Consider the following 72,089-nt stretch of genomic DNA (forward strand, 5'->3'; position numbering starts at 1 on the left):
AAAAACTTCAGACTCAACCACGCCTCAGCTAAATCTGTAAAACAGGTTTTATTTGCTTTCTGTGTTTGTGCTTCATATTGAAGTGAAATAACTTAGAATGACTCCATGTCATGCTTTGCTTCTCCATCTTCAGTCAGAGAGAACAACTTCCAGATGATGATCTCATAGGATGCAGATTTACAGAATAGATCTTTTTCTACAGAAACATTCTTATAAAAGGTTACATCTTTAGGTAGGGAGAGATGTGAAAATAAACTCATTTTATTTCAAAACAATCATTTATTTCAAGACTAACATTTGTTAACATTTATTAATTGATAACCACCTTTGTCATAATTATTACTCCAAGCAGTAATTTTAAGATAAATGTCATAGAAGCATTTTTTATTTTGTCTTTTTATCTTTAATCTTTGATAGACTTTTAGAAGATTTTATTCTGTAAAATGTTTGGTGAGAAGGAAGACCCATATTTATATTTAGTTCTCAACCAGAGTTATGAAGATACGATGGCAGGAAAAAATAAATCCCCAAAAGTCTCTGATGGAGAACAGCAGCAAAGAGCGCCATCTTGTGGTGAGAAAATCTCCACTTTCCAAACCACACAACTGAATGGGAGACACTGCTGAGCTTAGCAAGAAGTTATAATGGATGGAGTAGACACTTTACTAGACATGTTAGTAGATACCAGAATGCAGTAACATTAGACCTACTATCTAATGTTACTACATCCTGGTATCTAGTAACATCACTAGACATGTTAGTAGATACATGTATGTTACATGTATATGTAACATACATGTATTTAATACTTTTTAACATTAAAAAATGTATCTTAATTTTGGTGAATTGTTCAATTTATTTGACTCAACATAATATTTATTGATCCCAACTTAAATGTTGTTGTAACTCATAACTACCTGTAACTTTTACTTTTAATATAACTCATTAATGGCTTCATGTTTTGGTTTGTTTTTCCTTTGACTGGCTGCTAATAACAGGACAAACTGGTTGGCTTTAACAAAATGGCCGCTCTGCTTCCTCCTCCATATTAAACTAATTTGCTTTTTGTACAGTCAAAACATCTCAGGCCACATATTGAACTTGGCTTGAATAAAACAAAATACAACAATGTTTTAAAAGGTTTTTATTTACAAGAGTCAAAGCTTAACATCAGTTCACATTAAACATTAAAAAACATTTATTGATGCAAAAAACATAAAGAATGGAAAACAGTAAAAACTAATGTTTCTAATTTCTTTGGTTTAGAGGATCATGTTTCCTAGTAATGTAAAAATGGCTGCCAGTCAGTTTGCTCAATCAACTCACAGTCTGTTTCGTTCCTCCATACAAACTCATTAGTACTTAAAGTAATTCTTCATATTTTCAGTAAAATGAAGAAGTTGCAAATCTCCCTTTGAGATTCTACATAAAAATCTCACTAATCATCTTGATCAGCATCCACTAGATGCTGTGAACCATTTCATGAATTTTCTTTTAAGAATCAGTTAAATGTCAGAAAGTCCAAGGTAGCAGAAAATTTTACAGTTTAGGATGTGTTTGCTTTTATTCCCTATTTTCTGATAATAAAAATCTGCTCTCATTTACATACGTTTCCTTTTCTGTCACAAGGAGTTCAAAACAACAAAATCATCTAAAATTAACATTAATTTTCTGCTCATAAACACAATTTAATTTGCTGATTTCATGATTCAAAGACAGTTTAACTGTTTGCTGGTAAAACCTACACAGAAATAAACAACATAAAAATGTATAAACACATGATATATGCCCTGCATTAAGAGTTCAAACTATTAAAATAAGAGATGGAAGTGATTAGAGTTTAATAATCATAATAACTTTATGCATAAAGTTTGACTTTTTACATATTTAATGTGACAACAGCCGTTTATCTTCCAACTAGAAGATGAACAGATCTGATTCTGAGGACAGTCATGTTTCACATTATCCATCAAGGAGGGATCAATATTATCCCCAATAAAGATTATGATTGATCAGAATAATATTCTGACTCCTGCAACAGACTGCTGACCTTTCCAGGTGACCTTTCCAGGTGACCCCGTCTCTCACCTGAAATGTCTGGTGGAGATGGACACCAGACCTCCTGACCCACGAGGGACAAGGTGTTAGAAAATGGATGGATATTCTGACACCACTAGATGGAGCTCTAGAGTTTTACTTTGAGTCACACAGTAAAAGTTCACCAGACAAAATGTAAATAATATCAGATTCTGTTAGATATAATATATATTATTTACAAAAGTCAACAAATGAACAAAACATGTTTCTTAAAATAAGATATTTAGTGTTTAGTATAAAGAATAAAGAGCTCAGTTTTATTCACGGTCTATAACTTTGCAGCAGCCATTTATTCCTACATTAATCAGCCATATTAAGACTCAGTTCGATGAATTATAAAAAGTATCATTGGTTTGATAATATAAATGTCAGTGCAAATGGACTTTTCTCAATATGAACAGTTTATATTATCATTGTCTTTATTCTTACCAGACCATAATTCATATTCATCAGCAAAACTTCTCTACCTTCCTCAAGCTTAGTGTCTGTAATGAAAAGTCACTAAACTGACTTAAAGTTAGAATAATATCTGTTGTGTTTATGATCCTATTTTCATATAATTGATCAATTTCTAATGTTCTTTTCCTATTTTATGTTAATAAATGACTCTGAGAAGATATTTTAATAACAATCTTACATAATATGCTTATAAAGAAATATAGCATCAAAATGTTATTTTTACATTCACTGTATGATGATGAACATAGAAATATTCAGGTTATTTGTTCCTATGTGAATGTTTCAGTTTTAAGGAGGAAATAATAAATATACAGAACTACTGGAGATGGAAGAAAAGATGAACTAATGAATTCATTGCTGATTCATAAATTAAAAACTGGACAGCAAGAAACTAAAATTATAATAAAATACAGAAAATAATCAAATAAAATAATAAGATTCACTGACAGAAATTAAATTAAAACCTTTTGAAGGAACAAGCTGGAGATCAAGTCTGTCAACTTTTGCATGAATTAAAAAACTTTTCAAGACAAATAATTTATAAAAACCTGAGTAAGAAACTAAACTACAGAAACATCTTTGGACTTGAGATGTTCTTTAACTTACAGGATTCTTGTTTCATTTATTAAATCTCAAATAAAGATTATTAATATGAATAACTTCCTTCTGGGTTTAATGCATTCAGTTTTTATATTATTATCCACATTTCTATTCATGTAACAGTTTTCATACCAAATGGTTGAAGAGACTTTAGATCAGGTGGAAGATTCAGACTCTTTGGTTCTGTTCTGGTTCTGTTAAAGCATTTCTTCTTGTTCTTCTTCAGCTTCATTTCCTGGGTCGACATTTTCTGTTGGATCTATGAAACACAAAACATTTTATTAATAACATCATCTAATTGTTTGATATCCCAAAGTTACATCATTATTAAGATGACTTGAAGAAAAACAGAATTGTGTTTTTCTCAAACTGTCATTTTAGTTTTTCTAAATAAAATTATCATCAATCAGCAAAAAATAAAATAAAATAAAGCATTAAAGGATTTTTCTGAAATTATTTGTCTCTTATTTGTTTCCAGATGTTTGTTGACAAAAATAAAACAATCTATAAACCAAAGTATATTACAATAAAAACGTAAACATGTTCATATTAAACTGAATATTTAATGTATATTCAGATGTCAGATTAAGAGAATATAACTTTAATGAAGGCAGAAGAAATGTCTCTCATTAAGCTCTAATTATAATCTTAAACATGATTTATTAGCTATCAGCTTCTCTGTTGAAGGAAACACAACAAAGAAGAGAAAATCTGAGTTATGTGCAGTAAATAATAGTTTAATTTGTAGCATTTTATGAATGAATGTTGTTGTTTTCTGGCTGTTTCTCTTTAGTGCGTCTGGATCCACAGGTTGGACCCTCTGGTCTAAACCTTCATATCCTGTTCAGGTCAGTGGGAGTACTGGTGAGCCATGATGAACCCAGTCAGGTCACCAGTTCATTGCTGCTACATCAATGATCTAATATCTAGTCAGTCACATTCAGTCACTAACAAGGAAGTTCAGCTTCCTGGTTTGATGCTCAGCTGTGATGTTCAGTGACTGCAGCAACACAAACACATTCATACATCTATATGAAGTAACTGCTGAGTTTATCACTGAGCAGGAAAATAAAACAGAAAATAATTAACATAAGTTATTAATCTGGAATGGTTCCATTTCCATACCTTCATCATTTCTCACTGGTTCATGTTGAGAGTTGTTGCTCCAGCATGGAAAAATTGTAAACAGTGAATATTTATCTTAACACACAATATAAATGAGGCGACAATATTTAATTCTCCTTATCAGTTTTTAACTGGTAAAAATGTTTCATCAACCTGATCAGACAGAAAAGCTACAATAAATAACAAAGACCTAAAGAGAAAAGGAAAATCATAATGGTTTAGTTTCTTGTTTTCTTTTCTTTTCCATCAAATATCAATAGATATTGATAAATATATGAAAGCTTCATTACTTTACATATTCATGTTTATCAAGAGTTTTACTTTTCTTCAGCTTCAGATCAGTTTTTGGAAACTATTAAAAACTATATTTTCTATCAATTGGAAATATGCATCTATGGAGATAATCATTAATTTAACAAAATCCTGCATGACTTAAAAAGACAATGACTGACTTACTTGGTTCACGTCTCCGGCGACAGAAAACATAATATATGACGAAGCCGATTCCTCCAAAAAAAAGAACAACAACAACACCAGCAATAACTCCAGGATCAGTTCCTGTGACAAGAAAGAAAAACTGGTTTTTATCATATTCTGTTTTTGAATATTTTGGATTCAATTTTGCACACACACACACACACACACACACACACACACACACGCACACACACACACGCACGCACGCACGCACGCACGCACGCACGCACGCACACAAACACACACACACACACACACACACACACACACACACACACACACACACACACACACACACACACACACACACACACACACACACACACACACACACACAGGTCTTCAGGTTTTATCTGCCCAGCTGAACATCAACATGTTTTAACAGGAAAGCCTGAAGATGAATATTCAACCCAATGAGCCTCAATGGCTGCAGGTAACAAAGAAAATCTGAAACTGAGTCAGAGGGCCAGAAACCACTGGTTACCTAGTTAAACATATTTACCTCTAGTATCAGTCAAGCTGCCTTGAGGTCCATTTTCATCTGTTGAGGAATCACATCAAGAGTTATAGACATTAATATATTTATCTAGTTTGTCTTAAATGATTTAATTTTATAAAACTCACCAAGTATTAGAGTAACGTTTCCCTGATTGACTTGACTTTGCAGGTCGGGAACAAAGCAAATATAATTCCCTCCATCCTCCTGGGTTACTTTGGTCAATTTGAGGGAAATGTTGCCTTTTTCAAACTCCTCAGGGAACATGAAGGTTCGGTTAATGTGTGTTTTATTTGAAGCTGCATTATCTTTAACTCCGCTGCGATGCACATGTATTATTTGACCCTCGAATTTCCATTCGATTGCAAGATTTTTCACATCAAATGGAGGCTTCAGATGACATGGCAGAATAACGTCGTCTCCAACCTTTGCATGTATCGGATCATGACCAACAACCTTCACTGGAACTGGAAGAATAAACAAAGATAAAAATAAATAATAATAATATTCCTGTTTGTTGTTCAGCTAACATTTATACTTATTCTCCTGTAGGATCTTTACAATTGTGAAACAATGAATCTATCCCAGACATTCAGGAGCCTCCAGACATTCAGGGCCTCCAGACATTTAGGAGCCTCCAGACATTCAGGGCCTCCAGACATTCAGGGGCCTCCAGACATTTAGGAGCCCATAGAAATGGTTGAACACAGACCATACATCTAAACCTGTAGCATCATTTATAGAGAATAACAATGTTATTAAATTTATTTAATACATTCAGCTGAGGAAGAAAAGTACATTCAGGATTTAATTAGGAAGTTTACTTTGTAAAAATTTAAAGAATCATCTTGATAGGTTGATTGTTGTGTTACTACAGTATGGCATAATCTTTGTGTTTGAATTGGGTTTGTTCATAAATACATCACAACAAACAACCAATAATCAGTGATTGATTTTAAACTGTAAACCTGGTCTCCTCTCACAGATTCACCTTATTGATATTTAAACATGTTAGTGATGCTGAGGTTCTTAGTACCGCAGGGTTCTGTCTAAGGCCCCATATTACCTTGGCCGGCCCTGCATGAACAGGATGCGTAACTCTGGAATCCACCTGAATCCCCCGGCGGCCCCTATGTCAGTCCTCTGATGCTTTGGAGACATTTTGATTCATTTATATGTGGGATGTTTGGTTTTATGCTGCGGTTCTGATTATTGCTCCAGCATAAAGAAGGCCTACAGAGCAGCCCCCGCCACACCTGGGCTCCTCAGACCATCTCTCTGTCATGCTAATTCCTGCATACCATCAGAGAGAGACCTGCAGTGAAGAAGGTGAGAGTATGGCCTGAGGGTGCCATGTCTGCACTGCAGGACTGTTTGAGTGCACTGAATGGGGCATCTTCAAGGAAGCAGCAACAGACAACCAGCGCACCAACGTGGAGGAGTACGCTGCATCTGTAATCGACTATATCAGTTGGTGCAAAGAGACAGCAACAAAAACAATAGTCACTCGGGCAAACAAGAAACCTTGGATGACCAAGGAGGAGGGAACGAACCTGAGAGAATGCAATGCTGCTTTCAGATCTGGTGATGCTGCGGCTCTCAGGTCTGCAATGGTCAACCTGAACCGGGCCATCAGAGACGCGAAGCGAGCCCACAGCCGGAAAATCCAGGGTCTCTTCCAGGACTCCAACAACACCAGGAAACTGTGGCAGGGCATCCAGTCTATCACAGACTACAAACCCACACCCCCATCCTGCCAGACCGACACTGGCTTCCTCAACGAGCTCAACAACTTCTTCAGAAGATTTGAGGAGCTGTACAACAACCCTGCGAGGAAAGCGACACCACACCGATGAACAGGCGCTCAGACTAGAATTATCAGCAGTGCGGAAGGTTCTGAGGAAGGTCAACGCGCGGAAAGCTGCAGGTCCGGACAACATTCCAGGTCTGCTAATCAAGGAATGCTCGGACCAGCTGGCCCACGTGCTCACGGACATCTTCAACTCGTTCCTGGACCAGGCTGTCGTCCACGGTGCTTCAAGTCTGCCACTGTCGTTCCGGTCCCGAAGTCAACCACCATCACATGCCTTAACGACTTCCGCTCCGTCGCACTGACATCCACCATCATGAAGTGCTTCGAAAGACTTGTTAAGGACCACATCATCTCCACGCTCCCCCCATCACACGACCCTTTCCAGTTTGCATACCAGTCCAAGCGCAGTGCTGAGGATGCAGTCTCCACTGCTCTCCACCTGAGCCTGGAGCATCTGGAGGAGAAGAACACCCACATGCGGATGCTGTTCCTGGACCTCAGCTCAGCGTTCAACACGATCATCCCCAAGCCCTGGTGGGCAAACTGGGCCCCTTAGGAATTAACACCCCCCTCTGCAACTGGCCGCTGGACTTCCTCACTGACAGAACCCAGGCTGTCAGAATGGAGAACAACACCTCCGATGTCATCACCCTGAACACCGGCACCCCTCAGGGCTGTGTCCTGAGCCCCTGCTGTTCACCCTGATGACCCACGACTGCCGTCCACACTTCAGATCCAACCACATCCTGAAGTACGCGGACGACACCACAGTGGGGGGCTCATCCGGGACAACAACGAGACAGCCTATAGGGATGAGGTGCAGCATCTGGGTGGACTGGTGCAGAGGAAACAACCTGATCCTGAATGTCAACAAGACCAAGGAGATCATCGTAGACTTCAGGAAATCTAGACCACACCACACACCACTCCTCATCAACGACTCAGCTGTGGAGGTCTTCAGCAGAACCAAGTTCCTGGGGGTGCACATCAACGACAATCTCAGCTGGTCTCCCCACATCTCCTCACTGGTGAAGAAGGGCCAGCAGCGCATGCACTTCCTGCGTCGGATGAAGAGAGCATCCCTCCCGCCCCCCATCCTTCAGACCTTCTACAAAGGGACCATCGAGAGCCAACTGACCAGCTACATCTCCATCTGGTCTGGGAGCTGCAGGGCCTCTGACTGGAAGTCTCTACAGAGGGTGGTGAGGACAGGGGAGAAGATCACGGGGGCTCTGCTCCCCTGCATCAAGGACATCGCAGAGAGGCGCTGCCTATCTCGCGCTCACCAGATCCTCTCCGACCCCACCCACCCCAACCATGGACTGTTTCCCCCCTGGCGTCTGGAAGAAGGTTCTGCAGCATCTTGTGCAGAACAACCAGACTACTGAACAGTTTCTTCCCCCGGGCCATCAGACTGCTTAACGCCACATAACACCCCTCCACACACACACACACAGACACACACACACACACACACACACACACACACACACACACACACACACACACACACACACACACACACACACACACACACACACACACACACACACACACACACCAAATGACCCCCACATGGACATGGTCAATACATGCACTTTAGTTTAGTTTTTTTCACAACACTGAACCTGTGTATTCTATGGCACTTGTATTGTATTTATTTATTTATTGTGTAGTATAAGGTTTTAGCTCTGCTACACTGGTAGCCAAGTAACGACATTTCGTTGTCAAGATTCACCTTGTGTTTTTTTGTACAATGACAATAAAGGAAGTCTAAGTCTAAGTCTATTTCTCTGATGTTTGCTGTGTGACTCTAATTGGGCCGAATCTTCCTTTAAGACTTGAGATTCTGCAGTAACGTCTATTTACAGCCGCAAACCTCCAACCCAGATCCCGTCAGGCCCAGTTCTGAATAAGCTTCACTCTTCTCATCTCTATTAAAGGAAATCAAGACCTGAAACGTTTTTATCATTCTTGACCGAATGCTCGTGGTGGCTGTCCTATTTAAAGAACAACAAGTAAAGGGAGCACAACGCATCTCACACAGACTATCAAAAAGTCCAACACGTGACAACACAGAAATACCTGCAACGAGTTGAAAGGAAAGAAAACAGAAAATGCATTTTCCGGGAATTGCACACTAGGGCAAAAAGCAATTCGACTCTTCCGCTGTAAAAAAAAGCTTTTCATAAGAATGTGTATTTCCTTGATTTAAATATATGCATTAGAAGGTGTGTCGTGGCTTGCAGGGCTGTGTCAATGTTAATTTTATTACCTCTGTGGCCTGCTAAAACACTCAGATCTTCTTGTGCCAGCCTCCTGCTTTTACATCCAGACCGTGATTTATGACCTGCAGCTGGAGCGTTCTTTGCCTCAAATGATTCAACAAGAAACTGATTTGTAATTTAAACAAACTGGCACAAAATCTAATGCTAAATAATAACTATAAGTTTGGATCTAAGAACTAAAGTGAGCTTTTTTTAGAGAATCTCTTTTTGAGAATACCTGAAATATTTTTAAAAGTGAAGTAGTTTCCTAATTTTATTGTATTTAATAATATAAAATGCATGCAAATAGTGTGGTTAAAACTAATTAATTCAAAACATGTTGTTTGATGTTTAATAAAATCTCTTAATACATTTTATTATACTTTGGAGAAGGCTTCTAAAGTTTAATGTTCTACCAAACTTTTGAACCCACAGGAAGGAATTTGTTGATTCTAATAAACAGACAGACTCCCTGCCTGCAAATCACAAAGAGGAGTTCCACACTGTTTATCTAAAAATTCCTCCCTATAGATTTATGCAAGTTCAGAGTCACCGGCTGCCCCAGTCTGGATCTTTATCTATCTAAATGGTCATGCTATATTTCATATGCATAAAGGTTGACCTGTCTCTACAGTTATGCTCACTAAACTTATATTTTCAACAGGGCACCACAGCCAGATTAACATTAATGTTCGTATTCCTCAAGGGTGTCCCATCTACGCATATCTCTTTAATTTAGTTGCAGAAATGTTAGCAATCTATCTTAAAAACTGTGCAGACATTGAGAAATTAGATGTTTTTGGTACAGAATTAATCATTAGCCAGTTAGCAGATGACACCGCCGTTTTCTTAAAAAAATCACAAGCAGGTTCCAATTGTAATTCATAAAATAAAAAAATATTTCCGAGGCTTTGGGACTAACACTAAATCTAAAAGCCATTCATAACACTCCCCTAAAAGAAATATCTAGCATTAAATCTGAAATTAAATACTTGGGAACTGTAATAACCAAAACCCAAGAATCAACCTTAACTATTGAAAACAAGATTAAAGAATGTAAATCCAAACTTAACTCATGGCTCCAACGAGACCTCTCTATCTTAGGACGTATTTATTTAACAAAAATGGAAAGTTTATCAAGATTCATTTATTCAAGCTATAGCACTGCTATCCCAAATAGTTTAACTAAAACTATTAACCAAATGAACATAAACTTTATTTGGAGGAACAGGCCAGACTATCTACGGAAAAGTCATATGGTGAAAGAAATCAAAGATGGCGGTCTGAAAGTAATTGACTTTGAATGTCTTAATGGAACCCTTAAGATTAATTGGTTGAAATCCTGGGTTAAAAATTCTCAATTATTTTGGTATTGCGTCCCTAATTATGTATTTAACAAACTAGGTGGTTTAAAACTTGTACTTCTAGCTGATTTCAATATTCATAAATTGCCAATTAAAACTATCAGAGTTCCATAAACATGTATACTGGAAAATGCTCTATGTACATAACTACTCGCCACACTCCTCTATCATATGGAATAACAGATTCATATTACATCACAATAAATCCTTATTTTACAAAGATTGGATGGAGAAGAATATTTGGTCTATTATACACTTAATGGATGCTAATAGTTGCCTGTTAAACTATGAACAATTATGTGCACAATATCAATTCTTTCCCCCAAGAGCTGAATTTACCAAATTATTTAATGCCTTTCCAAAACAATTTATTAATCAGGTAAAACATTTGATAACAAATAATCCGATGACCCACAATTACCCAATTTATTTATTAATGAAATTTCGTTCACTGACCAAAAATTCAATAACCACACAATTAGAAACTGTCTAAACGAAACTTTGTTCCCTGGGAAAATAAATAGAAATAACATTCTTTGCAAGTTTGATAATAAATCAATTGAAAGGTTAAGAACTATTTATCTTAAACTCCCTATTCAACCAAAAGCTAAAGAAACACACTTTAAAATTTAAATGCAATTTACCATTCAAAAGAATTATTAAAAAAATTATTTAATATCGATGACAATAAGTGCTCCTTTTGTGAACGAGATATTGAAACGATTGACCATATCTTCTATGAATGCAACCAAACCAAAACATTTTGGAATTGCTTAGAAAGGTGGATCAGTTCAAAAATCACACTTCCTGAATATATTTCTAGAGATATGGTAACTTTTGGAGTATTATTAGTAAACAAAACTATAGAACTCTGTTGTAACTTAATATTTTATTTGGCAAATTTTTTATTTATAAACAAAGAGCGCTGAGATCATCCCCAGTCTTTAACATCTTCTTATCTGAATTCCAGTTATATTTGAAATCTTTGAAATGTGTTGATTCATATGAATCCCTGACTGAAATATTAATGGAATTGCCTACTGATGTATATTAATCCTAATTTATGAATCCCTTGCTGCCTTTTTTAGTTATTGTTTCACTATTACTAATTGTAATACATATTTTTTACTGTCAATGTTACTTTATATTTCCACTTTAAATATGCCTTATACAGAATTGCACTACTGTAATTGCCTTACTTGTTTATGATTACTTTGTTTAAAAAAAAACGTGTTCATGTGACGTCATGGTGATGTACTGTCTATGTCTGTGACCCCTGGCAGTCATTACTGTATTTGTATTGTTATGTATTCTGTTTCTCAATAAAGATCTATTTAAAAAAAAAGAGGACGGGAGTTTGTGGCTCTTTAGATCAGAGATCCTGGTTGACTCGTGCAGATCTGGATGAAACTGTTGACGGGCGGAGAGGCAGCCGGTAAAACACGAGCTGGATTCCTGATGAGATCGGACTGCAAAGTTACCCCCGATCCTCCTGACGGAGGAGTTTGATTCCAACTTTACCAGCTAATAACACCATGAACTGCAACATGGCGGAACTGAATCGGTGTTGATTGATTGATTTTTATGATTGAACTGATTGTTGTGTTGATAATTAGTGGATTTACGTGTTAAGTTAAACTGTTAATTAATTTAGCATTAGGCTATATTAAGAAGAATAACAAGTTGAAACTTTTTATATTTATTAAATAAATATTTATGACTAATATGGAAAAGTAGATATTTAAATAAATGTAAATATTATGTCATTGTAAATATAAATTTGAAATGTATTTTAAAGTTGAGGAGCTTAAGTTTAGTTACTTTGTGGGTTTGATTCACTGTGGTTTGCTTAGTATTGTTTATATAATTTGAGTGAAATTAATTTATGTAAACTTACATACAGATAAGTAATGATTTATTTTTTTCTTCTGGTTTGTTTAAAGGTTTTTACCTGCTTCTGGACCAAATGTGAACATGTCCTGACACACATTAAATAAATGAAGAATAAATGAAGAAAACTGCTTGGGCCTTTGAGAACCCTTTAATGAACGTCTGCATCGATTATCCATCGATTTATCCATCAATTTTTCCATTGATTTATCCATCGATTTATCCGTCCCTTTTTCAAGTGGGGAAGCTGCACAAGTTAGAAAAGAACTTGACACGGCCTGCAGAACCGGGCCTTTAGCAGAACCGGGCTTTTAGCAGAACAATGAAGTTAAAGTCAGAAGTTTCTCTGCAGTCGAATCTTTTCTGTGTTTAGTTGCGAGGCGGGTTTTGTTCCGCTACTGCAGGACAATTTAGAAAATATAAATAGAAACATCAACATCAGCTCTACGTTTTTATTCACAAACCAGTTTATGAAAAATATTCTTGCCTGTAATAGATTGCTTTGTTGCCCCCTACTGGTAAGAAATACCAACATACCAGTTCCAGGTATAGTTCTGAGTAGGCCAGTTTATTGCATTGTGTTAGCTGAGAAGCAGTATTGATGTGGCTGTATGTTTCCTACGTTCCACGATAAAAGACATCGTACCCACATTTTCTCTGCGTGATTTTTCTAACCAGAATATCACAACTGGCAACGAGGATGATAAAGATTTCCACAGCGTAAAAGACGAGCCTGGCAGTAAGGGAAACAACCGAATGTTGTTGTTTTTTTTTTCAAGGCTGCAAGATTTAGCATCGAGAAGCTAATATGGCTATGCACGTGGGTCGTGTAGTTGAATATGATGAATCTAAGGAAGATTTTGAGTCATATTTGGAACGTTTGGAGCAGTGGATGTTGGCTAATGATATTCCGGATGAGAAGGTGGTTTGCACTTTTCTCTCTGTGATCGGAGCAGATACATACGGGCTGCTAAAGAATCTTGTGTCTCCGAAAGTACCGAGCACAATGGAGTATGCAGCGCTCACTGCAGTGTTACAAGCACACTATAAGCCGACACCAGTGGTGATAGCTGAGCGTTTTCGCTTCCAAAAACGTAACCAAAAGGAAGGAGAGCCAGTATCAGACTACGTTGTCGCCTTGAGGCAGTTGTCAGCCACATGTAATTTTGGACAATATTTGGATGAGGCGCTGAGAGATCGTTTTGTTAGTGGGTTGCGCTCAGAGGCTGTGCAGCGCAAGCTCCTGGCAGAAAAAGATCTTACTTTTTCACGTGCGTGTGAGATTGCCGTGAGCATGGAACTTGCTTCCAAGAATACTATGGAGTTTTCTGGACACCATGATCCTCACCAAGTAAATGCCCTGACAAATGTCCCAATTTTTTCTACAAGAGGGTGGAAGGGACAGAACACAAAAGAGAAAAAAAATAAAATTAAGAGCTGGATGGGGTCTACAAAAGAGACAGAAACAAAGCAACCATGCTATCGATGTGGTGGAAAACATTCGGCACACGACTGCAGATTTAGAAATGAACAATGTCATTTTTGTGCAAAAATAGGACACATTGCTCGTGCTTGCAGGAATAAAAAAAGCAGACAGCAAACTCAGTATGTGGAAACTGACGACAATGCATCAAAAAGAAATGATGAAGCCGAACTTTTTGGAGTTTATTCAGTGTACTCTGTCGCTTCCAGTGACAAAGGTTACACAGTTGACGTGTTACTGGGAGGCAAAAACACCACCATGTTGCTGGACACAGGATCAGCCGTGTCAGTGATAAGTGACAAGTATTACCAGTCACATCTGACCCAGTTCCCTATAAAACCAGTTGGTTTAAAGTTGAAGTCCTACTCAGGCCAAAGCATCGCTGTTCGTGGTTATGTAGTTGTACCAGTACAGTATGGAACACAAAAGACTATTTTACCACTGATCATTGTTCAGGGAAACAGACCATCCTTGATTGGACGAAACTGGTTAAAGAAACTACAGCTAAGCTGGAAACAGATTTTCACAGTACACAAGGTATTAGTGCCAACAGATGCAAAACCAGGATTACAGGAAGTGATCCTACGCCATCAAGCAGTGTTTTCGGATGACCAAGGCTGCATCAAGGGATTTAAGGCCCGAATTCGCATTAAGCCAAACACTCAACCAGTTTTCTGTAAAGCTCGCCCAGTTCCTTATGCACTAAAGGAAGCTGTGGAAAAAGAGTTGGACAGATTAGAAAAAGTGAAGGTGATTTCAAAGGTTGAGAGAAGTGAATGGGCATCTCCCATTGTTACTGTGCCCAAAACTGACAAAACTATTAGGATCTGTGGTGCCTACAAGGTCAGCATCAATCAGTGCATTGAAGAGAAAAATTACCACTCCCCAATGCTGAAGACCTTTTTGCTACTTTGGCGGGAGGGACGTCATTCAGTAAACTGGACCTTTCACATGCCTACCAGCAGTTGGAGTTAGATGAAGAGTCAGAGAAGTATCTGGTTATCAACACTCACAAAGGCCTCTACAAGTACACTCGCCTCAGCTATGGCGTTTCCAGCGCTCCTGCTCTTTTTCAGTCTGTGATGGACCAGATTTTTCAAGGGATGGATCATGTGACCTGTTTCCTGGATGATATTCTCATCACTGCTTCATCTGAGACGGAACATCTCAGAGGTTGGACGAAGTTCTCACACGCCTGGAGAAGCATGGTGTGAGAGTTAAGCTTGTAAAGTGTCGTTTCCTTCAGAGCAGTGTGGAATATTTGGGGCACAGGATTGACAAAGATGGACTGCACCCCATGGAGGAAAAAGTTGCAGCCATAACAAAAGCACCAGAACCAACAAATGTCACTGAACTGAAGTCCTTTTTGGGTCTTCTGAATTATTACAGTAGATTTCTGAACAATCCATCCACTATCCTTCAGCCTCTCCACAACTTGTTGAAAAAAGATAAAACATGGGTTTGGACAACAGAATGCTCACAAGCATTTGAGGGTGCAAAAAGACTACTGTTGCAGAACAAAATGTTGGTGCATTATAGCACACAGCTGCCATTGAAATTAGCTTGTGATGCCTCACCTTATGGGGTAGGTGCAGTCATTTCTCATATCTTGGAAAACGGAGAGGAAAGGCCTGTGGCATTTGCATCAAGAACACTAACCGATGCTGAGCGGAAGTATGCCCAGATAGAGAAAGAGGCTCTGGCCATCATTTTTGGAGTAAAGAAATTCCACAAATATCTGTATGGAAGGAAATTCACACTCGTAACAGAACACAAGCCCTTGTTGGCTATACTGGGACCAAGGTCAGCGGTGCCAACACTCGCTGCTTTGAGGATGCAACGTTGGTCTCTTATTCTAATGGCATATAACTATGACATAGAATACAGACGATCAGCTGACCATGCTAATGCGGATGCATTGTCACGTTTGCCGCGAAATTCACCAGATAACACTGCAGAGGAAGGAAGTATCTTCTATTTCTCTCATGTGGACGAACTACCAGTAGTAGCTAAAGACATTGAGAAGGCGACCATGAAAGATCCGCTGCTCAGCAAAGTGTGGAGCTACACCATGAATGGGTGGCCAAGTTATGTACAGGATGAAACACTTAAACCTTATTTCATTCGCAGATATGAACTGTCAGCGGAACAAGGATGTGTTCTTTGGGGACAACATGTGGTCATCCACCAAGTTTCCGACAGAAAGTGCTGAAAGACCTACATCATGAACATCCAGGCATATGTCGTATGAAAGCTCTCGCCCGCAGTTACCTCTGGTGGCCAGGGTGTGATGGTGACATACAAGAACTGGTCCAAAGCTGTCAAATCTGTCAGGCTGTGCAGAAATTGCCGGCAGTCGCACCACTCCACCCGTGGAAATGGCCTGAAAGACCATGGCAACGTATTCACATTGACTTTGCTGAAAAGGACAAACACTATTTCTTAGTGGTCATTGACAGTCATTCAAAATGGTTGGAAGTTTTCCCGATGACATCCATCACATCACACAATACCATTGAAATCTTAAGAAGGTTATTCTCCTCATATGGACTTCCAGAAGAACTTGTTTCAGACAATGGACCTCAGTTGGTGTCACAAGAATTCAGCAAGTTTTTGGAGTTAAACGGAATCCGTCACACAGCTGTTCCTGCATATCACCCTGCATCAAATGGAGCAGCAGAGAGGTCAGTACAAATCCTGAAACGATCTTTGATGAAAAATTTACTGGAAGTAGATGGGAAAGCTACATTGCCACTCAGTCATCAATTGGCAAATTTTCTTATCATGTATCGCAGTACACCACACACCGTGACAGGTTGCACACCAGCAGAGTTATTCCTGAAACGTCAGGTCCAAACCCATTTCAGTATTCTCAAACCTGAACTTGCCCAACACAATAAACAGAGACAATTCAAGCAAAAGAAACATCATGATCGCAGAGCTCCACCTTTACATGTTTTTTCGGAAGGAGAGACTCTTTGTGTCTGAAATTTCAGAGGAGGATTTGGAAAGTGGACCCGTGGAACAGTTCTGAAGAAACTGGGAAGCATCACTTATCAGATACAAGACGGACAGAGAAAAACGCATACATGTTGATCACATGTTACCATGGAAACAAGCTGTGGGGAAATCTCCAGTTATGTCTCCCCCAGTGCTCATGGAGGAACCCGAAGAGATCAGCGACTGTGTTGTTCCGGAAGGTCCAAGAGGAACCCTAACCGCACCACCGTTACCTGCTGAACCACCTGGGCAGACATCAGAAGAACCATCAGTATCTACCCCTAAAACAAACCAAACCCCATCAGCAGAGCGCAGATACCCTGTGAGGCACAGAGTTCCTCCAAAGAGACTGAATCTTTGAAATGTATAAAGTATAATTTAGTTACTGTTAGTGGTTTTTGAAGTGACAGGCATTTAGTAAAGCCTAAATTGGTAAATTCTTAGTGAAGGCAGTAGGATATTTTATTTGCTGTTTAGTATGCATTCTTTCCTACTTATTAGTTGCAGTAAAAATCTAAAAGGGGAGGAATGTAATAGATTGTTTTGTTGCCCCCTACTGGTAAGAAATAACAACAGTACCCAGGTATACAGGTATAGTTCTGAGTAGGCCAGTTTATTGCATTGTGTTAGCTGAGAAGCAGTATTGATGTGGCTGTATGTTTCCTACGTTCCACGATAAAAGACATCGTACCCACATTTTCTCTGCGTGATTTTTCTAACCAGAATATCACATTGCCCATAATTTGATAGAGGATACAGATCCACCCTCCTCGTCATGTTGATATTGAGTCACCATGAACCCAGTTTTCCTTCACCGGGTTCATGGTGACATGGAGGCAGAAACTGAGAGCCATTATTAGACTGTGGGCAGCCAGACTAATTTAGTTTGTTAAATTATTATATTTAGCTAAATATTATTGCTGAGGGGAACAAGAAGGCCTCCTGACATACAGACAAAAATAAAAAAACTTAAAAACAACTAAAAATGGACTTCCGGTTATGGCGGCCATGTGAGAAGACGTGTCTTCACCGCTCTGCTGTTCCCGTTAAAGTATTTATCTAAAATTCCTTCCTTTCAAAAGGAACTAAACGTCCAGTGAGCGCGAGTATTTGAAACAATGCCTAAAGCAACGAAAGCACCCCAAGAAGTAAGTGAAAAGGCAAAACAACACAAGCTAACGGATTACCATCTTCGAGGTGAAATGCAGAAAGCTAATGCTAGCTCATGCTCGGCTCCAATGGCTGATGCAGACAGAGAAGAAAACCCGAAGTCTCAAAGCAGTAAGGTGGACGAAATACTGTCAGTCGTTAACTCGATGCATAAGGATTTCTCCTCTAGATTTGACGAAGTGCTGGGCTCCATTGACAGCGTAAGAAAAGAGATAAATGACTGTGTCCAGCGAGTCACGGAAGCCGAAACACGCATTTCTGTTGCGGAGGATGAGATAGAAACGCTACGAGCTAAAGTGGTCACGCTAGAATCCAAGAAGAAGGATTTGGAAGATAAAGTTACAGATCTGGAGGACAGATCGAGACAAAACAACTTGAGGCTCGTCGGCCTGCCGGAGGGGGCTGAAGGGCAGAATCCATGTGAGTTCCTGGAGAAGTGGTTGCCGGAGGCCCTCGGTGTTGGAGCGGTGACCGTGGAAAGAGCGCATCGGATTGGACCTCGGAGGGCCAGCGCCCCAGCGCCTCGCACCTTAATAATGAGGTTTCTTAGCTACAAGGATAAACAACTTACTGCTCAAGCATCACGGGCTAAATCAGACATCTGCTACCAGAATCATCAAGTCAGGTTTTACCCAGATATCGCGGCGGGTCTACTTCAGCTTCGGAAGCAGTTCGACCCGATACGCACGGAGTTACGAAAACTGGGACTGCGCCACGGGGTGGCACACCCAGCCAAGTTGCTGGTGACCTACCAAGACCGAACTCATGTTTTCAAAACAGCGGCGGATGCACGGGAGTTTCTAAAGAAGATCCAGAAGTAGACTGATGGGGAGATAACAATAGGTCAAACGCCCATACGGCTCCTTTAAATTAGCAACCTGTGTCTTCTTTGGCCTAGCTGTTTGCCCTTATTAGCAGTCAGTTGTATTGGAGGTGGAAAAGCAGTAGACTATTATGATCACTTTCAGCTAAGTTTAGTTAAGGCAATAGAAGAATGCATATACCGGTTGGTGTGCAAATTAAAATGTTCGAACCAGCGAGTAAACATGTGGAAGGTTAAATTATAGTTTAAACATAGTGAACAGTAACGGTAGTAAAAACTTTTGTTTTGGTTATTGAGTGGTTGGACTGCTCCTCACTGCGTGTGGGTCAGTCACACGTGATAACGGGAGGTATACGGAGGGGGGAGGGAGACCCTGGGATGGTGGACAGGGTGTGGGAAATTAGGTTCAAGGGATATGTTGAATGTTTTATTTTGTTGTTTAAGCTTCTCAAAGGTTCAAGTTCATATGGGGGACAATCTTTTTTTTTCTTTTTTGTTGTTTTTTTTTCTTTCTTTTTATACTTCTCCATTTCAGGTAAATTGGCAAGTCAGGCATGTCACAAGTTTTAAATCTTAAAATGGTTACATGGAACTGCAGGGGCCTACAACGTTTAAAGAAGGTCAAACAGGTCATTAACAAACTGCAAGACTTGGATTCCAGAATAGTATTTTTACAGGAGACGCATCTAATGGGGGAGGACGAGGTACGAGTCAGGAGGAGGTGGCGGGGCAGTGTATTCACCTCGGCGTTCTCTTCACGAGCAAGAGGAGTTATGACTCTTATTCATGAATCCGTCCCATTCCTAGTAAATAATGTCATTAGGGATAAGAAGGGTAGATATTTGATAATTCAAGGCTCATTACTTTCGGAAAAAATAAACCTGGTTAACATCTATGGTCCTAATACAGATGACTCTGGGTTCTTTCAGGACTTGTTCCTCTTACTCTCATCGCTACAGGGGCGCTCTGTGATCGCAGGTGATTTTAATTGTACTCTCAATCCAGAAATGGATAGATCCACAGGGTCAGACCTGACACATAATACTTGTAGAACAACAATACAGATGTTTATGAAAGATCTAGGACTGGTAGACGTCTTTAGGGAATTGCAGCAAAAAACCAGAGCCTACTCATGTTACTCAGCAACATTTCAAACCTATTCGCGAATAGATTATTTTTAATTTCATCAGAACTAGTATCCAAAGTTCACAAATGTGAGTATGATAATATAGTGATCTCAGATCACGCTCCATGTTGTCTGAGCTATTGTGATAAGAATCTCACCAGAGACCCCCCTAGATGGCGCTTTCAGCATAAGTGGTTGCAGGATGAGGACTTTGTTAAATATATTGGGATACAAATTGATGAGTTCTTCCAGATCAACACGAATCAAACGACAGCAAGCATCAGATGGGAAGCCTTCAAAGCGTTTATAAGAGGTCACATTATTAGCTTCACAGGCAATAAGTCAAAGGAAGCTAAGATTAGAAGACAGCAACTAGAAAATAAAATAAGGAACACTCAGGAGAGGGTTTTTCAAACAAATGATTCAGAGCAGAAAAAACAATTGTTGATCCTTAGAGCAGAATATGATAAACTGTCCAGTCTTAGAACTGCATCCAGTCTCTTAAGATTGAAACAAAACTTTTATGAACAGGGAGACAAGGCTGGAAAACTTTTGGCCTGGCAGATTAAAAAGCTTGAAGCGACAACTCCGATCACAACAATCGAAACCCAAGATAAAACATTAATAGATCCAAGGGACGTTAATAATGCTCTCAGAGATTATTATCAGAAACTATACGACACTCAAGGTAATCTAGACCACGAAGAATTGGATCAGTTTTTGAGAGGACTACATATCCCTGTCATCGCAGATGATAGTAGAGCAGACTTAAATATAGAAATAAATAAGGAAGAATTAACACAGGCCATAAAAGGAATGGCATCTGGTAAACAAGCAGGGCCAGATGGTATCCCCATCGACTTCTACAAAAAATTTAAGGAAAAATTGCTCTCTCCCCTTCTAAATATGTTTAAGGAATCTTTTATAAAAGGCACCCTGCCCCCCTCTTTGAATCAGGCTCTAATTATTCAGTTGCCAAAACCGGGAAAACCTCCCAATAAGTGTGAGAATCTGAGACCCATTAGCCTACTTAATGCCGATCTCAAAATTATCTGTAAAATACTGGCAATACGGTTGCGAAGAATTCTGCCGGACATAATAAACAAGGACCAAAATGGGTTTATAATGGGGAGGCAGGGATATCACAATATTAGAAGGGTCCTGAATATTGTGTGGCTCAAAAAGAATGCTAAAGACGCGGCTCTTCTCTCGCTGGATGCGGAGAAGGCTTTTGATAGGGTTGAATGGCCCTATCTCTTTAATATATTAGAAAGATTTAATTGTGGAAGTAATTTTATTAATTGGGTTAAAATATTATATAAAAATCCAACTGCAGAAATAGTATCAAATAAAATATTCTCAAGGCCGATTCAAATTAAGAAGGGCTGTCGCCAGGGATGCCCTCTCTCCCCCTTACTCTTCACACTAGCAATTGAACCCCTGGCATCAGCTATTCGCCTCCATCCACGAATCTCTGGGATTGTGGTGGGTCCCACTGAGCACAAAATTTCTTTGTTTGCTGATGATGTTATTTTATTTCTAACAGATCTGAAATATTCAATACCGGCGGTGGAGGGGGTGATTCAGGAATTTGGGAGAATCTCAGGTTACAAAGTAAACAATAGAAAATCTTCTATTCTGATATTAAATGGCGGTGAAAGGACTAATCCCACCAGGGAGATTAAGCACTTTAAAGTAGTGGAACATTTTGAATATTTAGGTGTTCAGATCTTCCCAGAATTACAACAGATAGTGAAATACAATTACGAGCACCTAATGAAAACAATAGCCACCTCATTTGACAACTGGACAACCTTGCCTCTGTCCATATTAGGAAGAGTTAATGTTCTGAAGATGAGTATACTTCCAAAGCTCTTATACCTCTTTCAGAGCATTCCCCTACCGCCTCCTCCTGAATTATTTAACTGGTTGAAAAAAAACATATTAGGCTTCATATGGAACAATGGAAGGTCCAGGATACGTCTTTCGTTGCTTTATTTACCATTTGACAGAGAGGGGTTAAAGTGCCCCAACTTTAAATGTTATTATTGGGCAACACAATTAAGGATGTTATGTTCTATTTTGCAGATAAAGGAAAACCTCATTGGGTAGAAATGGAATCCCATAATTTCAGTTTAGCTCTTCCATTGTTCATATATTCCGATACATCAAATAAACTACAGAAACACACTACAAATCCCATTCTGAAAAACATGATTAAAATTTGGCAGGAGGTTAAAAAATACCTTGAGGAGCCAGACGGGATATCCCAATTTAGCCCAATATGGGGTAATCAGCTATTTGCCCCAGGTAGGGCAGATGGAACCTTTCAGCTTTGGGCATTGCAAGGCTTAAAGAGTATTGGTGACCTTTACCCATCAAATTCGGATATATTTTCGTCATTCGGGGAGCTACAAACCAAACTGAGCCTAAACAAAAAGCATTATTTTAAGTTTCTTCAGATAAGAAGCTTTGTGAAAGCAAATAACAGTAATCTAAACAGGCCTCCCCTTACAACACTCGAAAAATTAATGACCCGGGATAATTTAAGAAAGGGTATAATTTCAGACCTTTATAAAGTGTTGCTCTCTTACTCAACAGAGAACTCAAATAAAAGGCTCATAAACTGGAATTTGGACCTATTATCAAATGTCAGTTTAGTTAGATGATTCAATTAATCAGATACTTTTAATTTTATCCATCTGTTAATTTTCTCAGTTTTATTTTATTTTTACAGCATTTAGACTTTAAGGTCCAGAAATGAAGCAGAAACTCACCAAAGACGTTGAGTCGACAATCTGCATTGTTGAATCCATCTTCAGTTTTCACGTCACACTGATACAGACCAGAGTCTTCAGTCCTCAGTCTGGACACATGGAGTCTGATTCGTCCTTCTTTGAGGACGTCTTTGTTGCTCTGGACTCGTCCTGAAAACTGTTTATCCTGAGACTCTGGAATCTCAACTCCTTCACGGACCCGATAGAGAACTAGTTCTTCATCAGGTCTCACCAAGCTGCAGATAATGAACAGATTCTTCCAGGTTCCCTGAGTCTTGGTGGTGAAGGTCCACTCCAGAGTGATGTTCTGCTTCTCCTCTGCCTGATAGCTGCTCTGTGTCACATTCACTACAAATGTTGCTGCTGAGGAGACAGAGAGGGAAAGAGAGGAGCAGACACACTGAGAACTGGAACATGGGAGTCTTTCAGCTCCATCTAGAGAGCTTTCTGTCACAAAGACAAGATGGAGACTGACCACAGAGACATGAGCTGAGGATGAGGAGCAGCAGGATGCTGGACATCATCTTCATCCTGAGAGAGGAAGAGGAGGAGATCATCTTCATCTGGTCAGAAAACTCCTCAATATTTAGCTGTAAAGAAAAAACAACAAATCTTCTCTTAAGCACCAATAAACAGCCCTGCACTGTTAAAATGTTAAAATAAGCAGAACTTTTCACTTGATGTTAGGAGAGATTTTTATCTGCAGATTGAACTTTTACTACAGATGATTAACATTCACTAAATAAATGCTATTATTGACTTTATGCAATAAAATGCTTTTTGGATTAAAGAGTATTGAATTGTTCATTGGCATGTAGTAATGTATTTATAATATTATATTAAATAAGTCAAAGAGGTGAAATAAAACATCTGCAGAATATGTCAATTTTTTTGTCTGTTGTCAGAATAATTAAAACCATCAATTATAGAAAAACATAATTCTTTTACAACTATACTGAACTGAACTACAGAACTGAACTGCTAAACTGAACTACTGAACTAAACTACTGAACTAATCTACAGAACTAAACTACTGAACCGAACTACCTGGATATCAGACTAAGTCTGGGTCTTGATGCGTATTTTAATTACACACAAGTTCATTAAATGTTAGTGTTGTTTTAAGATATAACCGCTATGCTGTGTAAACCCCCAGGAGAAAAGGAAGATAATTTTCTTTTCCTGGACAATAGCGTCACGTACCTTGATCTGCGACGGGCAGCAAACTGATCATCCAGAAGATGAGAACAAATCCCATGACGTTTGTCTGTCTGATAAAGAGCAGATTTCTGATTTTCTTTAAGTATTTTAATAAATGTTTGATCAGCACTGAAGCCTCTAAATGACCGAGATGAGATCGAGTCAAAGTGAGATTATAGTTTCTCTTTCACTTATGTGCACAGGGCGAGGACAGGTATTCAGCTCAGAGTCCAGGAAGCTTCAAAGCTTTAATATTGTTAAGGAAGTGAGATAACAGTCATATAGTCTATTAATTTATTATTTAATCCTCAGTTTATCCACTGAGACACAGATCATCAAGCTGCACGACAAAACATCCATACAACAAATTACAGAAACAGAACAAGTTCAGTTCAGATTCAAAAATAATTCATTGATCCTGAAGGGAAATTAAATGTTGTAACTGAAATGAATTCAGATTCTTCAAAAGTCATTATAGATCCTGATGGCAGAAAAACCTCCTGATTGTCTGTAACACAGTAAATGTGAAGATCTCTGTCTTCAGACTCATGAAGAGGATGATCAGGATTGTTCATCATTTTATTGATTTGATCAATAATCCTTCTTTACTTTGCCATCTGCAGAGGTCACACAGTTGTCCCCAGAACAGAACCAGAACTTTTTATCAGACTGTTGAGCCTTTTTAGTTCCTGCTCTGATGCTGCTGTTCCAACAGATGGCGCTCTCACCAACAGACTGAAAGGTCTGCAGTGTCCTAGTGCAAACCTTGAAGGGTTTTATTCAGTAAACTTTAACTATTTTATCATCTGGAGTAAAACTAGGACAGATAGAGGTGAGGAGGAAGAATCATATTTATATTTAGTTCTCAACCAGAGTGAGGAGAAGGAGGTAAAAACAAATCCCCAAAGGTCTGATGGAGAACAGCAGCAAAGAGCGCCATCTTGTGGTGAGAAAATCTCCATAGCAGGCATGAAACAAACCACAAAACTGAATGGGAGAAACTTCTTAGCAAGAAGTAATAATGGATGGAGTAACATCAGATCTAGTATCCAGATCTGATACATCTAATGTATCTATTGTTTTACACTTGTGCAAGTGTATTAATGAGTTTTATTATGTAACCAGGTTGCTGTGTATTGCAGACTTCTGCCCAGGAACCTCTTGAAAATGAGATCCAGATCTCAACTGGGTTTACCTGGTTAAATAAAGGAAATATATGATGATGATAATAATAATAATGTTACTAGATAGTAGTAACATTACTAGACATGTTACTAGATATATATGTTACATGTATCTAGTAACATACATGTATATGTGCCACATAGATGTAATACTTGTTAGAATAATTATGTTTTGTTATCATTGTTACATTGGTAGTTATAATAGATTTAGTATTCACATCCCTGAGAAAAGCTTTCATACTTGTTAGACTTTAGAGCTGCAGCCGCTTTTATCTTCGGGATACTCCTATCTGCCTCCCTCCACATTATTTTCTACTTTCTACTTTGTAATAAAAGAGAAAGCCTAACAAAGGGTCTTCAGAGCGCTCAGTGGACGGCTTGAAGCAGCATTTTGCTGGGTTCTCTCCTTTTGCAAAAGCTTTCATAAAATTCACTTACGTTGTCTGTTTGTTCTTTTATTTAGATTCGTAAATACCTGTCATCTGGTGCCGTGACCCGGATCTCTACGAGCCGTCGCTGACAGGCAGAGAGGACACGCTGAAAACCGTGCACGGCCAGAGTCAATAGGACCTGGAGAAAAAGACCCGGGAAGTGAATTCTTCGCCAGGCCAGCGACCTAGGTCCGAGTTTGTCTGCCGCGGGCGGGTTGACGAGATCCGACCGGACAAGACGAACCGACAGAAGCGTGAGTGGATAAGCGTTTTTTTTTCTTTTTCGGGTTCAAGTCCCAGTTGATGTTTATCAGCTAAACAGGTTGGGAGGCCTTGTCAGAACAACTTGACTAAAGTCCCAGAGGGACAGAATCCCTGTTGTCTCAACTAAAATCTACAAGAGAGGTGTTTTTAGAGCCCCTCTTTTAATGAGGACTTCCCATAAGGAAGAATCCTCGCACTGATAGGAAATTGTTTGTTGCTGCGATTTTTATTGCTGTTTTATTGTTGCTGCGATTTTCATTGCTGTGTCATTGCTGTTGTGTTTGTGTGTGTGTGTGTGTGTGTGTGTGTGTGTGTGTGTGTGTGTGTGTGTGCATACAAGAGTGAGTGGTGCTCATCTCTCTCTGTGAGTAAAACTTTCTGTCCTCGGAATTAGAATCCTAAGTGAAGAACCGGACTTAGGATTCTTCACTTCTAGACTGAGGCTAGTCTCAGTCTAGAAGCCTGTTCTTCAGGGAACACTAAGCTCTGACCTCCAGCACTTACTTGAGAGAGAGCACAAAATATCAAGTCACTTCTAAAGCTAAATTGCAGAGTACTTAAATAATGGGAAATAAAAAATTCTTGTAATTCCTCACTTGTTGAGGATCCCGCAGGGGATGAAAAGTACATGCTGTCCAGATTTCCTGGTAGCACAGTACACATGTCAAAATGGAAGAAGAAATATAAGATAGATGGGAAATTAAAAATTGAACAATGGCAAACAATAGTGGGAATATTAGAAAAAAGCATAGCTAGAAAAAAAAGGAAAAAAATGGAAGGAAGAGAGAAAGAAAGGAGGAAGAACTGAAATGTGCTAAACAATGGTTAGATGCAACTATAGAAAGATGAGAACAAATTAGAAAAAAAAACAAAGATAAATGGAGTAAAAGTGAGGAAGCCACTACTTTGTTTGTAAAGCCAGAAGATAACGAGCCCATATTAGGTGCAATGCAGGCCCCTCCTCCGCGCACACAGGCAGCGCTCCCCTCGGCTCCTCCAACTCTCACTCCTGCAAAATCCCCTGTCAGTTCCACAGTCAGTTCTCACTCCAAATACACTTTATCCACCTCTTCCTGTCTCCCCACCGTTGCTATATGAGAAGGAAGGAGCAGGTCCCAGTAATCAGGGACATTCATATAATCTCAGGCAGTACAAACAGCCAAAAGTTTTGAACAGCTTTGACGGTACAGAACAATATCCAATGATCCAGGTCCCAAACCCAAATCCTAGAGATGGCCAGTCACCACACATTTATGTTTTTAGACCCTGGACCTTAGAAGAAAGAATAACCTGTTGCAGAGGACCCCGATAAGCAGATAGAAGACATGGCTGGATTTATTCACTCATACAGACTAAATGGGGTAGAAGTAGGAGAAGCAGCCATGTCCTCATTAGGGAAAAATTGGGCAAAAGTAAGGGGAAATTATACAGGGAAAGCAACAGATGACAACAATTTTTTTTTCTTTTCAATGTATTGATTACTTGGTAGAACAATTATAAAATAAAGAAAATGACACCAACTTGATGTGATGATCCTTTGGCTGTATGTTTGGGGGGTCAGCGATCAGAGTTTTGGTACCGACCTGGACATTATCCAGCCTCATTTCTCACTTAGGCTTAAAATGAGAAGAGGGCTGCTCGCTGACTTCACACCTCAGCATTAGGATCAACAGACTTAAAGTAATTCATTGATCTCTGATAAGATGTTTACTCAGACTAAGTAAATTTGAACTTAAATTAACTTACATTCTACATTAAAATCTAACATGGCAAAGGATAACAGACTGTGGGTTTAACATGTTTCATTTTTATATGTGTTCGAATAAGTAAATGACTTATAACTTTTAAATAAAATGTTGGGTAATAAGAGGCTAAAACTATATAATCTAAAGAGAGAAAAGATATATAGATATGAAATATATATATATATATATATATATATATATTTAGAAATAAATAATAAAAAAAACACACAGAAAGAAAGACAAACTTTAATTGACTCCTATTTGCTTCTTTCTTTTTCCTCTGTCTGAGCCTCGCTGCGGTGCGTCTGACCTCTGACCTCAACTCAAACCTGTCTTGCCATGGCCGAGATGACATCCCTCCCCTGTCACCAGCTAATGACAGTGATCAAGAAGACAAAGAAGATCAGAAAGACAAAGAAGAGATCCTCTGATCCTAATTTCCTGACACCTGGGAACTGTCATTGAGCAACTACTGCATGGAGTCCTGCTGGACATTTGGACTGAAACTACATTCCTGTGTTTGGGTGCAACTGAACTCTCACAACCTCCGCTGGTCTTCTCCCTGACATCAGCCTGGAGAAGGAAGGATAATGTGCTTCAGAGACAACAAATTGAACCGTTTGACCCTTGTTTCATTTGTGGACAGCATGGACATTGAGTGAGGGACAGTCTGGGCAACTCAAAGATCCAATACAGAACCAGTTGGACTGACAGGAAACTGCAGAGAGAGAGGAGGAGAGGACCACGCTGCAGCGACGCCAGCAGCAGGAGGAGGAGGGAGAAGTGAGCTCATCCAAGATAAGTGTTATACACATACGCAGCTGTTATAAACTGCTACTGCAATGAAGACTTGCTTGCTTTATAACCCTGTTCACATATTATCTAGCCAGAAAATAAAGTCTTAACGGCTTTTATGTTCAATGATAGACAAATTCTCTCAGTTTGTCCCTTTTAACTCTGAGTCCTGAGCAGCAGGACCACTGCTAAGGACCCTGTTAGGGTCCATGAGTCACAGGTTGGGAAACCGTGAAGGGAAAACTGCAATCGCTAAAACTTCAGCAAAGAACTAACGGAAATTATGCCACTAAATTACACCAGCTAAAAATGATCAAAGATTCTAAGCTAATAATTATTTACAAAAGTTTTCTTTTTCTTTTTTTTTAGGACTATCTTGATAATACATGCTAGAGTGGATTTAAAATCAAATATCTCTGAATGTTAAAAATAAAATAAATAAATAAATAAATAAAAATAAGAAATAAATGAAATAATATTAATTTGAACAGTTATGAATCTACATTTTATTGAAATTGGTGAAGTGTTTCAGCAGGAGGAAATTCAGTTGTGGCTGGTTTCCAAACACATCAGAGATAGCTCTTAAAATGTATACATTACTTAAAAGGAGATTCTGACAACTAAAGATAAATATTAACACATTAAAAATGTTGTTAACAATAAAAGAAAATTCTTGAAGCTTCAGAAATCTTATAACCATTTGAGCAAAGGAAAACAATAAAAGCAGACTATAATTTTGTGGCTGAAAATCTGATTAATTTTCCTGTTTCTGTTTGTGTCACATTACGTTGATGGAAATGAGTGTGATTATGAGAACAAACAGACTGTACTCAAGAACTGAGTAACTGATCAAATTATTATTTAAATCATAAAAATTACATTGTCAACTGGTCTGAAATGCAAAGTTAAATTAAATTGTGATATTTTATCTAACTAGTTACTCCAAATTGATGTTTGTGAATGAACATAATGTTTTCTAGATAACGCTTAAAACCTTTAATCCAAGTTTGATTGATTGATGATCATTAAATTCACAAAGAAATATTGAATTAGAGGATTAAAAGAAGAAGAACAGGACAACATGGAACTGAAAACGTCCTAGAACAAGATGAAGAAGAACTAATAATAGATAAAACTAGTTTAGCAGACATGCCAGATGACGTTTTCCGCAGGCAGAAAAACGAATGCGGATAACTAAAGGTGCAAAATGAATGATGAGGAAATTTTTCAAGTCAATAACAAACCAGTTCTCCCAAAGTCTTTATCTAAAGCAGCCGCAATTGTGGCACATGGGCGATGCCATGTGTCAACAGGGGGAATGGTGGGGATAATACTACAGTATTTCACAACATATGGACTAAATTCTTATCTATAAAGTTTTGTTCTGCATGTCCAGTCTGTTAGACACAATCCACAAGGGAACATAAGGCCAAAAAGGGTTTTCCAAAACCTTCTTATCCATTTTAAACAATGCATATGGATTTTATTGAACTCACACAAAGTGGAACATGCAAATATTGTTTGGTAATTATTGATGCTTTTTCTAAATGGGTTGAAATAGTTCTAGCAAAGCATCCAGATGCTTTGACAGTAGCTAAAGCTATATGTAAAACTATTATTCCAACATCACAAACTATACTGAAAAGTAGATTAAAGAAAATGTATGGAACCAATTAAGACACCGTGGCCAGAATGTTTAGATTTGGTAAAGTTGTACACGAGAATTACACACACACAAGAAGGATTAACACCATTTGAAATAATTCATGAAAGACCATACAGATTACCAATATTTTCTCCAGATTTGCAACATGCAGATGAGGAGCAAACTGGCAGATTACATGATCAGGACTCTGAAACAGAAGGAGGTGTCAAATGCAAATTTACTGCCCTCTGACTCTCCTCTCCCGCAGGAAACCACTCCCACCAAGCCAGGAGACTGGTGTTTATCAAAGTCATAAAGAGGAAGAGCTGGGCCAGCCCGCGGTGGGAGGGACCATTCCAAGTGCTGATAACGACTCCAACTGCTGTAAAGATTGCTGAACCACCCAGCTGGATTCATCTCAGTCACTGTAAGCCTAGGTGGGAGCAGGTGGGAGTCCACCTTCACAGGGGTTTGGCTTTTTAGGATGCAAATAGAGACACGTCTGTTTGTCATCAGTGATGTTCCCCTGAGCACTCAGTGAACGGCTTGATGCAGCAGTTTGCTGGGTTCTCTCCTTTTGCAAAAGCTTTCATAAAATTCACTTACGTTGTCTGTTTGTTCTTTTATTTAGATTCATAAATACCTATCAATAATTTTTTTACATTAAAAAATGTATCTTAATTTTGGTGTATTGTTCAATTTATTTGACTCAACATAATATTTATTGATCCCAACTTAAATGTTGTTATAATTCATAACTACCTATAACTTTTACTTTTAATATAACTCATTAATGGCTTCATGTTTTGGTTTGTTTTTCCTTTGACTGGCTGCTAATAACAGGACAAACAGGTTGTCTTTGACAAAATGGCCGCTCTGCTTCCTCCTCCATATTAAACTAATTTGCATTTTGTACAGTCAAAACATCTCAGGCCACATATTGAACTTGGCTTGAATAAAACAAAATACAACAATGTTTTAAAGGGTTTTTATTTACAAGAGTCAAAGCTTAACATCAGTTTCAAATTAAACATGATAAAACATTTATTGATGCAAAAAACAAAAGCAAAGAATGGAAAACAGTAAAAAAAAAGTTTCTAATTATCTACAATTATTATTATTATTATTATTATTACTTTGCAAGAAAAACAACACACATTGTTACCTTTGACCTTTTCCCCGTGACGCATGACGCACTTGCCTCTCGCGCGGTGAGATAAGGCGGCTAACTGCGCAGCTCAAGCTAGCGAACGTTCAGATTACAAAACAGTTTTTGGTGAATTTGAAAAAAATAATTTTTGGTGAAAACATTGGAGTCGGCTTGCTACTGTCAGATAACGGAAAACGTTAAATGTTGTATCGTTTCTCCTTCAGCACGGAGTCGCGGTTTAAGCAGAAATGAAATATAACAAGACAGGCGGAGGAAAAGATAGGCGCTCTCTGAGTCCACCTTTCTCTGAATATTGTTGAAATAAGAATTTTAAAGTAGCACAATAGTACATAAGTTAACTTTTAGGTTAAGATAAACTTAGATACAAATCCAAACTGGGACAGCTGGTGACTCTTTGAACTTACATAAATTTCTAATCAGAAAGCAGTCTTATACTCCTTAAGGAACATTTCAGACAGGGAGTATATTGGCTATCAGGGCAATAAATTCTTTACTCAGGGTTGAATAGTTCAGGCAAACACTAAAAACTATAGAAGTCTGTTCCAACATATAATCAAACATATTGGTATATTTCTTTAAGCATTAAAAAGTATGTTTTTTAATTAGTTACTTATTAGATCCAAACTTATAGTCATTATTTAGCATTACATTTTGTGCAAGCTTGGTTAAAAATACAAACTACTTTCTTGTGGAAACATTTTGAGATAGAGATAGCGCTGCAGCTGCAATCATATATCAAACTGGACAGCGGCTGATACGAGAAGGGTTTGCCATATATCTGCCTTTGGGGCTCTTGAGCAGGAGGTAATAAAATTAACATTAAGACAGCCCACACAAAGGAAAAGAACACACCTCCTAATGCATATATTTAAATGAGGAGAATATGCAGTCTATAAAAATGGTTTGTTTCACAGCAGAAGTTTGAATCTCTTTGTGCTGAGTGAGAGTTTCCCGGAGGATGCATCTTCTGTTATTCTTTTGTCTTTTTTTACTCAGTTCTTTGTCTCTGTTTTGTAATGTCTTGGACTTTTGCTCTAGGTGAGATGCTTATTGTAAAGTTCTTCTTGAATTGAATTTCTCTGGATAAAACTCTGAAAATCTGAAGTCTGACGTCGTATGATTGCTCTTTTCTCTCTGCACACTTACACAGACACAGGAATTCGGGACAAAGAATTAATTAAAGAGCTAAATCAAGTTATTCCTCTTTTTAATTCTTAACAATATCTACTGAGCGGGAGGAGACAGACAGGTGAGGAAAAGCTGTTCTTATCTATCGATCCGGTATTTTTATCATCAGATATTACGCTGTTGTTGTTGTGCTATGAGCTAGCTGCTAGCTAATGAGTTTGCTAGCAAAGTAAGATAACTAAAGATTCCCTGTATTGTTAATAACAGTAGTCATTCTTCAGTATTATGCAATAAGGGCACATCGTCCGTCCAAAACCTATTATCTCCATCATGGATATATGTCTGATTTTCTAATTTTCTTTGGTGAATGATGTACATTACATTTATTCTAGCATTAGGTAAATGTATCTTGAAGGAAAATTTAAATAAAAGTCCAACAAGGATATTCATTTAGAATTAAAAATAACTCATCCTGAACTACCATGATAGATATAATGTATACAATAATCAAACTGCTTCTGTCCAATAAAAGCATGTCATTAATGAAGGGGCAAACATAAACTTTTATTTGCACACATCAGAAATCTTTGGTTTTGATTTTAGGCTCTCCCCAGACGTCATGTGAGAATCGCAAGCAAAACTTTGAATAGCAAGCAAAGATTTCTGACATGCGCAAATAAGTTTGTTTGTTTTGCAAATAAATTTTTTAAGTCATGAGATAAAAAATTGTGATTTCAGTTTTAAAAAAATTTAGTTAAACTTTTTTTTGTTGAAAAAATGTTACAATTCAAAATGTCTTGATCACAATTTTATTGAGGTTAGTATTTTAATAGAATAATTGTGAAACTAATTGAACTCCATAGGAGAGATCTCATTTTCTCTGAAATTAATATTGTTATGCTATGGACTGAAAAACATATTGGTTTAAACACCAGGGTAAAGAATTGTTAGTGTGGTTTATTATAGTGTTCTGATCATAATTCTTTGTTTTGCTTTTTTCAGTTCAAAGACGCACGTAAAGAGAGACGTCAGAAAAAAAAAAAAGGATCTGCTAGAAACAGCGAAAGGTAGTGGATTCTTGACCAACTGTACCAATCATTCACAGTGAGGTTATTAACATTCTTCAAGACATGACCAACAGAAAACTGTTGCTATGAACAAAAGAGAAGAAAAATAGCAAAACATGCTTAAAAGTTTGAAATTTGTTTTTAAACAGTCAAAAGGCAAGAGACTGAAATAAATAAGACTTCACTCAACACAGAGAAGATGAGACAATGAGGAAAAAAAGAAAAGAGAAACTGACTAGAAAAAAAGAGGAAAGATTGAAGAAAATGAACATAGGTACTTACAAAATACACTAAAACACAATTAGAGTAGTATTTTCTCATAGTGACATGCATTAATTACATTTTTGCTTTTGTTTTTTTTCTGTAGTTCCACCTTAAAGTTTGATGCAGCTCTGTTTTTCTGAATGGACCGTCTTTATCTCCACTGCAAGTACAGCAACCCAGGCAGATGTTCTTTGATTGTATGTCTCACAATTTTGTAATCTATCATTGTTAATTAAACTCTGAAAGCTGTGTGACTTTGTTAATATTCTGTCCTAAAATGCTGTTAGATGTGCCCTTTTTTTGAGCACCTGCCCCTTTAGTGGTCTCTGCACGGCCCTGCTTTAAACATTCGTTTACTCCAAGCATTCACATAAACAATGAGTTGAAAATTATCTTTCCATCAAGCACAGAACATACATTATTAAAACACCACAAAGATATAAATTTATTTAAATTATTCATCATTGAAAAAAACCGAAACTCCGCCTTAACTCTATTTTTCACCATTAGAATAAACATTTTAACAACTTTTTTCCCCCAAAACTCCATTTATTTTATTTCTTCTACTAATGTAAATGGAAAACTTTGCCTGTCCAACAAGAAAGTTTAACAAATTCCACTTACTAGAATCTTTTTTTGTATACCCTGTGCCAAATATAAAAGCTATTCCAGACCAATAAACACAGCATTTCTTAAAGACATCTTCCAAAAAAATAAACAATGGTGAAAGTTGATTACAATCAAGAAACTTGAAAAACAGTTTCAATTTTTTTACAAAAAGGGGATAATATATTTATATCACTTCTAATTTTAACTAAAAAACTGTTTACACTTACAGCACCAGGCAAAATCCTCCATTGAAGGTCGCTGACCCTCTTATTCAATGGAGGTTTATAAAAAACTCTCCATATTGGTTTCTGATTATCTCTGACTTTAAACCATTCTCTCCAAACAGTATCAGTTCTTCCACTTAGTTGTTTCTTATTCAACCCTTGAACAGTCCATTGATACAAACATTTTCCATTTAACACATAAAACATAAAATCCCAGACCAAGGTTAGCTTTGTTCTTTAATAACTGAAATCATTTGAAAACTACATATTGCATTTATTCCGGTCGTCTTTGTCCATCATAAAATTTTATGCCATTGTTATCACACTAAGGTCTCACTAATCACATGCAGAAGGCTAAAAGATGCTGGAAAGGTTGCCAGTCCATCACAGGGCGACAGATACACACGAGTCATGAAATCCTCCATGCACATACACACATATAGGCCGTTTACAGCAGAGCAGCTCATTGACCCAACATTCATATTTTGGACTGAGGAAGGAAGTCAGGGACCCATAACTTCTTTATAAAGTTAAAGAATATTTTAATAATTATTCTATATTTAGAATACTTCTATAAAATATGATTAGAAATATTTAAAAATGTAATATTTATTTAATTAATTGATATTAAACAGCATCTGTCACCCCATAGCATACAGAACAAATGTTATGGTAAAGTTTTCTTGTTGACAGGTGAAACTGCCAACATCAACTCAATGCAACCAATAAGAAACAACAACAAACATAATAAAGCTATAAATGTTGTTTGCTAAGTTTTCTTGACAAGCAGCTAAAAAAGAAGTTTGAAGTTAAAAAGCAGAGATAAAAATCGGACTGAGTTTCAGAACCGTCGGTTTGTTTCTTCACCTTCTGAGGGTTTTCTCCAAACCAAATGTTGGCTCCAAACATGCATGTTTAGACAGCTTATAAATTCAATAACTCCAAATGTCAGCAATATTTTATTCAAGCTTTAAAAAATGATGGACTACTGGAGGTAAATGTATTGATTATTTTGACTGTATTGATCCAGTATTGGTCTGTCTGGTTTCAGAACAGGAAAACACAACGATACTCTGACCCAAGATAATGGACGGTACTGGTTCTGTTAGATCCTTGTGTCTGTCCAGTACAGACTCGTGTACTGGTTTTGATCCAGTAGATCATAATAATTGTTGTTTTGAGAGCTTTGTGTCATTTTCTCACAGAGAGCTGACTTCTGGTTCTGGTTCGTTGCTGTTGCAGTTCGTTTGGGTGCTTTCCCTACTTGAGGCCACTCCTGCACAGGAGGAGTTTGAGTTTCCGACATTAACTGTCTGTCACGGGCTGTTGAAATCTATAAACAGGTGAGCAGATGGAAGTGAATTATTATCGGTGTTTTATGTTCCTGAGTGTATAAAAATAAATAGAAAGAAAGAAAGGAAGAAAGAGAGGGAGGGAGGGAGGGAGAGAAAGAAAGAAAGAAAGAAAGAAAGAAAGAAAGAAAGAAAGAAAGAAAGAAAGAAAGAAAGAAAGAAAGAAGAAAGAAAGAAAGAAAGAAAGAAAGAAAAAGAATCAGATTTTATCTTGTTTTTGTGGTTTTCAAGGTTCCTACCAGTATTTGACCACTAGATGGCAGCAGAGTGTAGAACATCTCAGACTGAATAAATTGTTTATTAATTCTGCTGAATTGAACTTCAGGTAAATTGTGAACATTTTATCTCTTAAGTTGAAGAAAACCATTGATTGTGAGAAAGTGATGATTGGTTCATGGAGTCGGCAGGTTTATTGATCCTCTGGGTTGATTAGAGACATTGTTACCTTTAACTCGGTGATGATTGGTGGTAAAAACATTGGGTGGTAAGTATCCTATCAGATTAATGCTTCAAAAAGTGTGAAGGACTGATCTGGTGTTGATGCAAAGATTACATGGGGTCATAGGTCATAAAGGTTAATGCCTTACACTGCACACACCCAAACAGAAAACAAATCAGAACTATTTAACATTTTTAGCCGGATTGTGGTTGAGTTTGTTTCAATGTCAACGTTTCAACAGGAGTTTATGCAACCGATGGAAAAATAATATGGCCTTTCAGGTTTATGTTTAAACTCTGATCACCTGCAGGCTCAAACCTGCAGGACTCCCTGAGGCGCTTTGACAAGTAAAACAAAGGCTCCTTTTATTCCACTGGAGTCAAACTGCAGTCCTGAAGGGCCTGAAATCTTTAGATGAGCCTCTGCTGCACCACCTGAATATGATCATCAGCTCATTAAGTCTCTGGAGATCTGATCCACACAAGGAGGAGGAAATGAAGCCATTTCATGCCAGTGTTTCGTATCCGTGGCTCATGTAGAAACTGCAGGACATCTGGAGGACTGGAGTTTAAGATCCTGCTGTAGACAGAACAAACTCCTCACTGATACGACACCAGCACTGACTCATCAATGTTCCAGCAAGAACTCCATTTGGAAAATATGTTTGGTTTTATTTATCTTACAACTTCTGAGTTTAATGATGTTTGTGTGAATAAACCTCACCACTCTAATAATGCTTGAAACAGCAACCCAACTTCAAAATAGTGGCCGTTTTTTAATGTGATGCTAATTTAAGCTGTATTTACCCACAGGCAGACATTAGATGTCTCTCTGTGGACGGTCCAATGTCTCTCTGTGGACAGTCTAATGTCTCTCTGTGGACAGTCTGATGTCTCTCTGTGGACGACTTAATGTCTCTCTGTGGACAGTCTAATGTCTCTCTGTGGACAGTCTAATGTCTCTCTGTGGACGACTTAATGTCTCTCTGTGGACGGTCTAATGTCTCTCTGTGGACGGTCTAATGTCTCTCTGTGGACGGTCCAATGTCTCTCTGTGGACGGTCTGATGTCTCTCTGTGGACGGTCTGATGTCTCATGCCACAGGACGCGCCACACAGGCATGTTAATGAAAGTAAGAAGTTGTTCCTGGATTGTGCATCTACAGACCTGCCTTGTTCCTGCACTTAAATCCCATTAAATCCCATTAAATCCCATTAAATCCCATTAAATCCCATTAAATCCCATTAAATCCCAGTACTTCAGGCGATTAGTGTGTAAGAAGTGTTACATGCTACGCTTTGTTTGTTAAAGATCATTTAATGTCAGTTCTCTTTCACCTGTGTCACTGCCTTTTGACCTCACTATTATCCACTTAGCCAAATCATAACACTTTAAGTACCTTGAGATTATTACAGATAAACTAAACTGTAGTTAAAAGCTTTAACTCTGTCAACATGTCTGGCATCTTATCAGCCCGACTAAAGGAAAACCAGAACGTTTCTGATAAAGTTTAGATGATCTGTGATCATGTTTGCTTCGGATCAGTGAAATCAGTCTGTTTTCCTACAAGTGTTAATCTTTCAAATGCATTTCAGTAATAAATGATCGTTTATTTAATATCAGATGAAAAGTAAATGTGAACTTTGTTGATAACTTTGTGCACATTCAGTATTATTTACTAAAACAAACTAAGCTTGCACTTACACTGGTTTCAATATCAAGTACATATTAGACAAACCAACAAATTATTTTGTTTTTATGGTGAGGAGAGAAAAAAAACTGGATAACTGAGGAATTAAACAGAGAAAAAACCAAAGCAAAGAAAAACAGAAACAAAACAAACAACCCAGGATCCAGACACCCTCATTTTATTTTATTTTTTTACATTTTAGTTGAAATAAAAACATTTAAAACAAATTACAAAACAATCTCTTAATACTGTGAACATATAAGTGCAAAAGGATGCTGAGCCGGCACAAGGCAAAAGCAAATAAAGTATCTACTTGAGGCTTCAGCTGAAGTTCAAGAAAAAATGTTTCTAACTGCATTTAATGAATTATAAGCAGCACATCTGTTAACATCTGTTAACTGACTGCAGACTCTGTCAAAGCCAGTAGTTTATGTAACAAAGAGAAAAAGGCGAAAGGGGAGCAGCTTTAAAAGTTCCTATCAGTTTGTTACATCAGTTTATGCATAAGGAGTAAAGATTATTGCTCTAAAAATACAAAATCAATCATAAGCTTTTTCTACAGCTGTGCAAATACTATAAGAAAAACAAATGATTGCTCCACACATGATTTTAACATGTAATAATGATTATATGTATTTTGTTCTTCATCAAATCAGATTGAAATATTTGTGTAGCTGAACTGGAAGCTGCAACATGATGATCTGATAACATGGAGACAGAACAAATATTTATTTATACATATTTATCTATAAAATATAGCTGAGATATTCTTCTGCAATGTTTCCATATATATGGTTGTGGAACTTAAAATATTTACATTTATATTTCAGATTAACACAATGAGTCAGAATGACATGAATAACTATTAAATGAAACTGTTTTGCTGTTTATATTAAAGTTCATGTCAAACTTATGAAAGTTGCTAAACGTCCCAAAGTTCCTACTTTTTAACTTAGACTCAGACTTGTACTTTATTGATCCCTTGGGAAGACTCCCTCAGGAAATTAAGGATTTAACAAATTGTTAACTAACAAGCTGTTTAAAGATTCCCATTATTTAAATTTTATGAAATCAGATGAAAATACTATATTGATCTGTTTTGAATGGGAGAATAAATCACATTCCTCTATAACTTTAAGATTCTTCATCGTATTTTTCTTTTTGCTTCAACATACAGATGATACATTTTCTTGCCTTCATTGTCTTCAGTTCACCAAAAGGTGATCAGAAGTTTTTCCTTTTCATATCAGTCTTGGCTACAAGAAAAAAGATCAGCAGTTAAAAACATGTAAGATATTTGGAAATTTAATAAATTACTTCAATAATTAACAGATGGTAGCATGTTGAATTACTTTCCCATGAACTCAGCCAGAGGGCGCTAAAGTTTACTAACGTTTACATTTCATTTGTCTTTTGCCTTCATTAAAACCTCCATTACCACTAAAGTCACCAGATTAGAACCAGATTCAACATCTTTACCTCGTTGATTGTCTTGTTTTATTTCAACACAAGACAAAAACACAGCCAGAAAAATTACATTCCTAAGACCTTCAACATTTTAGAGAAGATTAAAAACACAATGAACTTCATTTCAGGACAGCTTGGCTGGAGCAAAGAGAGCTGCTCCAGAGAGAGTGGGGGCGTTTAAAGGAATGTGTGTGTGTGTGTGTGTGTGTGTGTGTGTGTGTGTGTGTGTGTGTGTGTGTGTGTGTGTGTGTGTGTGTGTGTGGGGGGGGTGAGACAGAAAGAGAGAGAGAGATGGAAACCTATTTCAACAATAAACTGAACTCCCCACACTGTTTGATAAATGGGATCAATTGTAATGACTGTGACAGAATAAAAAATATTTTTGTAAAGTGAGTCAGGATGACATTAGATGTGAATTGGTGGTGTAGAAAATAAACTGAATTGAACTGAAAAGTAACTGAATGTTAAGCAATTGGGAAAGCAACAGCAAAATATTCACAGATGTAATTACAAAATGTAGTTAAATATATCAATAAAACGTATATATACCACAATGTGGTATATATTTATAAGTTATGTATTGCTCTGATGAAATGAATGTTTGACCAGAATCACATCTCACTTTATTTTGAAAATCTTGTTCTCTCCTCGCCCTTCCTTTGACTCTCTATAACTGTGTCCACATTGCCAAAACCTCCAGCTGCTCTGTTTATCAGAGTCACTGAGAGGAGAGCAGAAACTAAAGATTTGCTTTCTGAGCAGAGGCCAAATGAGTGCCAGCTGTTTCTCAAAGTTACTTTTATTTTAGAATAGCTTCAGTAAAACTCCTGGATATTCCAGGGTAACAGAATCAGAGATAAATTAGGACAGAAAACAGTTTCACAAGAATTTTAAATTTGATAAACCATCACTGGAATATTTTAAAAACTCACCTCGAGCCCATTTACGGTACGTGTAAATACACAAGATTAGTATGAAGTTGTAGAGGATGAAGAGGAGGAGGCCACAAATCACTCTTTTCCAAATAAAACCAGGACCAGTACCAGGAGGAGGAGAAGGAGAAGGACGAGGAGGAGGAGAAGTTTTCTGCTTGGACAACTCTAGCTGCAAGCAAAAAAAAATTTAATTAAATATTTTATTTAATTTGTGGCAAACAAAAGCTATAAAATGTTCAATCACAATACAAAATGGAAGAACCAGAATCAGGTTCATCCAGTGGGTTTGTGGACCAGTCCTGAAGAACTGCGGTTCTGAAAGTGCCTGGCTGTCAGTCGCTCTGAACAGAGAAGATTAAAACTCTAATGATCTGAACTAGAGTTTTAATCGAGCCAGTCATTGATTCAGTTATTGATCCAGTCATTGATTGAGTCATCGATTCAGTCATTGATTCAGTCATTGATTCAGTCAATGATTCAGTCATTGATCCAGTCATTGATTCAGTCATCGATTCAGTCATTGATTCAGTCATTGATTCAGTCAATGATTCAGTCATTGATCCAGTCATTGATTCAGTCATCGATTCAGTCATTGAATCAGTCATTGATTCAGTCATTGATTCAGTCATTGATTCAATTATTGATTCAGTTATTGATTCAGTCATTGATTCAATTATTGATTCAGTCAATGATTCAGTCATTGATTCTGTCAAGAAAATCCGAGATTATCCCTCTTCCCCATGCTGGAGATTTTAGTTTAACAGTAACAACAAATAAAGTTATCTTTAAAATTTATCACACAAGTGACATCTAGACCCAACAGTAGACCCATGACAACCAGACTGCAATAAAATAAATCTGCGTGTTGTTTTTGTCTCCTGCAAACTTTGCTTTCATTATACTTATTTTTTCTATCTAATCATAAAATATCATAGTCAGAGAGAGAGATGAGACAGGAAGAGCAGGTTTCCTGGAAAAGAGGAAGTGAGTTTACAGCTTGCAGCTGTATAAAAATAGCTGAGACCAGTCCTTGTTTAAAAGCATAAAAGTTTTAAAGGATGAAATCTAAACATTTTGAGTAATTAGATAAGATTTAAAGTAAAGTACTTATATTAATATTGGGTTACTTATAACAATACTTAAATTTACACTCTCACTTGTGGGAACACTTACAAGTAACTGTAACTTTAGAGTAATAAGTTGTGGTTATCATTAAATTATAAATTAATGTTAAATTAAAGAAACTAAAAGGGTTATGAATGTGATTTTAACATTGAACTTGAACTGATGTAAAACATGTAACTGCTATTAAAGATCACTGATGATGTGTTGGAGGTGGATAGTAGGTGAAAGGTCAGGGGTAAAATGGGGACAAACGGGAAAGCAGAGATGACCAAGACCTTATTAGGAGATAGCTTGTTGAACAACTTACACGTGTCAGAGACATGGGAGGAACATTGAGCAACCCTGAGACATTAGCCAAGACATCAGGACAAAATGTCTCTAAGACAGTGATGGATATGAGTTTATCTGTCCAAACATGTTACCCAATAAAGCACAGCAACAGTGTTAGCCAATGAAAATGCACTGAAAGCGGGTATAAACCCTATATAAGGGGAGAGCAAAAGAGGAATCTCTGGTTGGATCCTCCAGGCAGCTTCGAGTCAAGACCGAGATGGACAAAGAACTCTGCAGCTGAAGAAGAGCCGGGGCCACAGAGCCGAAGACTGTCCTGTGCACGGGGACCAACCCATGAGCCCCGCAACATGTGGCTTCAAATTGGACTTCTCTCATCGGCTGGGTTCAGACCCCAAGGACAAAGATGAAGATCAAGACAAAGACAAAGATCCAAGTCCTGTGTGACCTCACCATCGATGCAGAGATGAAAGCTCATCAGACCAACAGAGATCCCTGCCTTCATCAATCAAGCTCCTCTTCCTCCTGCTGCAACATCTTCTTCATCATCGATCCAGTTCTGGGGTTCGAGACACCGAACTACGTCCATCTCTCTAAAAGGTTCCCTTTTTAGTTATTAGTATCAGCGTTAGGGAAAGACAGGCTGGATAATTGATTTTACTTATTTGATTATTTCTGCTACTTAATTAAGATGTACTGACTTGCAAAATTGCTTTACTAATAAAATTTAGAAAATCTAAAAGATATTGTGGACATTCAATTAATGAGTCCCATCAAAGTTCTTTGATGGTAGTAAAATAGCTGTGATGTTTGATTCTGGGGAAGAAAACTAGGGAATGTTTTATAGGTTGCTTTAGCCCAAATTTAAAACAACATCCTTGGGACTCGCCTGAGTCACTAAAACCAACCTGATTCACTAACAAGTGCGAAAAAGAGAAGGAGCGACCGTTAACAGATGTGCTCTGTGAAACTAGTTGGCTGCTGAGTCTGGCTAAATCACAGGGGGAAGAAGGACGAGACATCTGGATGGGGGTCGTAGAAATCAGACGAATCCTTTCTGGAAACCAGATTGAACAGAGTTTACTTCAGTTCTGGACAGATTTAGGAAACTCAGTTGATCCGTTAGATGGAGAGCTGGCAGCACATCTCCCCTCTCAGAAGAGGAAGTAGTGACTGAGAGAATAGAGAGTGAAGGAAAGGGGGCAACAATTGTTGCCGCTCAATTGTTGTTGAGCGGCAACAACAATTCAGTCATTGAATCAGTCATTGATTCAGTCATTGATTCAGTCTTTGATTCAGTCATTGATTCAGTCAATGATTCAGTCAATGATCCAGTCATTGATTCAGTCATTGATTCAGTCATTGATTCAGTCTTTGATTCAGTCATTGATTCAGTCAATGATTCAGTCAATGATCCAGTCATTGATTCAGTCATTGATTCAGTCATTGATTCAGTCTTTGATTCAGTCATTGATTCAGTCAATGATTCAGTCAATGATCCAGTCATTGATTCAGTCATTGATTCATTCATTGATTAAGGCATTGATCCAGTCATTGATTCAGTCATTGATTCATTCATTGATTCAGTCATTGATTCAGTCAATGATTCAGTCAATGATCCAGTCATTGATTCAGTCATTGATTCATTCATTGATTCAGTCATTGATCCAGTCATTGATTCAGTCATTGATTCATTCATTGATTCATTCATTGATTCAGTCAATGATCCAGTCATTGATTCAGTCATTGATTCATTCATTGATTCAGTCATTGATCCAGTCATTGATTCAGTCATTGATTCATTCATTGATTCATTCATTGATTCAGTCATTGATTAAGTCAATGATTCAGTCTTTGATTCAGTCATTGATTCAGTCATTGAATCAGTCATTGATTAAGTCAATGATTCTGTCATTGATTCAGTCTTTGATTCAGTCATTGATTCAGTCAATGATTCAGTCATTGATTCATTCATTGATTCAGTCATTGATTCATTCATTGATTCAGTCATTGATTCAGTCAATGATTCAGTCATTGATTCATTCATTGATTCAGTCATTGATTCAGTCAATGATTCAGTCAATGATTCAGTCTTTGATTCAGTCATAGATTCAGTCAATGATTCAGTCAATGATTCAGTCATTGATTCAGTCATTGATTCAGTCATTGATTCATTCATTGATTCAGTCATTGATTCAGTCAATGATTCAGTCTTTGATTCAGTCATTGATTCAGTCAATGATTCAGTCAATGATCCAGTCATTGATTCAGTCATTGATTCATTCATTGATTCAGTCATTGATTCATTCATTGATCCAGTCATTGATTCAGTCATTGATTCAGTCAATGATTCAGTCATTGATTCAGTCATTGATTCAGTCAATGATTCAGTCAATGATTCAGTCATTGATTCAGTCATTGAATCAGTCATTGATCCAGTCATTGATTCAGTCATTGATTCAGTCATTGATTCATTCATTGATTCATTCATTGATTCAGTCATTGATTCATTCATTGATTCAGTCATTGATTCAGTCTTTGATTCAGTCATTGATTCAGTCAATGATTCAGTCAATGATTCAGTCTTTGATTCAGTCATTGATTCAGTCAATGATTCAGTCAATGATCCAGTCATTGATTCAGTCATTGATTCATTCATTGATTCAGTCAATGATTCAGTCATTGATTCATTCATTGATCCAGTCATTGATTCAGTCAATGATTCAGTCATTGATTCAGTCATTGAATCAGTCAATGATTCAGTCATTGATTCAGTCTTTGATTCAGTCATTGATTCAGTCTTTGATTCAGTCTTTGATACAGTCATTGATTCAGTCAATGATTCAGTCATTGATTCAGTCTTTGATTCAGTCAATGATTCAGTCATTGATTCAGTCAATGATTCAGTCATTGATTCAGTCATTGATTCAGTCATTGATTCAGTCATTGATTCAGTCATTGATTCAGTCATTGATTCAGTCATTGATTCATTCATTGATTCAGTCAATGATTCAGTCAATGATTCAGTCATTGATTCAGTCATTGATTCAGTCATTGATTCAGTCATTGATTCAGTCATTGATTCAGTCATTGATTCATTCATTGATTCAGTCATTGATTCAGTCAATGATTCAGTCAATGATTCAGTCTTTGATTCAGTCATTGATTCAGTCAATGATTCAGTCAATGATTCAGTCTTTGATTCAGTCATTGATTCAGTCAATGATTCAGTCAATGATTCAGTCATTGATTCATTCATTGATTCAGTCATTGATTCAGTCAATGATTCAGTCATTGATTCAGTCAATGATTCAGTCATTGATTCAGTCATTGATTCAGTCAATGATTCAGTCTTTGATTCAGTCAATGATTCAGTCATTGGTTCAGTCTTTGATTCAGTCAATGATTCAGTCATTGATTCAGTCAATGATTCAGTCATTGATTCAGTCATTGAATCAGTCAATGATTCAGTCTCTGATTCAGTCTTTGATTCAGTCAATGATTCAGTCATTGATTCAGTCAATGATTCAGTCAATGATTCAGTCTTTGATTCAGTCATTGATTCAGTCAATGATTCAGTCAATGATTCAGTCTTTGATTCAGTCATTGATTCAGTCAATGATTCAGTCAATGATTCAGTCATTGATTCATTCATTGATTCAGTCATTGATTCAGTCAATGATTCAGTCAATGATTCAGTCTTTGATTCAGTCATTGATTCAGTCAATGATTCAGTCAATGATTCAGTCATTGATTCAGTCAATGATTCAGTCATTGGTTCAGTCTTTGATTCAGTCAATGATTCAGTCATTGATTCAGTCAATGATTCAGTCATTGATTCAGTCATTGAATCAGTCAATGATTCAGTCTCTGATTCAGTCTTTGATTCAGTCAATGATTCAGTCATTGATTCAGTCATTGATTCAGTCTTTGATTCAGTCATTGATTCAGTCATTGATTCAGTCAATGATTCATTCATTGATTCAGTCATTGATCCAGTCATTGATTCAGTCATTGATTCATTCATTGATTCAGTCATTGATCCAGTCATTGATTCAGTCATTGATTCAGTCAATGATTCAGTCATTGATTCATTCATTGATTCATTCATTGATTCAGTCATTGATTCAGTCAATGATTCAGTCAATGATCCAGTCATTGATTCATTCATTGATTCAGTCATTGATCCAGTCAATGATTCAGTCAATGATTCAGTCTTTGATTCAGTCAATGATTCAGTCATTGGTTCAGTCTTTGATTCAGTCAATGATTCAGTCATTGATTCAGTCATTGATTCAGTCAATGATTCATTCATTGATTCAGTCATTGATCCAGTCATTGATTCAGTCATTGATTCATTCATTGATTCAGTCATTGATCCAGTCATTGATTCAGTCATTGATTCAGTCAATGATTCAGTCATTGATTCATTCATTGATTCATTCATTGATTCAGTCATTGATTCAGTCAATGATTCAGTCAATGATCCAGTCATTGATTCATTCATTGATTCAGTCATTGATCCAGTCAATGATTCAGTCAATGATTCAGTCATTGATTCATTCATTGATTCAGTCAATGATTCAGTCAATGATCCAGTCTTTGATTCAGTCATTGATTCAGTCAATGATTCAGTCAATGATCCAGTCATTGATTCAGTCATTGATTCATTCATTGATTCAGTCAATGATTCAGTCATTGATTCATTCATTGATCCAGTCATTGATTCAGTCATTGATTCATTCATTGATTCAGTCATTGATTCAGTCAATGATTCAGTCATTGATTCAGTCAATGATTCAGTCAATGATCCAGTCATTGATTCAGTCATTGATTCAGTCAATGATTCAGTCAATGATTCAGTCATTGATTCATTCATTGATTCAGTCATTGATTCATTCATTGATCCAGTCAATGATTCAGTCAATGATTCAGTCATTGATTCATTCATTGATTCAGTCAATGATTCAGTCAATGATCCAGTCATTGATTCAGTCATTGATCCAGTCATTCATTCAGTCATTGATTCATTCATTGATTTAGTCATTGATCCAGTCATTGATTCAGTCATTGATTCAGTCAATGATTCAGTCATTGATTCAGTCAATGATTCAGTCATTGATCCAGTCATTGATCCAGTCATTGATTCAGGTTGGAGCAACAATGCAAGCTGCAGGATGGCAGCTCGGGTGTTTGGGTCTGCAGAGTTCTTACTTTACCTGGCCTCTGAAAGTCTAAGGAAACCTGCTGAATTTCATCAGATAAAAACTTTTAAAACTTTTCTGAATAATTAATTGAGCATATCATGCAGTCTGACAGCTCAGATTAATTAGAATGTCTGCATGATTGAATTTAAATTGTTTTTTTATAAAGTGCCTTGAAATAACATTTAGATTAATATCAATAAATTGAACTGAACCGATAGGTTTAATATATTTATATGTTTATGTATTTGTAGGATTAAGGCATGAAAACATCAGTGCCAATAATCATTTATTGGTAAATTACAATATTATTAAAGGACTTTGTTGGAGTGTCTTTTAGAGTTACTTTTTTGGCATAAACTGAAAAGAAATGAACCTTTTTCCAAAATTGTCTGAAAATTATTACAGGTTAATTAACATTATTTTAATTAATGTTACAGAACATTCATGTAATTTGAACAAATGTAACTTTCAGTAAATTCCAGCAAATATTGACTTAAATAAAAGAATAAAGCCAAGAAAAACAGGCTTCTTTAGTGTGTGCGTTGGAGGCAAAGCTTTAGAGATTGAGGTGAATTATACGGACTGGTTGAGTCTGAGAGTTGCATTTTTATTTAAAGGTTCTTTTCTTAAAGGTGACTGATATCTGACAGCCTGAATGAAACAAAGATCATCACCTTTCACTGCCAGCCAGCTCTTCGGTGACTCTCCTTTAGAAGGATGGACACATTTGTAGAAACCTTCTTCTGCTTTAATCGTCATTTTCCCTCGTTTCTCTTTCCCAATGAAGACGTCATCTTTGTAGAACGCAGCTTCAAAGTTTGAGGTGGAGATGCCATTTTCTTTGTAGAAACAACCAAGTGTCACATTTTCTCCCTCAAAGACAGGACATGAAGGACTCTTGAGGATCACACTTCCCTCTGAAATAAAACCATTTAATAAGAATCATGTTTTCTAAAAAGATAAAAAAAATCCAACTTTAGAGTAAACTCAGTGAAAATGCTTGTCCATTACCAGTAACAGTGATATTGACCCTGTTGCTGCATTCTCCTTGCTCAGATTGACACCAGTAGACACCAGTGTCAGTTGGGTAAGCATCCTCAATGGTGCAGGATTTGGAGATTGCTAAACTGAACTGACGTTCCTGAAGAGGGCTGGTCTTTATTGTACTCATCACTTTCCAGCCACTGGAGTTTGTCACACAGGTAAGAGTGATTTGGTCATACTGGAAGAACTGGGATCGGTCAGGAGTGACAGTCAGTGTAGCTGCATGTAAAGAGCAAAGAGTTTGGATTCATGTGATTGACAATAATTGACATTATGATGAAGAGATGTTGTTTTTGTTAACAATGATAACATTATTTAGTAAATGCCACAAACCACAACTGAAACATTCATAGCTAATAATGGAATCATCATGATTGCAAAAACTAATGGAGTGGATGAATTCAATATTTCTGAAGATAGAATGAAATGAATGAAACCAAAGACTGAGGTAGTTAGAGGTAGTTTCTATGTGGGTTTGTAGCCATCCAGAAAGACTCCAGTATTGACTCACTGCTCAGGTCATTGGTGGCAACTCAGCATTTCCTGCAGCTAAATACATTGACTGTGATAAATATGGCATAACAACCTCGACTGAGCGACTCAATGACTTTGAGTCATTGAGTCTCCAAACCAAAGACTCAGTAGTTCAGGTCCCGGATGGGATGAGCTGGGACTGTGTGGAGCCAAGTGAGTGGCAGAAATTGACTGCTCTAATTTATTTGTGTCTTCAATGAGCATACCCTAATGCTCCAGACTAACATGCATTCTTTGTCCAGGATGTTGCCCTCCTTCCTGAACCTTCACTTATCTGAGTTCTCTAATAACCAGGATTCCAACTTCAAGAACTCAGCTTTCCTGGCAAAGGAGGGCAAACATGGAAAAGTGATTCAGCTGCTTTCTTGATCACACTGATTGAGTTTTTACCCCTCAAGTGTTTGTTTCCTTGTATCACTGAAAAACATCCTTTAAAATGATGAAGAGCGAACTGAGCAGATTGCATTTCTCATTTGGTCCCACCAGTTGTACAGGCAGATGAGAAACCAGAGCAGGAGGGAGAATAATTCCAACAGAGACCAAAGAAAAACTGGCCAGGACTCACATTCCTGTCTAGCTAGTCATCCTGCTCTGGCTTCTCAAAGTCTTGGGTCATGCAGGAATAAATTCAAGCAGCATCAGCCTATAAACCAGAAGATTTGCCTTGAATTTTGGCCTGAATGGGGAGATTCTGTTGCCTCAGAGCTTTTGGCCATGCTAGCATCTCTGACATTTGCTGAGAGGGTCTTTAGCATTTCATGTGACCTCATTCACTGAAATATAGAAAGAGTCATTTCAGAGAGAATAACTTTCCCCAGTTTTGTTGAGGTCATTAGACACATTTTGCATGCACACCTTGTTGAAAAGCTGTCATTATTATTAGTACAAATAGAAACATTAATGAGATATAGTTTCATTTGTTGTAAAACTGCACAAGGGGTTATCCTCACCCACAAACCATACTGCTAAATATTTTGTTGTTTTATTTAATTTGCTATAAAGACCCAGTACAGTGTTTACAGTATTCAGTGCCTTATTAATTTAATGTTTCAACACCTCAATAGTTTCTCTGAACTTTCATCAGATTTTAATGAAATGTTACGCTGTTGCTTTGGTTTATTTTTTAACTTGATCATAGAAGTTAAAAATGGACCGGGGTTTTGTAGGTTACAAAGGGGGTTAAACCAAATAGTTTTTCTGTCTCAAAACTGATGAAGATTGCCCACAACCCTGTAGTGTCTTTAGGAGCAGAACGAACTTGCACATTAATGAAAATAACAAGCGAATATATCTTTTTTGTTTTTATTTTGTGTTTTTACAAAATAAATTTATGACAATTCATGTCATAAATGAAAATGTATTCTTGTAGAACTGTTTACAGAATGAGGATGGGTATTCAGGCATGTTTTCCACCTGGTTCTATTATCATTGTTTTAGTTTCCTGGGCAAGTATGACGTCAGCAAACTACAGAGATTAAACTTGATATATGACAAATGATGTTTTTAACACCGGACTGTTCTCTCTGTAAACAATGATTTTAACCCCGTTTCTCGTGCAGATGTCTGGTGGTGGTACAGTGGTGACAAAATTTTTAATAGATTACCTAGGAAGGTAACAGGGATGTGTACATTTGGTTTTATAAATAGTTTGCATCTTAACTACCCTTGCAGAACAGTTAAAGTTGAGCAGAAACGTTCCTCATCCATTGCTTATATTTTGGACATGTTCATTGCACTTGAGCGAGCTCCCAGAAATGAATGCCTTTTTTTGAATAATAAATTTTCCTGTTGCCATCAATAATTCTAATTCTTTTGTAAAAACTAATACTTTTTTAAAAACTAAAACTTGATGTAATCTTTTTTTACATTTTGTCGACTTAAACTGGGTTAAACCAAAATGACTGCTAAAAACAGGACTACAGTGAAAAAATAATCACACAAAACTGGAAAAGAAAAGTTTTTAAAACTTGTATAAATACATTATGTTCCTGTTTTGTTTCTATAGTTACAGGTGGAAAAATTAGTAAACTAAGAGTTTGCAAACGTCAACAACTAAAGTTGCAATAAATGCTATTTTGGTAACAGTTTATTTGAAGAGGTGTGCATAAGACTGACATGACTTTGTCATAAATATGACAAAGCCTGTTATGAGCATGAAGGAGACTTTATAAATGTTTATGACTTTGGTGATTAAAATTATTAAAAAGTCATTCAAAGTGTCAACTTTGCAGTAGTCTGTAAACGACGACACTTTTAATGCAAGTTTATATCATATAGAGTTTATACCCTCTGACCTCTGAGGTCAGAGGTCAGTTCTGCTGGCCTTGTTTTCAGCTTTGGTTAGTAACCACAGTCTGTCCTAAATAAGTTGTGCATCTCTGAACCAAATAATTTACCTTCCACTCAGGGGGATGGAACAGTTTTACAGATGAAAGTGCAGCTGCTGCACTTTTTTGTTTGTTTCATTTTGTATAAATGAAATGTATTTTATTTATGAAAATAGCTCCTACATTATGTCAAAACAAAAGAAAATTGACAAATCTAGGTAGAAAGTAAAATATACATTAGTCAACGCAAAATAATTCAAATGGCTTGCATAGATATAATTTGGTTAAGTGGATATTTAGAGCAAGATGGTTACAAACTGGATTATTCCATAAAGGAAACATCTCAACATGTTACTAAGGAATGCTAACAGACAGTTGGAGGCTAAATATTAAAATAAATAAATACCAAAGTGTTGCTACTTACAGAGCATGAGGCAGAGCGAAGAGAAAGCCATCGTGTTATGATGCTCTCTTCCGCTAAACCACAAAGTATATTCAGTTTCACCTCTGCTTCTTTCAGGAAGTCAGTGGCACATAGAACAGAGCAGTAAAAATGATTATATCATCATTATCAAAGAAAATTCCTGTTGTTCTTTTACTGAATGTGTTCATCTCAGATATCCTGAAAAGTGTTTTCACAAAGTTTACAAATTTAGTAAAAGATTATCATATTCTGTTCTTTACCAGCTGAACTAAAAACCACATAAACACTGACCTTGAGTTTCTAAGGAAACAGGAAATGAGCCGCGCTGCATGTGAGAACATGAGATACCCAGTTTGTGGCTGAAACTGCTGAAACTGACATGAGAAACAGTGTGATCGCTCACATCCTGTCAAGTTAGTACTTTTTGAATTCTTCAGCAAACACATTTTATTGTGACTTTACAAAAATGTTTGATGAAACTGTCAAACTTAGAATCTCTCATCACAACAGAAGCTGCTACAGCTTCATTGTTTCAGTTGTGTCCACCTATAAATCACTGCGTCCCTGTTTGCTTAGTGTGTTCAGCAAACACACTAAGCAAACAGTGTGTGTGTTCTGTGTGTTAGTGTACACAGATAAAGCCCTTATTCATTTAAAATGTGTTGTTGAATTCCATCAATCCTGAACTGATCGTCCATGTTCTGTCACAGAGCAGGAAGGATCCAGCTCAGACATGCTGTCAACTGTCAATCACAGAGCAACACACTCACTGTCATTTGGTGAGACTTTTCATTCTTCCTGAATGCTAGCATAGCTTTTATTGTTTTACTGTTCAGTGACTCAGAATCAAGCAACTTAACTGCAGCAGTTCAGCTGCTGAATGTAAAGTGGATGGGATGAGAGTCCGATGCGGGTTGGATTCTGCCAGGGAGGAATTTAAGTATCTTGGTGTTTTGTAGTTAGACCAATATAAGCAGTTGAAAAAAAAAAAAAAACTGTAATAAGCTTAGTTTAAAGCACGCTTTCTCAAATTGCGGTCCTGAGGTTCAGCATGTAAACAACAGCTTATTTGCTGTGACATGAAGCCACAGTCCTCTCCTTGGGCTGCCACCTTATCATGGTGGAGGGGTTTGAGTGCCCCAATGACCCTAAGAGCTATGCTGTCTGGGGCTTCATGCCCCTGGTAGGGTCACCCAAGGCAGACAGGTCTTAGGGGACAAAGCGCTGCCCGAAGACCCCTATGATGTACACAGACTTTGGTTCTCGTGTTCCCTCGCCCGGACGCGGGTCACCAGGGCCCCACTCTGGAGCCAGGCCTGAAGGTGGGGCACATTGGCGAGCGCCTGGTGGCCGGGCTTTTACCTATGGAGCCCGGCCGGGCCCAGCCCGAAGAAGAAACATGGGTCCCTCTTCCAATGGGCTCACCACCTATGAGAAGGGCCATAGGGGTCGGGTGCAGTGTGTGATGGGTGGTGGCCGAGGGAGGGGGTCCTAGCGGTCCGATCCTCGGTTACAGAAACTGGGTCTTGGGACATGGAATGTCACCTCTCTGGTGTGTGAGGCTGAGAGGTTCCGGCTAGAAATAGTCAGCCTCACCTCGACGCATGGCTTTGGTTCTGGAACCAGCCTCCTTGAGAGGGGCTGAATGTACTTCCACTCTGGAGTTGCCCACAGTGAGAGGCGTCGAGCAGGGGTGGGCATACTTGTTGCTCCCTGTACGTTGGGGTTTACCCCGGTGAACAAGAGGGTAGCCTCCCTCCGCCTACGGGTGGGGGGACAGGTTCTGACTGTCGTTTGTGCTTATGGGCCAAATAACAGTTCAGCCTACCCACCCTTTTTGGAGTCTTTAGAAGGGGTACTGGAGAGTGCCCCTCTTGGGGACTCCCTTGTTCTGCTGGGGGACTTCAACGCTCACGTGGGCAATGACAATGAGACCTGGTTGGGAGGAACGCTCCCTCCGATCTGAACTCGAGTGGTGTTCTGTTGTTGGACTTCTGTGCTCGTCACAGATTGTCCATAACGAACACCATGTTCAGGTATAAGGGTGTCCATATGTGCACTTGGCACCAGGACACCCTAGGCCAGAGTTCGATGATCGATTTTGTCATCATTTTGTCGGATCTGCGGCCGTATGTCTTGGACACTCGGGTGAAGTGAGGTGCCGAGTTGTCCACTGACCACTACCTGGTGGTGAGTTGGCTCCGGGGGTGGTGGAGGATGCCGGTCAGACCTGGCAGGATCAAACGTGTTGTGAAGGTCTGCTGGGAATGTCTGGCAGAATCCCCTGTGAGACGGAGCTTTAACTCCCATCTCCGGCAGAACTTCGAACACATCCCGGGGAGGCAGGGGACATTGAGTCTAAGTGGACTATGTTCCGTGCCTCCATTGTCAAGGCGGCTTATCGGAGCTGTGTCGCAAGGTTGTCGGTGCCTGTCGTGGTGGCAACCCTGGAACCCGTTGGTGGACACCTTCGGAGAGGGATGCTGTCAGGCTGAAGAAGGAGTCCTATCGGACTTTTTGGCCCATGGGACTCCGGAAGCAGCTGATGGGTACTGGCAGGTGAAGCGGCTTGCGGCTCTGGTGGTTGCTGAGGCAAAAACTCGGCGTGAGAGGAGTTCGGAGAGACCATGGAGAAAGACTTCTGTATGGCTTCGAGGCGATTCTGGTCCACCATCCGGCATCTCAGGAGCAGTGGTGGAGCCAGAGGGGTGGCCGGTGTGGCACTTGCCACCCCCAACAGACCCCTGGCCACCCCTAGTGCCACCCAACTGGAAATGGTAATTTTAAAATATAATACTTATGAGATCGGCAAAGATTTGCCAGGGAAACTGTAATTTCCGACTGTCCCTGAAGGCAGCCCGATGCCCGATGCTGTTCATTGGTTAAACTGACATGTGGGTCCTGCTTGATCCAAAACACATCAACGGCTTTAGAGTTACACCGTCAAGGAGTTTTGCAGGTATTTATGACATTTTACCGCTCAGCTGTAACCGCTGTTACCTTCCTAATGAGAGGCGGCACTTGTCATACATTTCTAAAAAGAAAAAAAATGGTTGTGCACCGCTGCGTAGTGTCTCGTTTATTATATTAGCCATGCTAGTGCTGGTAGGTCGTGTTTTAGACAGATTCTTTTAACATAATGTTTTAGTGCAAATGCTGCCCTGTAATGTTTTATATCTCCCAGCTCTTGCTTGAAATGTGTTTGGTAAGAATATGTGAAAAACCATTAAGTTTTATAATGACTGAAATGTAAGTCGGCTATGTCATATGAAAGCTTTGAATTATAACCTCACTAGTTATACTAATTAATTTTGAACAAAAGGAAATAAATATTTTTTCCTTTCATGGAACGGTCCATTTGTATATGGACCCTCTGATAAAGCCTTGCTCACTCTTTGGCCACCCCTTGAAAAAAAGTCTAGCTCCGCCACTGTTCCAAAGCCACTGCTGACGGGATCTGGGTTGGAGGTTTGCGGCTGTAAATAGACGTTACTGCAGAATCTCAAGTCTTAAAGGGAGATTCGGCCCAATTAGAGTCACACAGCAAACATCAGAGAAAATCCTGGAGCAATAATCAGAACCGCAGCATAAAACCAAACATCCCACATATAAATGAATCAAAATGTCTCCAAAGCATCAGAGGACTGACATAGGGGCCGCCGGGGGATTCAGGTGGATTCCAGGTAGATTCCAGAGTTACGCATCCTGTTCATGCAGGGCCGGCCCAAGATAATATGGGGCCTTAGACAGAACCCTGCGGTACTAAGAACCTCAGCATCACTAACATGTTTAAATATCAATAAGGTGAATCTGTGAGAGGAGACCAGGTTTACAGTTTAAAATCAATCACTGATTATTGGTTGTTTGTTGTGATATATTTATGAACAAACCCAATTCAAACACAAAGATTATGCCATACTGTAGTAACACAACAATCAACCTATCAAGATGATTCTTTAAATTTTTACAAAGTAAACTTCCTAATTAAATCCTGAATGTACTTTTCTTCCTCAGCTGAATGTATTAAATAAATTTAATAACATTGTTATTCTCTGTAAATGATGCTAGGTTTAGATGTATGGTCTGTGTTCAACCATTTCTGGGGCCCCCGAATGTCTGCAGGCCCCTGAATGTCTGGAGGCCCCTGAATGTCTGGAGGCCCCTGAATGTCTGGAGGCCCCTGTATGTCTGGAGGCCCCTGAATGTCTGGAGGCTCCTGAATGTCTGGAGGCTCCTGAATGTCTGGAGGCCCCTGACTGTTTGGAGGCCCCTGAATGTCTGGAGGCCCCTGAATGTCTGGAGGCTCCTAAATGTCTGGAGGCCCCTGAATGTCTGGAGGCCCTGAATGTCTGGAGGCCCCTGAATGTCTGGAGGCTCCTGAATGTCTGGAGGCCCCTGATTGTCTGGAGGCTCCTAAATGTCTGGAGGCTCCTGAATGTCTGGAGGCTCCTGAATGTCTGGAGGCCCCTGAATGTCTGGAGGCTCTTAAATGTCTGGAGGCCCTGAATGTCTGGAGGCCCTGAATGTCTGGAGGCCCCTGAATGTCTGGAGGCTCCTGAATGTCTGGAGGCCCCTGAATGTCTGGAGGCCCCTGAATGTCTGGAGGTCCCTGAATGTCTGGAGGCTCCTGAATGTCTGGAGGCTCCTGAATGTCTGGAGGCCCCTGAATGTCTGGAGGCCCCTGACTGTCTGGAGGCTCTTAAATGACTGGAGGCCCCTGATTGTCTGGAGGCTCCTAAATGTCTGGAGGCCCCTGAATGTCTGGAGGCTCTAAATGTCTGGAGGCCCCTGAATGTCTGGAGGCTCCTAAATGTCTGGAGGCCCCTGAATGTCTGGAGGCTCCTAAATGTCTGGAGGCCCCTGAATGTCTGGAGGCCCTGAATGTCTGGAGGCCCCTGAATGTCTGGAGGCTCCTGAATGTCTGGAGGCTCCTGAATGTCTGGAGGCCCCTGACTGTCTGGAGGCCCCTGAATGTCTGGAGGCCCTGAATGTCTGGAGGCCCTGAATGTCTGGAGGCCCCTGAATGTCTGGAGGCTCCTGAATGTCTGGAGGCCCCTGAATGTCTGGAGGCTCCTGAATGTCTGGAGGCCCCTGAATGTCTGGAGGCTCCTGAATGTCTGGAGGCCCCTGACTGTCTGGAGGCTCTTAAATGACTGGAGGCCCCTGAATGTCTGGAGGCTCCTGAATGTCTGGAGGCCCCTGAATGTCTGGAGGCTCCTGAATGTCTGGAGGCCCCTGATTGTCTGGAGGCTCCTAAATGTCTGGAGGCTCCTGAATGTCTGGAGGCTCCTGAATGTCTGGAGGCCCCTGAATGTCTGGAGGCTCCTGAATGTCTGGAGGCCCCTGAATGTCTGGAGGCCCCTGAATGTCTGGAGGCCCCTGAATGTCTGGAGGCTCCTGAATGTCTGGAGGCCCCTGAATGTCTGGAGGCCCCTGAATGTCTGGAGGCCCTGAATGTCTGGAGGCTCCTGAATGTCTGGAGGCTCCTGAATGTCTGGAGGCTCCTGAATGTCTGGAGGCCCCTGACTGTCTGGAGGCTCTTAAATGACTGGAGGCCCCTGATTGTCTGGAGGCTCCTAAATGTCTGGAGGCCCCTGAATGTCTGGAGGCTCCTAAATGTCTGGAGGCCCCTGAATGTCTGGAGGCTCCTAAATGTCTGGAGGCCCCTGAATGTCTGGAGGCTCCTAAATGTCTGGAGGCCCCTGAATGTCTGGAGGCCCTGAATGTCTGGAGGCCCTGAATGTCTGGAGGCTCCTGAATGTCTGGAGGCTCCTGAATGTCTGGAGGCCCCTGAATGTCTGGAGGCCCCTGAATGTCTGGAGGCCCCTGAATGTCTGGAGGCCTCTAAATGTCTGGAGGCCCCTGAATGTCTAGAGGCTCCTGAATGTCTGGAGGCTCCTGAATGTCTGGAGGCTCCTGAATGTCTGGAGGCCCCTGAAGTCTGGAGGCTCCTGAATGTCTGGAGGCCCCTGACTGTCTGGAGGCTCTTAATGACTGGAGGCCCCTGAATGTCTGGAGGCTCCTAAATGTCTGGAGGCTCCTGAATGTCTGGAGGCCCCTGAACGTCTGGAGGCCCCTGAACTTCTGGAGGCCCCTGAATGTCTGGAGGCCCTGAATGTCTGAATGGCCCTGAATGGCCAGTACCAGCAGCTTCTGAGGTTTCTGAGATCTTACATTTCTAGATCTCAGAGGTTCTAACATCAAACATTGATATAAAGTTTAACCCTTTGAGCTTTTTTGATCTGGAAATCAGTCTGCAGCCAGCTGTCAGTTATTGTTATTAGGCTTAATTGGTCAAATGGCAGCAAAGTTTCTAATTTCATAACTTCATAACCTTTGACCTTCTCTCCAATTGGTCAGATTACCAGCTACAGTCTCAGATCAACTCAGACCTCCAGCTCTGTCAGCAGCAGAAACAGAAACTTTATATCTGTTGGGGAAAATAGACGACAATTGCTTTGCATTTCCCACATGATGGCAATGATACTGTATGATTCAATTAGACTCTTGATTAAAATAGGTTGTTGCTTTGTTGTTGTACGGTGTTTTTGTTCCATATGCCCTTTTTTAAATTTGAGCCCCTGACCCTCCAAAGGTCTCTGCACGCCCTGTTCAGTTTCCTCTTGAATTGTTGATTCCATCCTTTTAAATCTGGGTAGCAGAAAACAATTACATTTTTGTATTAGATGCTCCTTATAACTGATACCAGAAGTGAAAACAAGTGAACAAGTTCATTTCCTGTTGAGAGATGCATCTTTTTTTCACTCAGTACATAATCATGAGCTGTTTTTTTTAAGTAGTTGCATTTGGTTATAAAAATATCACTGTGACCACATATTAAAGAATATTTACTTAAATGAAAAGAAAATAATTGCCATGTTTTCTTTGGGTTGCTATGTCTTCTCCAGGGGGCTCTAGAGCGCCCTCTAGCGCCCCCTGGGTGCCACTGTTCTCACAGTGTATAAATAAATAATTACATTAAATGAGAGTTTCTGCAGCTCCAGACGAGTTTAACATGATCCCAGAAACATTTACCATGAGATCATCCCTGTTTGTTTCTGGGATAATTTGAAACAAAAATGATTTTGTGTCTCGGTGAGTTCTACAGTGGATCAGATTTCATGTCTCTACAGTAAAGTTAATGCACAGGGTGTTTTGAAGGTTGGTAGGTGGCGCTCTTGCACAGTTTCTGTTGTGATTTTTGTGACAATATTAAAATACGTAAATTTCCCTGATACGTCTGCCAAGTTTAGTGAGTTTCCGATGTAGTAACACCATATCAACTAAAGACTGTTAAAGGGTCCTAACTATTTTCTCCAGTAAGTTATATGGTTTTGTTATTTTACTTGAGTTAAACATGAGTAATTTTACAGAAGTAAATAAAAATTAGTAGATATACATTTGTAAACAAATAAAAAACATTTATTTTAAAAAACCTCTATTAATGTGTTAGATTCATTGTTTTACAATTGTAAAGATCCTACAGGAGAATAAGTATGAATATTAGCTGAACAACAAACAGGAATATTATTATTATTTATTTTTTATCTTTGTTTATTCTTCCAGTGAAGGTTGTTGGTCATGATCCGATACATGCAAAGGTTGGAGACGACGTCATTCTGCCATGTCATCTGGAGCCTCCATTTGATGTGAACAAACTTGCAATCGAATGGAGATTCAAGAGTCAAATAATACATGTACAACGCAGCCGAGCTAAAGATAATGAAGCTTCAAATAAAACACACATTAACCGAACCTCCATGTTCCCTGATGAGTTTAAAAAAGGCAACATTTCCCTCAAATTGACCAAAGTAACCCAGGAGGATGAAGGGAATTATATTTGCATTGTTCCCAAACTGCAAAGTCAAGTCAAGAAGGGAAACGTTACTCTAAAACTTGGTGAGTTTTATAAAATTAAGATCATTTAAGACAAACTAGATAAATATATTAATGTCTATAACTCTTAATGTAATTATTCAACAGATGAAAATGGACCTCAAGGCAGCTTGACTGATACTAGAGGTAAATATGTTTAACTAGGTAACCAGTGGTTAGTGGCCCTCTGACTCAGTTTCAGATTTTCTTTGTTACCTGCAGCCATTGAGGCTCATTGGGTTGAATATTCATCTTCAGGCTTTTCCTGTTAAAACATGTTGATGTTCAGCTGGCAGATAAAACCTGAAGACCTGTGTGTGTGTGTGTGTGTGTGTGTGTGTGTGTGTGTGTGTGTGTGTGTGTGTGTGGGGGGTGTGTGTGTGTGTGTGTGTGTGTGTGTGTGTGTGTGTGTGTTGTGTGTGTGTGTATTAGAGAGAGTTTATGTGGCCTTTGAAGAGTTTTTCTGGTGTTTAAATGCTTTTATGGGTCCAAAATGACCCATAAGACAATCCTTGTACCCTAGTGGTGAACAGCCCACATAGAAATATAAATAACAACAAAGTATCACTTTTTCTAATGATGGGGTCAATTTAGGAGAACTCTGAAAATTTCAAGTTGAAAAAGATAGTTTAGGGTATTTTTTCTACAGGTGAAAATGTTAATGGGTCTTTTGACCCACAAGAAAAAACAATGATTAAATGTTATAATTCATAACTTCCTATAACTTTTACTTTTAATATAACTCATTAATGGCTTCATGTTTCAGTTTGTTTTTCCTTTGACTGGCTGCTAATAACAGGATAAACTGGTTGGCTTTAACAAAATGGCCGCTCTGCTTCCTCCTCCATATTAAACTAATTTGCATTTTGTACAGTCAAAACATCTCAGGCCACATATTGAACTTGGCTTGAATAAAACAAAATACAACAATGTTTTAAAAGGTTTTTATTGACAAGAGTCAAAGCTTAACATCAGTTCACATTAAACATCAAAAACATTTATTGATGCAAAAAACATAAACAGAATGGAAAACACTAAAAATAATAATTTTTCTAATTTCTTTGGTTTAGAGGATCATGTTTACGAAGAGCCATTTGATTTCTGAGATGTTAGTATAAAGTATAAAGAGCTCAGTTTTATTCAGTCTATAACTTTGCAGCAGCCATTTATTCCTACATTAAACAGCCATATTAAGACTCAGTTCAATGAATTATAAAAAGTCTCATTGGTTTGATAATAAAATGTCAGTGCAAATGGACTTTTCTCAATATGAACAGAACTTTGGCCCAGAGTTAGATAAAGTTTCAGTGACTCTGATTCACTTCATCATAAATCAGGTTTCTCAGCCTGGGACTTTAAAACTCCTTGTCCTGCATTTTCTCCCTGCTTCCGTTTTCCTGACTCAAATGAACAAGTGATTCATTGATTCACCAGGCTGAAGAAGCTCCAAGCCTCCACTGGGTTCAGTGTTGGTGGAAGAGACATTTCTTTATTTCCCCCATGCTGACTCAGCGCCACCATGTGGATAATTATGAACACAGTCTTTATTCTTACCAGACCATAATTCATATTCATCAACAAAACTTCTCTACCTTCCTCAAGCTTAGTGTCTGTAATGAAAAGTCACTAAACTGACTTAAAGTTAGAATAATATCTGTTGTGTTTATGATCCTATTTATAAAGTAATTGATCAATTTCTAATTTTCCTATTTTATGTTAATAAATGACCCTGAGAAGATATTTTAATAACAATCTTACATAATGTGATTATAAAGAAATATAGCATCAAAATGTTATTTTTACATTCACTGTATGATGATGTACATAGAAATATTCAGGTTATTTGTTCCTATGTGAATGTTTCAGTTTTAAGGAGGAAATAATAAATATACAGAACTACTGGAGATGGAAGAAAAGATGAACTAATGAATTCACTGCTGATTCATAAAATGAAAAACTGGACAGCAAGAAAATAAAATTATAATAAAATACAGAAAATAATCAAATAAAAAATAAGATTCACTGTCAGAAATTAAATTAAAACCTTTTGAAGGAACAAGCTGGAGATCAAGTCTGTCAACTTTTGCATGAATTAAAACTTTTCAATACAAATTGTGAAGTCAAATTGGGAAAAAAAAAATGCGCTCACTGTGTTCCACACTGACTTACATGAGGGACGGACAATGTGGAAAAGAAAGCGGAAAAGAAAGCCAGACAAAGAAATCGGGAGTTGTAGACCCTTTCAATCAAAGGTCCTGGTCGAGTTGCAGATCTGGATGAATTTGTAGACGAGCAGAGAGACAGCCGGTAAGACTCCAGCTTTATTGTTGATGAGATCGGACTGCAAAGCTACTCATGATCTCCTGTCGGATTTCCAGCTTTACCTGCTCATTAACACCATCAACTACAACACGCCTGAAGTAGTATTGATTGATTGATTTTATGAATGAACTGATTGTTGTATTGTTGAAAAATGAATTTAGATGTTAAGCTTAGCTATTTATTAATTTAGCATTATATTAGGAATAACATCTTAAAGCTATTTATATTTATGAACCTAATATTTATGACTAATATTGAAAAGTGGTGTTTGTATATTGAAATAAATGTAAATATTATGTTACTGAAAAGATGAATTTGAAATGTATTTTAAAGTTAAGAAACTTAAGTTTAGTTACTTGTTCATTTAACTTTAGTTACTTTGTAGGTTTGATTCACAGTGGGTTGCTTAGTATTGTTTATATGGTTTGTTGTCATTTTCTTTGTAGTTTGAGTGGAATTAATTTGTGTAAATTTACAAACAATTAAGTAATTATTTATCTTTGTTTTTCTTTTGGGTTTGTCCAAAGGTTTTTACCTGCTCTGGACCAAATGTGGAATATCCTGACATGCACTAAATAAATGGAGGATAAAAATGAAGAAAACTTGGTCCTTTGAGTAAATTTCTGTTTTAAAAGTCTGCATCAATTCATCCATCTCTTCTCAAGTGGGGAAGCTGCACAATTTAGAAAAGAACTTGACACAAACCATTTATCAAAAGTTGAGCAAGAAACTCTAAGCTACAGAAACATCTTTGGACTTGAAATGATCTTTAACTTTCAGGATTCTTGTTTCATTTTTTTTAAGCTCAAAAGAAGATGATTAAATCTTTGACCTAATATGAATAAATTCTTTTTGGGTTTATTGCATTCAGTTGTAACATTATTATCCACATTTCTATTCTTGTAACAGTTTTCATACCAAATGGTTGAAGAGACTTTAGATCAGGTGGAAGATTCAGACTCTTTAGTTTTGTTCTGATCCTGTAAAGGTATTTCTACTTCAGCTTCATTTCCTGGGTCGACATTTTCTCTGCGATCTATGAAACACAAAACATTTTATTAATAACATCATCTGATTGTTTAACATCCCAAAGTTACATTATTATTAAGATGACTTGAAGAAAAACAGAATTGTGTTTTTCTCAAACTGTCATTTTAGTTTTTCTAAATAAAATTATCATCAATCAGCAAAAAATAAAATAAAGCATTAAAGTTTTGACTTTTTCTGAAATTATTTGTCTCTTATTTGTTTCCAGATGTTTGTTGACAAAAATAAAACAATCTATAAACCAAAGTATATTACAATAAAAATGTAAACATGTTCATATTAAACTGAATATTTAATGTATATTCAGATGTCAGATTAAAAGAATATAACTTTAATGAAGGCAGAAGAAATGTCTCTCATTAAGCTCTAATTATAATCTTAAACATGATTTATTAGCTATCAGCTTCTCTGTTGAAGGAAACACAACAAAGAAGAGAAAATCTGAGTTATGTGCAGCAAATAATAGTTTAATTTGTAGCATTTTATGAATGAATGTTGTTGTTTTCTGGCTGTTTCTCTTTAGTGCGTCTGGATCCACAGGTTGGACCCTCTGGTCTAAACCTTCATATCCTGTTCAGGTCAGTGGGAATACTGGTGAGCCATGATGAACCCAGTCAGGTCACCAGTTCATTGCTGCTACATCAATGATCTAATATCTAGTCAGTCACATTCAGTCACTAACAAGGAAGTTCAGCTTCCTGGTTTGATGCTCAGCTGTGATGTTCAGTGACTGCAGCAACACAAACACATTCATACATCTATATGAAGTAACTGCTTAGTTTATCACTGAGCAGGAAAATAAAACAGGAAATAATGAACATAAGTTATTAATCTGGAATGGTTTCATTTCCATACCTTCATCATTTCTCACTGGTTCATGTTGAGAGTTTTTGCTCCAGCATGGAAAAATTGTAACAATGAATATTTGTCTTAACACACAATATAAATGAGGCGACAATATTTAATTCTCCTCATCAGTTTTTAACTGGTAAAAATGATTCATCAACCTGATCAGGCAGAAAAGCTACAATAAATAACAAAGACCTAAAAGAAAAAAGGAAACTCTTAATGGTTTAGTTTATTTTCTTTTCTTTTCTGTCAAACACCAATAGATATTACTAAATATGTGAAACTTTTCATATTCATGTTATCAAGAGTTTTACTTTTCTTCAGCTTCAGATCAGTTTTTTCAAACTATTAAAAAACAATATTTTATCAATTGGAAATATGCATCTATGGAGATAATCATTAATTTAACAAAATCCTGCATGACTTAAAAAGACGATGACTGACTTACTTGGTTCACGTCTCCGGTGACGTAGAACACAGTATGTGATGATGATGATGAGTGCTGCTAGACCAACAACAGCACCAACAACAGTTGGTGCTGTTGTTTTTGAATCAGGTCCTGTGACAAAAAAGAAAAACGGGTTTTTATAACATTCCATTTTTTGAATATTTTGCATATTTTTGTTTTATTCATGAGATCAAAGTTGTGAACCAACAGTCACCTCATCATTCAGGTGTTTTCACACACACACACACACCACACACACACACACACACACACACACACACCCACAACAAACACACACACACACACACACACACACACACACACACACACACACACACCCACACAAACACACACATACACACACACACACACACACACACACACACACACACACACACGCACGCACACACACACACACACACACACACCCCCCCACACACACACACACACACCCCCCCCACACACACACACACACACACACACACACACACACAGGTCTTCAGGTTTTATCTGCCAGCTGAACATCAACAGTTTTAACAGGAAAAGCCTGAAGATGAATATTCAACCCAATGAGCCTCAATGGCTGCAGGTAACAAAGAAAATCTGAAACTGAGTCAGAGGCCAGTAACCACTACCTAGTTAAAATATTTACCTCAGGAAGAATAAAGCTGTCTGGGGATCCATTTTTATCTGCTGAGGAATCACATTAAGAGTTATAGACATTAATATATTTATCTAGTTTGTCTAAATGATTTTAATTTTATAAAACTCACCAAGTATTAGAGCAACGTTTCCCTTCTTGACTTGACTTTGCAGTTTGGGAACAAAGCAAATATAATTCCCTTCATCCTCCTGGGTTACTTTGGTCAATTTGAGGAAATGTTGCCTTTTTTAAACTCATCAGGGAACATGGAGGTTCGGTTAATGTACTCTTGGTCTGAAGCTTCATTATCTTTAGCTCGGCTGCGTTGTACATGTATTATTTGACTCTTGAATCTCCATTCGATTGCAAGTTTGTTCACATCAAATGGAGGCTCCAGATGACATGGCAGAATAACGTCGTCTCCAACCTTTGCATGTATCGGATCATGACCAACAACCTTCACTGGAACTGGAAGAATAAACAAAGATAAAAATAAATCAACACTAATAATCCTGTTTGTTGTTCAACTAACATTCATACTTATTCTCCTGTAGGATCTTTACAATTGTAATACAATGAATCTATCCCATTAATAGAAGTTTTGTCACAAAAATCACAACATAAACTGTGCAAGAGCGCCACCTACCAACCTTCAAAACACCCTGTGCATTAACTTTACTGTAGAGACATGAAATCTGATCCACTTGTAGAACTCACCGAGACAGAAAATAATTTTTGTATCAAATTATCCCAGAAACAAACAGGGATGATCTCATGGTAAATGTTTCTGGGATCATGTTAAACTCGTCTGGAGCTGCAGAAACTCTCATTTAATGTAATTATTTATTTATACACTATGAGAACAGTGGCACCCAGGGGGCGCTAGAGGGCGCTATAGAGTCCCCTGGAGAAGACATAGCAACCCAAAGAAAACATGGCAATTATTTTCTTTTTCATTTAAGTAAATATTCTTTAATATGTGGTCGCTGTGATATTTTGATAATCAAATACAACTACTTAAAAAAAACAGCTTATGATTATGTACTGAGTAAAAAAAGACGTATTTCTCAACAGGAAATGAACTTGTTTGCCTGTTTTCACTTCTGGTATCAATTGTAAGGAGCATCTAATACAAAAATGTAATTGTTTTCTGCTACCCAGATTTAAATGGATGGAGTCAACAATTCAAGAGGAAACTGAATAAAACAGAAACAATTACATCACCAGTTAGATCAGATATGTAATACAAAAAACTCATCAATAATTATCTATTGACTGATATTGACTGACATTATGATACATTTCTCAGCCATTTGGTCCAGCCCTGTTTATACTTTAATTACATTGTAAAAACTACATGTTCACTATCCACTTTATTAGGAAACTGAACAGGGCCGTGCAGAGACCTTTGGAGGGTCACGGGCTCAAATTTAAAAAAGGGCATATGGAACAAAAACACTGTACAACAACAAAGCAACAACCTATTTTAATCAAGAGTCTAATTGAATCATACAGTATCATTGCCATCATGTGGGGAAATGCAAAGCAAATGTCGTCTATTTTCCCCAACAGATATAAAGTTTCTGTTTCTGCTGCTGACAGAGCTGGAGGTCTGAGTTGATCTGAGACTGTAGCTGGTAATCTGACCATCGGAAAAAAGGTCAAAGGTTATGAAGTTATGAAATAAGCAACTTTGCTGCCATTTGACCAATTAAGCCCTAATAACAATAACTGACAGCTGGCTGCAGACTGATTTACAGATCAAAAAAGCTCAAAGGGTTAAACTTTATATCATTGTTTGATGTTAGAACCTCTGAGATCTAGAAATGTAAGATCTCAGAAAACTCAGAAGCTGCTGGTACGGGCCATTCAGGGGCCATTCAGACATTCAGGGGCCCCAGAAATGGTTTAAATTGTAACACACCATAGAACTAAACCAGTAGCATCATTTATTAAGAATGACAATGTTATTTGTTAGAATAATTATGTTTTGTTATCATTCTTACATTTGTAGTTTACAATAGAATACAATAGATGTATTTTACCAGTAGTCTACATATCATAAATATTAATTCAATATTCTACATTTACAGTCATATTCAATAAATTAGAATATCTGTCCCAATGAGTCTCATGTCAGGTTTAAACCCCTAACATTAGTAAAACACTACCTGGAAAGAAAGACAGAACACATCAGTTAAGTTTTACTCGCGAGGAGAGTGCCCCAGAGACGTACATCAGTTACAATCTCCAACACACTCTGAGTACGTCTTTTATTTCCTTAGGTCACCCTGGTTACACAAGGACACTGTAGCTCTAAAAGGCGTTGGGTAAACAATTCATCACACAGCTACAGTGCCAGTTCTCAATTACCAACTAAGTGTTAGATACAAATACAAAGACCAGGAGAATACAATGCCCCTGGGATCGATTTGTGTTTCTTTTATCTTTGAAGCAATGATTCTGTCACCTGGGATGGCCAGAGCAACGTCCAGTCTGATAGGAAGAATGGGTCGTTTGCATACAACCCAAAGTCTCAGGAACTGAACTTTATGACCCCAGAGACAACAAACAAACTGTAACCTCAGGAGATGCAAAGACAGTACTTTGAGAATGTGTATTGTGTTTGTCACTCCTTCTGTGCAACACAATTATCTTGTACGTGATAATCTCGTTCCGGACACACCAAACAGAATAAGTAGTTAATCTTCACAGTAACAGTTTTACAGCATTCCAACATACATAGTAAGAAAAACAAGAACTGGTTGCTGGTGCAACCTTTTGACCGGCACTAAATAGTTTAAAGCCATCTTGTTGAGATCTTTACTACTCTTCCTCTCCCGCTGTTAAACCGACTCTTGCACACACTTCACACCGGGGCCGCACTAACTCAACAACATACAAGAAACAACAATACATGGGATAACTTCTATACAATTATTCCAACATCTCATTTGTCAGATTAATTGAAAATAACCTCATAGCAGGTATTGAACATACAATTAACATAGTTTTTATTAACTGTAAATAATTAAAGGCTTTCAAACATCCATCAGTGTGTAATTAATCTATATAATGTGTTTCACTTAGTGACATTTAACTTTATGCTTTGTGTGTATGTGATACAAGTTGGGGCCAACAATGAAGTTAGAGAAGGGAAGAATATTGAAGCAGAAGCAAAGGATAATAATTGCAATAAAAACTAAAAATATTATCCAACCAAATGAACAAATAGAATACGCTTGAAAACGTGAGTTTTATTTAGAGAGAGGACATGAGCGAGAAGTTATGGCGCCCCCTTGGGGACATGGAGATTTTTTTTTTCTCTTTTGCATCCCCTGCCAGTCCTGTACTGGTCAGTTATGCAGCATAATTCAATACTGTAAGCCTTTCTTATGGTGGCCGATGTACTTTCTGCTTTAATATAATATTATGTGAGGTTTTTCCATGAATCTTAATGTCTCTGTGAAATATCTGAAGTTTACATTTTTTCCATTAGGATAAAAAGGCACAAAAAACCTCTGATATAAACAGAAATGTTCCGTAAGTAGGAAATAAATAAAAATACATTCTAATTTGGATTATTTCTGAGTTATAATCAGAAATAATCAGTCATCTGACAGCACAGATTGTGTCTCTGTTGTATTCGTAGTTTAAAGAGCTGCTTTCATGTGAAACTCCATCTCAACCTGAACAGACATAAACACCATGGACATGGAGACAGAAACTGAGAGCCATTATTAGACTGAGGGCAGCCAGACTAATTTAGTTTGCTAAATTATTATATTTAGCTAAATATTATTGCTGAGGGGAACAAGCAGGCCTCCTGACATACAGATAAAAATAAAAATAACTTAATATCAACTAAAAAAGGGCAGTAGAGGCATCAAGGAGCAGGGCCTCAAATGTGTTCAATTATCTCTGAACAACCAACAGAATCAGGAGTTTTATCTAAACTATTTTCCAGACCAGCAGAAGTGAAATCAGGAGGATCATTGACCAACAGCTGATATAATCTGCTGATGTGTGAATTAAAAACACAATAAATTAATAAACACAGAACCAAAGGACATACTATCAATAATATGAGGATGTTTTAGTTTTATAATTGTCCAATATAGTTTCATTTAGTTTAGTTGGATGATTTGATTAATCAGATACTTTTACACATGTTAATTTTCTCAGTTTTATTTCAGTTTTACAACATTTAGACTTTAAGGTTGTGAAATGAAGCAGAAACTCACCAAAGACTTTGAGTCGACATTCTGCATAGTTGACTCCATCTTCAGTTCTCACTCCACACTGATACAGACCAGAGTCTTCAGTCCTCAGTCTGGACACATGGAGTCTGATTCGTCCTTCTCTGAGGACGTCTTTGTTGCTCTGGATTCGTCCTGAAAACTGATCATCCTGAGACTCTGGAATCTCAACTCCATTATGGACCCGATAGAGAACTCGTTCTTTATCAGGTCTCAATAAGCTGCAGTAGATGAACAGATTCTTCCAGGTTCCCTGAGTCTTGGTGGTGAAGGTCCACTCCAGAGTGATGTTCTGCTTCTCCTCTGCCTGATAGTTGCTCTGTGTCACATTCACTACAAATGTTGCTGCTGAGGAGACAGAGAGGGAAAGAGAGGAGCAGACACACTGAGAACTGGAACATGGGAGTCTTTCAGCTCCATCTAGAGAGCTTTCTGTCACAAAGACAAGATGGAGACTGACCACAGAGACATGAGCTGAGGATGAGGAGCAGCAGGATGCTGGACATCATCTTCATCCTGAGAGAGGAAGAGGAGGAGATCATCTTCATCTGGTCAGAAAACTCCTCAAGATTTAGCTGTAAAATAAAACAACAAATCTTCTCTTAAGCACCAATAAACAGCCCTGCACTGTTAAAATGTTAAAATAAGCAGAACTTTTCACTTGATGTTAGGAGAGATTTTTATCTGCAGATTGAACTTTTGCTACAGATGATTAACATTCACTAAATAAATGCTGTTATTGACTTTATGCAATAAAATGCTGTTTGGTTTAAAGGAGTTTGAATTGTTTGTTCATTGGAGTGTATTAATGTATTTATAATATTATATTAAATAAGTCAAAGTGGTGAAATAAAAGGAGGAGACTGCGGTCCTTCAACATCTGCAGCAAACTGCTGTGGATGTTCTACCAGTCAGTGATCGCCAGTGTCCTCTTCTACACCGTGGTGTGCTGGGGAGGCAGCACATCCAAGAAGGACACGTCCAGACTGGACAAACTGATCAGGCGTGCCGGCTCTGTGGTCGGCATGAAGCTGGACTCTCTGGTGACGGTGGCAGAGGCGAGGACACTGAACAAACTGCTGGACATCATGGACGATAGCAGCCACCCTCTACACGACGTCATCAGCAGCCAGAGGAGCCTGTTCAGTGACAGACTGCTGCTTCCCAAGTGCCGGACCAATAGATTCAAGAACTCCTTTGTCCCCCACGCCTTCAGACTGTACAACTCCTCACTGGGGGGTCGGAGGTGACACAGGACAGAGGGAAGAAGGAGTAGTTTTTCTACAAATGTGAACTCCATATTTATCAGGCCAAACCATACAGTGCAATACCATATCACTGGTCAATCTATCGACCAAATTGCTATAATTTCCTTTTGTGTTGTATTTATATTCTTTGTTTTGTATTTAATTTGTATTTTTTTGTATTTTGTGTATGCTTACTGTGTGCCACATTTTTGCCTGTGAGCTGCTGGTAACTATAATTTCCTGAGGGAGTCTTCCCAAGGGATCAATAAAGTCAAGTCTAAGTCTAAGTCTCTAAGTCTCTATCTGCAGAATATGCCATTTTTTTGTCTGGTTAGTTGTCAGAATAGTTTAATAAATCAATTATAGAAAAACATAATTCTTTTACAACAATATTCTTTATTGTCCCACAGGAGTAAATACATTGTTGCTCATCTATTATCCTTTAAATGATTACAGTTGTAAAAACTGTTGGGAAAATACAGGATTATTGAGTTCTTTCAAAACAAATGCTCACATTTTTTCTGTTTTGTTTTATTCCACAAATTGATGTTTAGTCATTCTTTTTTATAAATCTCTAGAAAAGAAAAGAAGTAAATACTCGTCTAATTAAAAGAAAAAAAAAGAAATTTTGCCAGAAGAAAAAGTTAGGAGACCCTGTCCCAGAACAGCTACTATTAAACCCTTTTATAAAGGACATGTAGTTCTACTGAACTAAAGTACCTGGATATCAGACTAAGTCTGGGTCTTGATGCGTATTTTATTTACACACAAGTTCATTAAATGTTAGTGTTGTTTTAAGATATAACCGCTATGCTGTGTAAAACCCAAGGAGAAAAGGAAGAGAGTTTTCTCTTCCTGGAGAATAACGTCACGTACCTTGATCTGCAATGGGCAGCAAACTGATCATCCAGAAGATGAGAAGAAAATCCCATAACCTTTGTCTGTCTGGTAAAGAGATTTCTGATTTTCTTTTAAGTATTTTAATGAAGATTTGATCAGCACTGAAGCCTCTAAATGACCGAGATGAGATCGAGTCAAAGTGAGTTTGTAGTTTTTCTTTCGGTGTTGTGCATGTGGGTGGAGCTGGTGTTCAGCTCAGAGTCCAGGAAGCTTCAAACTTTAATATTGTTAAGGAAGTGAGATAACAGTCATATAGTCTGTATGTTAATTTATTATTTAATCCTCAGTTTATCCACTGAGACACAGATCATCATCAAGCTGCACAACAAATTACAGAAACAGAACAAGTTCAGATTCAAAAATAATTCATTGATCCTGAAGGGAAATTAAATGTTGTAAGTGAAATAAATTCAGATTCTTCAGAAGTCATTGTGGATCCTGATGGCAGGAAAACCTCCTGATTGTCTGTAACACAGTAAATGTGAAGATTTCTGCCTTCAGACTCATGAAGAGGATGATCAGGATTGTTCATCATTTTATTGATTTTGATCAATAATCCTTCTTTACTTTGCCATCTGCAGAGGTCACACAGTTGTTCCCAGAACAGAACCAGAACTTTTTATCAGACTGTTGAGCCTTTTTAGTTCCTGCTCTGATGCTGCTGCTCCAACAGATGGCGCTCTCACCAACAGACTGAAAGGTCTGCAGTGTCCTAGTGCAAACCTTGAAGGGTCTCAGATTCCTCCAGTTTTCTGTCTAATTAAATAAATAGTGCAAATAGTTGCATTAGGTTGTTTATGTTTATCAGGCAATACTTTTCTTTGTTCTTATATTGTTACATAAAAAGAAAATCCAAGTAAATTGAAATTAATTTTGTCAAGTAGATCAAGCAAAACTGAAATGTGTGTGAATTAATCAACTTTTTTAGTGTTGTAAAATATTACATTAAATTAATAAATATGAGTATATTG

The 72,089-nt window shown here is 38.1% G+C and overlaps 3 protein-coding genes and 1 long non-coding RNA gene across 4 annotated transcripts; 1 reads left to right on the forward strand and 3 right to left on the reverse strand.

The window, feature by feature from the left end:
- Nucleotides 1-5,204: 5,204 nt before the first annotated feature.
- LOC129376582 (CD276 antigen-like) lies at nucleotides 5,205-24,260 on the reverse strand. Its single transcript, XM_055056177.1, has 5 exons — nucleotides 24,171-24,260; nucleotides 23,443-23,498; nucleotides 22,968-23,330; nucleotides 5,383-5,721; nucleotides 5,205-5,299 (listed from the first exon to the last, which is right to left on the reverse strand). Exons 2-5 carry the CDS (start codon nucleotides 23,495-23,497, stop codon nucleotides 5,247-5,249), a joined length of 810 nt encoding a protein of 269 aa, XP_054912152.1. The 5' UTR covers nucleotide 23,498; nucleotides 24,171-24,260; the 3' UTR covers nucleotides 5,205-5,246.
- Nucleotides 24,261-33,562: 9,302 nt separating this feature from the next.
- Nucleotides 33,563-34,110, forward strand: LOC129376591 (uncharacterized). Its single transcript, XR_008607786.1, has 3 exons — nucleotides 33,563-33,634; nucleotides 33,747-33,871; nucleotides 33,965-34,110. It is a non-coding gene; the product is annotated as an uncharacterized LOC129376591 (long non-coding RNA).
- Nucleotides 34,111-35,893: 1,783 nt separating this feature from the next.
- On the reverse strand, nucleotides 35,894-51,549 carry LOC129376479 (sialoadhesin-like). Its single transcript, XM_055056096.1, has 4 exons — nucleotides 51,529-51,549; nucleotides 48,211-48,462; nucleotides 47,874-48,116; nucleotides 35,894-35,970 (listed from the first exon to the last, which is right to left on the reverse strand). Exons 1-4 carry the CDS (start codon nucleotides 51,533-51,535, stop codon nucleotides 35,894-35,896), a joined length of 579 nt encoding a protein of 192 aa, XP_054912071.1. The 5' UTR covers nucleotides 51,536-51,549.
- A 13,386-nt stretch (nucleotides 51,550-64,935) lies between these two features.
- On the reverse strand, nucleotides 64,936-69,639 carry LOC129376480 (uncharacterized). The gene is made up of 3 exons (XM_055056097.1): nucleotides 69,432-69,639; nucleotides 68,957-69,319; nucleotides 64,936-65,180 (listed from the first exon to the last, which is right to left on the reverse strand). Exons 1-3 carry the CDS (start codon nucleotides 69,517-69,519, stop codon nucleotides 64,936-64,938), a joined length of 696 nt encoding a protein of 231 aa, XP_054912072.1. The 5' UTR covers nucleotides 69,520-69,639.
- Nucleotides 69,640-72,089: the final 2,450 nt, after the last annotated feature.

The sequence above is a fragment of the Poeciliopsis prolifica genome, unplaced genomic scaffold (genome assembly GCF_027474105.1).
Source record: "Poeciliopsis prolifica strain line A6 unplaced genomic scaffold, Auburn_PproV2 SCAFFOLD044, whole genome shotgun sequence".
Classification (NCBI taxonomy): domain Eukaryota; kingdom Metazoa; phylum Chordata; class Actinopteri; order Cyprinodontiformes; family Poeciliidae; genus Poeciliopsis; species Poeciliopsis prolifica.

Excerpts from the sequence above, each read along its gene's own strand:
- LOC129376479 (XM_055056096.1), bottom strand. Across the intron at positions 48,117-48,210 it reads GGTCAATATCACTGTTACTG|AGGGAAGTGTGATCCTCAAG; the intron begins GTAATGGACAAG and ends GTTTTATTTCAG. Across the intron at positions 35,971-47,873 it reads GAGCTGGCTGGCAGTGAAAG|GAGTGGCCTCAAGTAGGGAA; the intron begins GTGATGATCTTT and ends CCTCCTGTGCAG.
- LOC129376582 (XM_055056177.1), bottom strand. The coding sequence starts at position 23,497 with ATGAAGATGATGTCCAGCATCCTGCTGCTCCTCATCCTCAGCTCATGT. Across the intron at positions 23,331-23,442 it reads CCTCAGCTCATGTCTCTGTG|CAGCAACATTTGTAGTGAAT; the intron begins GTCAGTCTCCAT and ends CTGTCTCCTCAG. Across the intron at positions 5,300-5,382 it reads AAACGTTACTCTAATACTTG|ATGAAAATGGACCTCAAGGC; the intron begins GTGAGTTTTATA and ends ATTCCTCAACAG.
- LOC129376480 (XM_055056097.1), bottom strand. The coding sequence starts at position 69,519 with ATGAAGATGATCTCCTCCTCTTCCTCTCTCAGGATGAAGATGATGTCC. Across the intron at positions 69,320-69,431 it reads CCTCAGCTCATGTCTCTGTG|CAGCAACATTTGTAGTGAAT; the intron begins GTCAGTCTCCAT and ends CTGTCTCCTCAG. Across the intron at positions 65,181-68,956 it reads ATGTCGACTCAAAGTCTTTG|TTCCAGTGAAGGTTGTTGGT; the intron begins GTGAGTTTCTGC and ends TTATTCTTCCAG.